Here is a 51,329-nt window from a genome sequence, read left to right as displayed (position 1 = left end):
GTAGCCAATAGAAAATCGTTAAATGGCGGACTCATCGGGAAAAATCGAGGTCAGATGGTCGTTTATCCATCATCTCGAATGTTTTCAGGGTATATAGCACTTCGGAGCTAACGTTAAAAGCTAACGAACGGGGTTTTTTTCCTCGAGACTCGAGAACACAACCAATAAGTCACCCACGGCTCATTTTCGTGCCCGAAGACGAATGTTTGAGGAGGAAGGAGAGGCGAGTAGCGACGTGTTTTCTACTAATAAGCGGGTCCCAACCACCAGTAGAGGACACTCAACTGAGCCCATCCATAGGTTGAGAGAAAAGCAAATCTATCATTTACTTTTAATTTTATTTCTACACTAAATAACAATAAAAGTCACTGCGTATCAATCCACCTGGGATACGTCAACGCAAAATGACTTGGGGGAGCTGATGATCTGCCAGTGGTTCTTTCCTCCCAGACAAGTTTGGTACCAATTTCTCAACACCGGAGGGATGAAAGAATTGGTTGGCAGTAGGGCGATTTCGAACCGTCGACTGTGCGGCTACAGCGGACCTCTAACCTACGGCGCTACACCCGCCATCATTGAACGAGGATATTTGGCGTACAAAAAAGTAAAGCGGCTGGCTGTGGCTAAGAAAATCGGATAGATGAAATCCAGAAAGACGTATTTCCAATCATTTTTGTGACATTTCATGCAAAGCTTTTGCTGGTCACAGAACTCTAAAATATATCAGATTTTTAATTATGACTGGTGGAGTGGATTCTTGGGTTTTATGTGAAATATTTATATGATCGCTCAATTCAAGTGAAATGTTTAGTTCAACCACTAGTTTTTTTTTCAATTTTGTAGTGCAATTTAGGGGTACGGAGCCGAAAAATGTTTATTTACTCTAACTAACTGACTATAACAGAAAGTTGAAGTATGAAGTATTGAAGTGCGCCCCCTCGTTCACCTCAATTCAGAATCGTTTGAGGTTTACGAACGTGTAACTGGCCCATACAGTGACTTGCGGTGGCTAGCCGATGCGTAAAGTCAGTGTTTTTATCCTCCCAGACAAGTCTGGTACCAATTTATCGACCCGCGGGATGAAAGGCTTGGTGAGCGTTGGCGCGGATTCGAACCTCCGATAGATCGTGTAGGAAGCGGAACCTCTAACCGCTACACCACACACGCCCTTTAACGTATGAATGCAGGATGGAAGTATAGTCCAGTCGAAACAAATTGAAGCCCGGTGCAATTAAGCTGTTCGCAAAGTAGTGCGGTGGGACGTTTGCTCATCTGTGCACCCCAAATGAAGCGGTGAAAGTCCCAGTTGGAACGCAACCGCTTGTGCAATTTCACCAGACTTCCTGTTGTTTTGATCTGACTATATTTTGATGATAATGCGAATTAAGCGTTGTAAGCACAATAAATAAATCCCAGTTCATTGAATCAGAAATACTTTTTTTTGAGTTATTTATCATTACACATGGGAACACCGAGTTCAACCTCTCAATCCATCGTGCTGAGTTAGACGTGTGTGGATTACAAAGACCAGAAACTCTAAATAAACTTACTTAATTTACTAAGAACTGGTTCTGCAGAGATTCAGTGAGTTTCAATACTCCAAAGGGTGAATTTAGCAAATCCAAGGGAATTCGACTAATTGCTGTTCAGAGTTGTTGATTAAAGAAAAAAAAACAATTGTATTCATAGTAGTGACCAGTTTAAAACAATTAGGTCCATAAATACTGTGGTTATTTACGTCATACGACGAAATTATCCCGGGTGGTGGTCCAGCGTTTCGTATCGACGTGACCAGCAACGGGTGCACACAAATCATCAGCGATTAACCCGTAAGATTACGTTCGGCCATTTGCTCCAGTCACTTCTTAAACGAGCAGAAAAAAAGAACTTAAACAACATAGGAGATGGCTATTTGACACAAAAAACCGAAAAATCGAAAAATTACGCAGTCTTACGCGATTCGGAAAAAATCTTACTTTCTAGATTATAACTATTCAAAAATCACATGCAATTGAGTTTTCTGCGCAGAAGATGCACGGCCGGCCACGCCCATCATGCTTGCAGCGACGCGATTGGACAATTATTGGGTCATAGAACGACATTGCATGTAGCAAATCGCAGTCTTATTTACAGTTCTTATTTCAATACAATCTACTTGCAACGCAAACAAGTTAGGATTAAAAATACTCTATATAAAAAAGATATTTTAGCAGTAAGGATGGATACCACTCAAATAAGAGATTGATTATATACAAAATAATAAAAATTGAAAATAAATAATCCAATAATAAACTGGTACTAATTAATTACCAATAAATCACTAACAAATTAACCAAGATTTCGCCTAGCTAATTGATAAGTGTAGGAAGAAACTAAAAACACTGTTGAGTTCTCGCACAAGGTTGAGCGCGGGGGAAACTGTAGGATTTTAAAGTTTTGAGGTTCAAAATTTCATTAAACCTATGATTTTTGCCCTAACTTCGGAGGTAATCATCGAATACCGTTTAACCAACGGATTTGGTCCGCATTACGGGAGGGGTGAGAGAAAAACAAAAATAAAAACCGTACTTGAAAGAATTAATCGATCACGTTCCATATAAATAAATGAAACAGTAAGTATGAGGCGCAGTTGGATCACGTGATTCACCGTCATCCCTGTGCCCTGGTAGGAATAATAGTTCACTTTGATATTAGATTACCGAGGCCGATATTGTACAAGAAAATGATTCTTGGACGCTATACACTTTTTTTAAATTGATTTTCTTGAGCTGTAGCCAAGATTGGTATTGATCGTCTTTATTAAACAACGTCTTTATTGTTTAATAAAGACGATCAATACAAATCTTGGCTCAAGAAAATCAATTAAAAATTACGTTTCAACATGCTGAGATTCAAAGGCAGTCGAACATGGGCAATACTTTTTTTTACTGCAATGCTGCAAAATCTGCATGATCACGAGTGGACTATTTATTTATTTAATTATTTATTTATTTGCTTATTTATTCATTTATTTATTCACTACGTTCAATAGCGTGCCAAAAAGGATGTGGCAAAGTCAAATAAAAACAAATACAGTAGATAAATAGTCTCTTTAAAAAAAAACGAAAAAAAGCGTATGACGTCCAGGAATCACTTCTTTGTACAATTCCGAGCTCGATAATTTAATACTCAATTGAATTATTACACTTCTCATCCGCAGTTCGTTTTTCTCCTGGATCAATTAGTGCCCGGAAATCGATCTGGGCGTCCATAGACACTGCTCTCAACTTTATCCCCTCATCTCATTTCCAGTTTAAACGAGGGATTTGGAAAAAAAGATTATTTTAAGTAAGAATTAGGAATAGTTACGAATCAAAATGTTAATCCACAAGCTAATCGCTCGGAAAATTCACTCCCAGAGAAGATTTTCCCCATGAAGCTTTATGTGTATCCCAGATTTTCCTTTAAAAAAAAACACAACAGAACAATCTGTTTGCTTCTCTAGCATATGTATCCCAGTGCTGTGAATCATCCGAGACTTTTTATTGCATACGGGAGCGAGAAATATAAATATATATAAAACTGTAAATTTTATTTATTGAATTTCACTGGATATAGAAATGCACACAAATACACGGGAAAAACTCAACCAATTGAAGCTATAGGGAAATGAAAAAAACAGGAAAATGGGATTTTACAGTAGCTTGAAATCAAACAACAGATTTTTGGCTCTTTTCCAGTACATATCTCCAAACATTTGCGTGATATTATTATTATTATTATTGTTATTATTGTTTATTACCACTTATTTAAATGTTTGATATTATTGTATTTATTATTTATTATTATTTATCATTAATAATAAATGATACAATATGTGTTTTTTTTTGTTACGAAAAATTCTTCGAGAAAAACGTTTTATTCACAATTTTTATGCAAATAAAGCATTTAGGTGCTTTCATTGGCTCTGAGGAAAACTGTATGCTAGGATTTCAAAAGCGCTAATGCTTAAAATAGCGATATGATGGTGTCAGTAAAGCAAAAATCAATGGAAAATTCCGATAAAAATTTCGGATCATAATCAGTTGCGACTAACAAGTCACAACACTGCTAAAGTGACCTAATAAACATGAAAATAATCAAAAATTATTGTTATTATTCAATTTATTATTATTAGTATTTATCTGATTATGTAGGCCATTAAAAAACGAAAAGATTTTGCTCCACTGAATTCGTCGACTCGCACTGTTCCCTAATTGTGTTAAATTCCTTTAAATTTCTTAACTGGTTAAATAAATCGATAGAAAATCACTCTGAAAGTGAAAATAGTGAACATTTGAGAAGATGAACCACACTTTTGTAAACGATATGCAAAAAAAAAACATCTGTCCAGCTATTGATTTTCTTGATTGCTTTGAATAGGTGCAACCATTTAAGTTATTATTATTTTAATTTTAAAAAGGTGAAGAAACTTTTAGATAAAATTTGAAAGGCAATAGCATTATACTGATGAAATAGCTAGGGAAGAAAACGTTTATAGAAGGGAAGTCGAAAGGAATTGTTCACTAGTCGGAACGTGTCCACGAAGGAGCGTCCTTACGTGGGTCGTAGGAAAAAAAGCAACTCCCATGCCATTTTTTACGACGATTCGGGAGAGATGGATGGAACCAGTCCGGATCCCGCAACCGACAACTCCTAGGTCTAGGTTTTCATGTGGATTCCCTCAATACGCTATAGTCGTGGTGTGCTTACGGGTAGTTAAAAAAAAATAAATTCGCCCTTTTTCGAATTTCGACTCCATCAGTGTTTAAATTAGTTCAAAATAGTGAATTGAAAGGAAAAATGCATGATAAAATAGTTAAACTAGTAGAAAAAGTAGAACAATTAATATACGAGTATACTCCTCGATAAATTCTGCAGCAGATCCAGAAAATAAGCTTTTTCCTTGAGAAAAATAATGGAAAAATGGTTTTTCTCCGTGTAAAGATCTCATTTGTCTCTTATCTCACTTGTTATGTGCGAAAGAAAAAAGCGCCAGTAAATACTGGAGAAATGAAAAAGTTAAAACTTGAAAAAAGTACTTAATCTTTTTTGAGAAGGAAAAAAAAAATCAGTCCAGCACATTTTTTTCCGAAAAATTGTCAATTTAAAAGAAGTCATCAACAACAGAGCATGACATCAACACATTTTGACATTTTTCGTACACATTTTTTCTAGTGTTTAGTGGGAAATTTTTCCTCCGCAACGTTTTTCTTCCCTCGTCCTCGACAATACGTAACTTGATATGGGTAAGTAAGTGTACAGCTAGAATAACATAGTGACATGTGTTGCGTATGGGTGATGGGTCCACGGGATGAGGAAGGAACGTCATTTTTCCCCGTTGACATGTTTTGCTGAGCCAGTTGTACTGGTCAGCAAAATACAATACAATATTTGTTTACACTAATCAAATCACTGGAACCAGAACAGCGAACGGAGGGGGGGATTCGGACAGTCGTCGTTTCTCGATAACGATAAGACTGACCGGACCATCCATGAAAAAAAAACAAAACAAATAAATAATAAATAATAAACATAAACAATCCATAAAACAGCTTTGTCTGCATGTATTGTAGTATCAAAAAAGAACAAATGATTGGTGAAAAATACATATGAAGCCCTAAAATTTATTTATTTATTCATTTATTTCTGTTCTCATTAATAGTAGGACTAACCGGACCATCCAAAAGGCAAAGCAAATAAACAATAAATAATAAACATCCGTAGAATAGCCTTGTCTAGGTGTATTATCAAATGTGAAGATTTTTGTAGTGAAAAATACATACGAAGCCCATGAAACGCCTGAGTACATGGATTTCTCTTCTAAAATTTATTTATTTATTTGCTTCTGCCATCATTAATAATAATACTAACCGGATCATCCATTCAAATAGGTAATAAACAAATAAATAGTAAACAATAAAAGATCCATTGAAGAGCCCTGTCTACATGTATTGCATTATCAAATAAAAATGAATGGTTGGTGAAAAATGAACATAAGAAACCCATAAAACGCTTAAACCCACAGACATTTCTCTTAAAATCTATTCGCTTATTTATTTATTGATTTATTTATTTACATGCGCAAAAAATAATAAAGAAACCCGGCCTAGAGCAAGTACACTGCACTAACACACCCAAGCATTCTTTTATGGAACAGATAGTACAATGTAATCAGTTTTTTTTTTATTTTTAGATTTCCTTGCTTTGTTTTTATTTTTGCTTGTTATTTTGAGGGTTTTCTTCTTTTGTTCGAAATTCTTTAGTGGATACTTCGTTTTCCATAACAAGGAATTGCTGTTTTCCCGATTAAAAGCGTCCTTTTTCGAAAACTTTCACCAAAGCGTGGATGGCAACGATTATTTCCTTAACTTTTATGAAGCAAATTTACCCACTCTCCTCCACCAAACATATGTATAGTGGTCCGAGAGAGAAAAATCAAATAATTGCACTATGATGCAGCTATTAAACCCCATACAACATTTTACACACCCAGTAAATTTCGTTTTGTTGCGAGATGAGGCGCCGATTTCAACTCAGCAGCTGGCTAATTACAAATAGTGCAGTGAAGAAAAGAAATAAAGAGATGTGAAGAAACATTGTGAAGAGACGTTTGTGGGGAGGAAAACAGGAAAATCAGAAAATAGTGAATGAAACTAGAATCCGGGAAATATACAGTTTTAGTGATGGGAAAAGTAGTGTAATGAGGTTCGGAATGAGTAGATCAGGTTGGCTCAATCAAGGATACGAATGGGTTGCTTTTAAAAGGGGATTCATTCAGAGTGAAACGATCCAAAGAGCTGATCCTGAACGATCCTGCACTTACCTGACATTTGCAGTAATTGTGCAAAGTAGAACGAACAGATATAACCCCGTGCATCGCATCGCGGTTTATGCCGAGCAACTGACTCCGCTCCGATGGCATCAAAGAGTGCTGGAGAGAGATAGAGGTGTGTATGTATGTGTGTCTGTGTATGTCTGTAAGAAGAAAATTCACGAGAAAAAAATCAGATCAACCAAACACGGCCAACAACGTCGCGTATCCAGCGCGGACGGACCCACGTGGAGGCCGGTGGCAATTTATGCGATCCACGCCACCTATATCCTCAGCTGTGCTGTACACCAAGGATGATTGAATAAGTTACGGTGTCGGAAAAAAAAAAACCAATGGTCGTTTTAACATTGTAAAAGTGCTTTCACTTTTGCCGGTCGGAATAATAGAGTTTAAAGGGCCATGGCATAGTTTAAACGCTTTAAGACCACCTAATTCACTGAAACAACTATATTAATGGTGAACGAAAAAACGACTTCGGCATGATCGGAGGAGTTCACCGGGGAAAAAAACTGATTGAACAAAAAATCACGAAGATATGATCGTTCGCGGAGTTCCTGAAGACCAACAGCACTTAAAAATCTGGAGAAAAAAGTACCCATTATACAAAAAACCATCAATAACCATAAATCATTTCTAATACGGTTTCACATAAACCTGACAAGTTTAATTAGCCCTGACCTAAGTTCTTAATAAAAAAGACTCGAAGAGCGCTTATATCCTTGCTTCCTAATTCCCTGATCGCGGGGGGTTTCCTGATTCGGAAGAGCTGAAGTTCCGTTCGAAGACGCTGAAGTTCGTGACATTGATGGATTTTTTCCCTTTGTCCACGCTTTTTTCAGAGAATATGACTGATTGGTTACAATGGAGTTCCTGAGTTTTTTTCTGGTGTTAGAAAAAGAAAAAAAAACCTCGCTGTACATGCCTTCGAAAAAAATACGATGGATTCTTTTCTTTTCAAGCAGTTCGTAGCTGGAGAGATTTTCTTTGGATATTTCCACTTCTTTTTCCAATTTCTGGAGCAGTTAAGGATGTTTGAAAAGAACTCGCTGGTTTATTAGGGCAGAAAATTTAATACAAGTATCGCAGAACAAGAGGATAAACCTCATGTGCTAAGAGACCAAAAATATTTACGACAATTTGCATCGGAAAAAAAAATCCGCTCCATCATTTAACTCTCAAACTGGGACATTTTCCGTGAGCATCGAAAATATTAGGAAAAATCATGCAGTATAAGGCTGAGTAGGAATCTGAGACCACATTTCTGTTATATACCATGAATATGCTTATTTTAACTTACAACCTAACAAGATCTCCCATAATTATTGATTGATAATTGATCTGTCTTCAACAGGTCTGCAAATACATAGTAATAGCTCCAAATCGAAAGTGTTTAATATTTAGAAAATATGAAATGTTTTTAAAAAAGAAATCTTTAAAAATCTCATATAATCCAGAAAAACTTAAGGAATGTTGAGTCTCTAGCGTTTATGAGGTCCCAACTAATTTTTCTTTTACTATCCTTACTTTTTCTTGCTCATATTACCCCATACTAAACAATCTGCTGATTTTGTAGCTTTTGCTGTTCCATACCGACCACATCAGGCAATCGATCAATAATTTAATAATGATCCGGTGTTTTTGCTAGAATAATCCTCGATTTGGACTAACTATCAATTAATTAAAATTACCAATATAATTTTGAAAAAAAAAACGATAAAGTCATAAACGAAGTCGCATGCGTCCTCAAGACCGAGTGAATAATCGTGGATGAAAATCGCTAAATTGAGAGATTCTAGGATTTTCTACAAAATATTCCTCAACAAGGATCTAGGATTAGTCAAAGAAAATTGTTAAGAAGCCAGTACTTGGAATTTTCTTTGTAATTTTTTCTGCTATTCTATAGGGCTTTGAATCTAAACTTTAAGACACATTTGAGAAATTTTTTGATCGAAGGTGAATTAACTTTTGATGAAAAATTCTGGAAAAAGTATCATAGCGTTTCAACGTTTGCTTCACACACCTCGTTGACCCCTCTCAGTGTTAGTGATTGGAATTAACTGTTCAAGAAAGAGCTGAAACCTTTTTTTTTACAGTTTTAGGTTAATCTGCTCGCACACATCCTTCTAATGCTTCAAAGCTGGAGATTTATCCAGGACTAAGATCGCCTACATGCCTCCGTCGATTGTTCTCTGAGCGCTCAATAAACACCACCACCAGAACAACAATCCATTCATTGCCTGTCGTAATAATTTTGCTGCTAAAATATAGAACTAGATCTCATCCCGTTTAGTTCTTTTAGTGCTTTACAAAGTAACTCCTAGGATTACTGCATGCAACTTTCTTCAACAAAATAAAAATTCACTCTATCCTATACGGTTTTTCCAAAACCGTTTGTGCATGCAGAACGGAGATTTTCATGCTGAGTGTAACTATGCGAATGTCACAGATGTGGATGTGTATGAAATATGAGCTTAAAAAATGAGTCCCGGTTTTTTTTTTCCTTTTTGCGGTTTGCGCTTTCGCACCCTTCAATAAAATAGAAAATAAAAATAAAATAAAATAAATTCTCCAATAAAATATGGTGTTGCTAGAGTTAGTATCGATGTGATGCTATGCGAGGGGAAAAACTATATCCTTTAGGATATTTCAACCAACGATGAGTCATCTTTCAATGGAGTTAAATGTGGTGGAGCGCCTTATACAAATTAATGTACCTTCAAGGTGTTTCCATTTCATGGAAGCAACGCACAGTAGGGTAAAAGTACCGTGAAATGGGACAGCGTAGGTATAGGACACTTATTTTACTAATATAACAATACTGGCCAAAGTCACTTAATTGTCAAAGATAAGCACAAGTATGGACTTCTTTAAGAATTTACGAATTGAAATTTAAGAATTAAGAATTGGAATTTAAAAAGAAGCGTTTTCCAAGTACTTGGACGCTGTCAACCACATCCTCCACCTCTTTTTCATGACTAAACTCTTTCGGAAGGCCCCGTTTAATTCTTGGTTAAAGCAATTTGGTTAAATCCCCGTGAATTCGTAAAAATATTTCAGAATTCAGCAGAGTCTTCAACACACAATGGAGTATGGCGATGGCCACCAGGGGCACATCTTCGTTTGATCGGTAGATGCAATAAGAGCGAGGGAGGCCGGAACGGCTCCACCATCGAGGGTCGAGAAGCAGAGAACGGGCGACCAGCGAAGCGGAGCAGCCGTGGTGCGGTCGATTTAACTCGAAATGGAAACTAACTTGCTGAGGTTGTGTACATAGGAAATGGAGGCATTTTTTTTTGCTCAATCATCTCGCTATTCCGCCGGAGCGTACGTCTTCATCTCGACACACTTAGGAATATTTCACCCATGTATGTACATGGGTGACATATTTCACTGCAAAAGGAGGCGGGCTCGTAATCTTACTATTGGATGCCATTGTATTGCTTGTAGCGCTGGTTCCTTCTGCTTCCAAATATCAAAATATGAAATGTGCTGAATATCAAAGTCGTGTTCCACCGCAGTTCACAAATGCATAATGTGTAATGAATGCAATGTAATGATCTGTAATGCATAATTATGAAAACCAAAAAAATAGTAGCCAAAAGAAAGAGAAAAAGTTCGATATTGTCTTCGCTCTCCCTGGGATGCTTGCAACTATCATTTTTCCTGAATCCTATCCATCATCCTTCTGCTAAAAGAACGTCATGTGGTCCATCTGCAACCGTTCGGATGTTTTGACGATGTATATCCTCATAACCCCTCCACCAACACACGTCAAAATCATAAGCATGTCAGAAACACACACACACATGGCACTACGATGACATGAAAAATTTGTCTGACATGACAGCTGCGAAGACTAAATGTGACAAGTGCAACAAGCAACCTGTCAGAATTGTGATAACCTCAGGCAGGAGATGATTGTAAGACAAGTAAATGTTCGGAAAAAAAAGCCGAACAAAAGCTGCCGCCGCTCTTATTATGTCCTCATATCTGAGTGTACACTGATCAATGTTCAAATGACAGCAAAGCAGCCATATTTCAACTCAGCAGCTTTTCATTAGTCAATACTAACGATTTTCTGGTTATTCAGTTAGATCGTCATGCTTTCCATCACCGATCGTTGCAGGAAGGTAGAAAAAAAAGGTTTCGGAATGTATGACCGTCATTTCGGGCGTCTGCTAGGATTTTCCAAATCTTAATATCTTTTTTTTCAAGGAATAAGACTAACAACTTTTTCTTTATATGTCCATACCACCACCTTATGACAAATCCCGTTAATTTTTCGAATAAATTACAAATAATTGGTCTTATTAACCATTTTCCAGACTTCCGTCTCTTTTATAACGGTTCTTTCATTACTACGAATATCTTCATATGTTAACGTAATCTATGGAATAATTTCTCGGGACATAAAGATCAATCTGTTGTTGACATGTAGAAATTTGCGTAAAGGATAAAAATATTTGTTCCGCTGGTTTTTCCTCCTAAAAAAAACATTCCTAAGGGACATCTTTTCGTCAAATTTGAGAAGCTAGACACTAATTCACAAAAAGAAAACTGACCTCGACAGAGGGTATCACATTTGCAAGGTGAAATTTGAGATGAAAACTTGTCACACAGCAAGTCGAGCCAAGCAGTCGTTTATTGTGTTATCTTTACATCTCGGCAAACTACGAGTGCACATTTGTCAACTGATGTCAACTGACCACATGGGGATATACATAGTCACAGGGGAGCACATGCACATCAATAACCATATATCAACACAATATATGTATAAATAAATCACAGAAAGCTTCGGCTCCTTTGGTTACTATTAGGAACGAAAAAAAAAACAAGTTATTAGATTAAAGACTACTAATTTAGCATACCTTTATAAAGCTTTAAGTACAACTGTAAGAGATAAAAGGTTCATGTCCACTGCTGGAGAATGATTACTTGAGATCATGGAATGGTAGGGGAATGTTGAAATACCTGAAAATTTGTCGAAAAATTAGATCACTTTCTGGAAAGAAAACGAACAACTGTCTGAAAGTTGATCCTGGTTTGTCGGCTGGGAATTTGTGGAAATTTTATAACAATGTTTTAAGAGAAAGAGGACAACTGTTCGAAAATTGATCCTAAGTAGTTCCCTGTGTAGAGAGAAAATGTCGCATGATGGCTGATGTACTAATAGCTATACGTATTTCTATGTAGCAGTTTGGCAAGTGCTTGAAGATAGACAGTATTTTACCCCGGATCCAATGGTTGCACATGAGTTGCGTCAAAATCGGTGAGGTAATGATCACACGCTGCGTACAGACGTGATCTTCGAATCGCTATTTCCGAATCGTTTCCGCTGTGTCCTGCCATCGCTCGTTGTTGTGGGGGCATCGCTAGCCAGCGATCGACCTGAAAACATGGATTTTTGCAGGTGAACCGGATATTTTAGCTTCTAACTTTCCTAACATTACTTTGACGTTAAAGTGTTCCAAATGCTAACTGTGGCTTGCGTCATATTCTACATGCGATATACACACTTCTACAGATATCAGACATAACATGCAGGAATAAGAAGAAAAAATACTTCAAATACTACACGAAAATTCTAACATTTGGTTAGACATGCTCTGCTTTTTCTTGCTGCTGTACTTTCTGACTGCTTAACTTCATTTAATTACATTCAAAGGATTTTATTGAGCCTTATTCATCGTTTATTCCAACTCTTGGGCCTCATCGTTAAAATTACAATGAAGTACAAAAAAAGAAGCCTCTTAATCCCGTTTTACTGCACTATTATGTAAGCAATGCGGAGTCATCTCTAGTAATGGAATTAAGGGAGCTCAACCCATACATTTCATACATTATATAGTAGACATACTATTTTCAATCATGATATTTTGAATTGACTCAGAAACAGAGAACATAAAATTTTTTGTAGAATAAGTAAATATTTGGGAGTTACACTCATATTAGCTTGATGGATAGGCTCTTCACCACGACCCTTTTGCAAATATTTTAACTTTTTTCGATAGGAAGAAATGTCTCTAATAATTTCAAAACCTCAATACATTTCCTTGAAAGAAAAGTGCGATGGAACCAGTGTAAAACATGTGCAACTAGGCAAAATACGAGAAGAAACAGTCATAAAAATTTTTTACATGCAAGGTTAAGGGTAACAGTAAACAAGAGGAACTCCAATGAAGAAAGCTGAAAAAAGAATAATACGTTTGACATCGCTGCGATGCGATAGTTACAAATTAACTTACGAAAAAAGTCCTAAAAGTTTTGTGGGTTACAAATTTTACACCTTTGGATTTACATCTTACATCATCTTTGGATGACTTCTACAGAAAAATAGATCAGTAACGTCAAAAAAAATCAAGAGACCAAGGAAAAAACAAAACCTCGTTACCTGTGATTCGAGATCAACAACCAAGTGCGGATGCCGCTGTTGAAGTATCCTTTTAAGCAGGAAATTAGCTCTGAAATGTTGTTATCCTAACTTTTCTCGCTCTTTTGCTTCCCAGCGAAGAAAAAAAAAACAGTCTAAGTGTTGTGCGGACCGATTGCTAGCTCGACGCTGCACCTCTGAGCCACTTTCGTCAGTCGTCAGGATTTCTTCTTGTAGGCGACGGATCAGCTTGAGCGGTCCTTTGTATTGGGCGATCTAAGTGCACAAAAAAAGCATTAGTGATGAGGAGATAAACCAAAAAAGAAAAAATTAAACACCTACGATGGCTTGAATATCAAGATCAAAGTGAGCCCTTATAGCATATTCCACAACATCAGACAAAACCTAAATAAAATAATAGAAAGCTAGCTTAGGTGATACCACAACGAATTCAAACATACCTTGGGCATTCTAGCCTGCGCTAACGGAAGAACGTCATCGAAAGTAGCGTCCAATACCACACCTTTTACTCCTACAAACAGTATACGGCAAAGGTGAGAAGAACTTCCTTTTCATCAAAAGATAACCCAACAAAAACCCACTTTATTAGTGGTAATAAAACTGACTTGGATAATTTGCTGCCAACCAACTTGCAGGATATCCACCAATTGACCACCCAAACAGTACAATGTCTTCTTCTCGGAAACCGAGAACACTTTGCGCATACTGTAAAAGCGTGTATATTTTCGCATACAGTACAATCGTTTCGACTTAATACCTGCATAACAGCATCAGCTGCAGCCAGCGTATTGTTCGGAAAGGGAAGCCCTGAACTTTGACCAAAGCCTGGCTGATTCCAACCGAGAACCTACAAGTTTCATCATGATTCCGCAGATTTCCAGAAAACATAATAAGTAATTTAATTGAGAGACTCTGAGAATTAAATAAGCGTCAGCAAAAAAACAGGAAGAATAAATTACTAATTGTTAGTTAGCGTAGCACAAAATGTACGTCTCAGTGAAGGCGTGCAATGAGCTCTCTTCACAGTATGCGGAAAACTCACCGTACTTCTTTCTTTCTGTCTTTTTATGCTTTCCAATTTGTTTGTACAGTAGTGCATGAATAGGATTACAAAGTTTTAGTGAAATCCTCTGTTAGCCTTATTGTTTGCTCGCTTCTAGGGCGCCTCCAAGATAATAGTTTGTAGATATCTAATTTCTGTTCATTTCTTGTGTAGTTGCTCACAAAAATTTCCATCTCTCGTAGTCACAATACAGAGAAAGCAACATTTTCCTAGTTCAGAAGTTTCTCCTGATTATAGGGCATCACCTCAAAGTCTTCATTTTGCAGGAATTGGATTTCTTTCACTTCTTGTGCAAAATATGATAGTGAACCCTTCTAGAGTGGATTTCGGGATTCTACTATGACTCTAATTTGGACAAGCCCTAATCATTCAAAATACAATGCGAAATTCCAAAGAAGACCAAGAAACTTTATCTCTACGAACCAAGATCTTAGAGACATTCTGAGAGTACAGCAAATAATAACACTACAAAAGTGTTTTGTTAAGGCAACGTTAGTTGTATAGAAGATATAAAAGGATAAAAGATAAAGTTTCTGGCGTTGATTAATCCGCTTGGGATGCGCCCCACGTTCACTTCAATTCAGAATCGTTTGATGCTTATGAACGTGTAACTGGCCTACACAATGACTTGCGGTGGCTAGCCGATGTGTCAAGTCAGTGTTTTTATCCTCACAGACGAGTCTGGTACCAAATTTATCGACGCCTTAGAAATGAAATGCTTGGTGGACACTATGGCGGATTTCAATCTCCGATCGATCGTGCAAGAAGCGGAACCTCTACTCGCTACTACACCCACCCCTTAGTTGTATACGAACTGAAAAAATAGTGTAAAACGATAAAACGCAAAAAGAAGAGATTTCCGAAGAAATTTCCGCATACTATTATAGAGGAAGCTTTGTTCAGCATTTCACCGAGTTAGTTCTAAACACTAAAACAAGAATTAAGACTTACCGAGTAGCCCAACTGTGCTGGTGTATTAGCGATACCTATCTCATAAAATCCGGCATTTCCTTCGCAGGAAATTACAAGTGTACGGTGCCTGGAACAAGTCTGGGTTATTTGAAATTAATCACACGAATATAAGACCTTCCAGGAGAAAGAAATCCAGTAAGGGTTTGGATAATAACACGAAGAATGCTTAACACTGTCAGATTTCAGCGCTATGCTAAACTAAACTAGAAAATGGTTGGTAAGATAGGTATTTAAGGTAAAATGTAGTTGGAGGGTGGTAGGGGGGAGGGGAGTACACTCGGTGGCGACCTTATTTCTAGAAGTAAATAATCAAATCAATCGGGGCCTAAGGCCTAAGCATTAGTCTTAGACGATCCATGACATGTAAACTAAAGTTACTAAGAGAAAAAAGTAAGTTAGAGCGTCGGGAAATAAGGGCGAAACTGAGTGAAAAGAAATTAAAAAGAGAATTCCCTTGAAAAAAGAAATTTAGAAAACAGTGAATTCAAGAGATAGAATTACTTTGAAGCAATGCGTTATATGCTGCGAATTGGACTAAACGAAATGTAGCTTCACCGAGCAAAAATCAAGAAGGAATAAAGAACACAGAATCTAAACGAACCAACTCCATGTGCGAGGTAAGAATTTAGTTTAGAAGATTTACTTATTGAGAAGATCTCTAGCAATCGATTAAATGCATTATGTTTTTCAAAAGAGAGTTAACCTTTTCATAACGTTCAATTTAACTTACCTATGCTCAGGAGTTCCATCTTCTCCACGAATAAACATCGTATCAATGAGATCTCCTTCAGTAGTTCTCAACCAAGCTCTTCGACCATTCTGAACAATGAAATATCAATTAGAGATCAAGGACTGATTGAACGACACTCCGATGTAGAGACGCTAGTTCTTTTGAATTTTCATTTACATCAAAGTCACCATTTTTTCATAATAAGAAAAGTAGTCCTAAGTAATTGCAAATAATAAAAGTGATGGATGTACACCATAAGAAATTTGTAGCATACCTTCGCGGATACCATAAGATTCCTTGCAGTTATCAAACTTCCACTCAACAACCAATTGAACAAGGATACTGATCCTGGATAAAGCATATGACGCCCGAAAGCATGGACTGCATAATAAGCAGCACCCACAAGTACTGGACTACCTAAAATTCATTCTTTCATACTGTTTCATGCACAAACAGACAGACACCATTGAAGAAGAAAAACACAATACATTACGAATACCTTGCACTGAAACTCCGCGATGATACCATAATTTTTCGTTTCGAACCGCATGAAAGTCTGCATGCACTCCTTCGAGGTCGAAATCGTAACGTTTAAGCAGCTGAAAAAAAGAGTATCATACGTAGTTCCAGAAAATGCCCTTCGGAAATTCGAAGATAATGGGGAATATATGAATGTTTGGAATATACAGCTGACAAGAATATTTTCATTGAGAAAGTAGACAATTTTTAACCTTAATTATTGTTAATTAAAAAATAACATAAAAGAGCACAAAAAGTGTTTTCCTCGTCTAAATTTATTTTCAGAACGATATCGCAATACTATCTTTTCTTCCAAACAAATATGTGAACGTACTGCTGCTGTTAGAAGTGAGCGTTCTGACCAGATACTGCGTCTTAGCTCAGACTTTTTTTTAAATAGTTTTCTTATGTAGAAAAGAAAAAAAGTAAAACAAGTCCTATGAACAAATTCAAAACAAAAAATCAGAAAAACTGGGCATATTATGCGCATATTTCTTGACGCAAAGAACAAAGAAATGAAAGAAGATTAGCGTCATATTCAACCGACCAAAAGCATAAAAGAAGAGAAAATCAGATTCCATATAAGGAATAAATTAAAGTCAATGCGCTCAAAGGTAAAGTTGAATTAGTGCATGTTGATATTCAGCAACATCCATAATAGCCAGACTTCCGGTCAAACATGTATTTACAAAACTAACTTGGTTGTCTTCAGATTTTCCGGACCCTCGGGCTTTCATCCATATGTTAAGGAAATGTCGATATTCATTATCCATTGTTCGTCCTACTAGCCTGAAATTCCACTCCTAAAAGCTTACAAACAACTCTTTAACCGTTCACTAAATGTTGGCAGTCACAATAAAGTCAACCGTAGCAATCTCACCTTCCTCCATATGCGAGCACAGCCAAATAGGTAGCATATTTTAACAATGTCATTCCAGTGTGAATATTTAACGCCCCTCGAGTGTAAAGGAAAATAATAATGATGGGTGAAAAAGCCAACGATGTGGAAAAATACAATAGCCCTAGAGTGAACGAATGGTTTGAAACAAAAATTAATGACAGGAAAGAAATAATTCCAAAATCACTTGCCTCTAGCCAAAGACATGGAGTTATTTCCTATTGATTCTGCAACATTTGTGGTTCGCTCTGGCTGCCCAAAAACTCGATATAACCGAGGACCATTCAAAAGTGCATGGAGTCGCCCCATGCTAGAATCTTCATTAGTTATAATATAATCTTCGGCACATGAGGAATCGGCAATATCAGATATCTGGCAGATGGAATCGCCGTATTTCATATTTCGTAAAATAAGAGATCCATTTTTATCATAGGCACATGAAGATGCTTTAGTAATGCGACCACTTGAGGGATTGAGCAAGAGATCATTGTGAGCTTTCTTCATTCTTCACGATGTCCTCACGAGACTCCTGCAGGGCGTCGATTTCCGAACTATCAGTTTTGATTTGGTTATTCTGCTGAGGTTCACCTTCCACGGGACACTTCTGCTGAAAGAAAAAGTAAGTGAAAAATGCTTCCTTTTATGTTAGTGCATTGTAGTTCAACGATGAACGCAAAAAATGCACCTTTTGCCTTACGCGTTCATAAAATTTGCTCTAAGTTCGTCGTTCTCCGTCAAGCAAAGCTAGACAAATTTTCTCGGAAAAACTTAACGAAGCCAAAATGATCACCTGTGATTGCCCTTTAATTTTTTCGTATTCAATCATCTAGGAGAAAATGATAATGTTAAAAAAAAGCCATTTTCTCCTTCAAACAAGGACTTACAACACGTTCTGAATCTATGGCCTGTGCGAAGCCACTGCTTCGGATGAACGCGTGAGGGGATCATAGTTTGGCTTTATAACGTGGACAGAACTTCAGAGCGGTATATCCTATTCATGGACTCGTCCAACGTAGGTCAAGCATACCATTCACTTATCAGTCATCTAAGAAATCTACACTGACCGGACCTCTCCCGAGTAAAGGTTTGCCGAAATTAATTGATAAAATGGAATATCTTATCAGCTGCTTTCAAGAGACTTCTCACTTGAATGGTATCGGATATCACACCTTATCAAACATTTCAACTAACACGAAAATGATAGCATCTGACGTTTCCTTCGAATGAACTCTCTCTTTTCCATAACTAAATTAAGAGTCATCTGAGACTTAAAACGATAACTTATGACGAACCATATGGAAAATTCTAAGGGTGGATACGATACAACTGATTCAATAAAGTGAAAATATAAGAGATCAAAAGGACCTTTCAAATAAAAATGGGGAAAATATTGTACACACAGAAAGGTAGTAAATATTCAGTGCAGAAAATAGCATGCAGTGCGAGCTGTATTAAAACTAAACCGAATAAGGAAAACTGGAAAAAAAGGAAAAACAAGCCTAACCTTTTCATTTTGAAGACAGTCCTCATCGCCTTCATCACTATCGTCTGAACTTTCCTCACTGCTTTCTTCTTCGTTCTCCTCTTTTTTCACCTGTAATTTCCCAATAAACCTCTCGGACTACACTAAATAGTGCTTTTGCATTTCTTTGGTTTAAAATTGAACAAACCATTTTCTTTCGTTTCGCCGCATCCTTCCGCCTCTGCCGTTTCGCCCTTTTCTTAGCTGTGCGTTCTGCTTCAAGACGTTCTATCTCTTCCTTATGAATTCTGCATGAGAAGTACGATATGTAGCATGCTTTTATGCGAACTAGGCTGCTACCTCCGCAAATGCACAGTTGAAAACTCTCACCTGTACTCCTCATCGAGTTCTTCCTTTTCTGCTACTTTTGCTATGTAGTCCAAGCGATTTTGCTCCTTTTTGCGATTGATACTAAAAATGTGCAGTTGAGCAACTTCCTTCTGAAATTTGAACTATAGCTACATTTGAGAGCTGAAATTCAAATACAAACCGATAGATGTGGTACTCGGCACTTCCAGCAGCAGCTGACGATCCAACAACATTTCTAACGAATTCTGGAGGTGGACGTGGAGCTTTCAAATCTGAGCGACGCGCAGGTAAAGGGGCCGGTTTATGCTAAATGCGCCACTGATGACGACAAGAAAATCTGCATATTTAACAATTAGAATGAGAGGAAGCAGAAGCCTTCAGATTGTGCTTCAGATTGAAAAGATGTCAGCTCAGTGTCGAATGGATCGTACGTGCTCAAATTCAACTATTATTATTTTGGTGAAGCTATGCAGTAGCCTTCCTTCTACCTGAAGGATTACGACAACTAAATGCATTTGACGCAATTGTTTGGAATGAGTGATAAAATACGACAAAACAGAATTAATTGAACTGTAGTTGAATTAAATTTTGAAATATATGTATATATCAATGAAAGATGAATCATTAGATAATCCTTCAAATAAAATACCGTATGCTATTCTCATTAACAGTATCTATAGAACGTTGCGAAAGTTGCTTAATTTCACCCTTTAAGCCTTCCTCCACTACCCTATTTTGAGATAATACCTACTTTAAACATCAATGTTCGTCTTCATTGCCTTCAGAAATGACCATTCGACTATAAGACAAAAGAGACAACTCAAGAGAATCATTGTAACTCGTCCTTTTACCTTCAAGGATTCTACCTTAGAAAATACTTGTGTGAAAACTAGATGTGTTCAGAGTACTCTTCTATCGGATGACATGAGTGGAAATATATTTCAAAAGAGATGACTTGAAAAGAAAAACGAAAGAAAAAAGGAAATCACTCACAATGTTCTGTTGCAACCTTTCGAGGCGCATTCTTATGAGATCCGTCGCAGTGTGCGCTCGCCGTTCCTCTTCAACAATAGGGTCATCCCTAGGCATCTATAAAATATACGGAGTAAATAATAGCTGAAATAATAACGAAGCTTCTACAATGTGAAAAAAATGAGCAGGGAAACATCCACGATACCGATGTTCCACTACCTACGTAGATGGCATTAAAAACTACTGATCTCAGTTCAAGAGCGAGAAGAAGGGAATAATTCCAAATAATGAGCGAAACATGACAGCTACAACTGCACCAACGAAAAGCGATGGAAATTATGAATCTAATCGAAATTCGAAGCACCGTAACCCAATTAGTCGTAGAGAGATTGTCGGCTACGGACTACTTCGAGTCGGATGTTTTCTGTATTTGAATTCGTGAATCTTTTGAAGTTATGCAGTTCTTTCCACATAAACGTTTTTTCTAGAGACTCAGTATACGATTCATTACAGCTCGGGTTTAAAGAAAATTAATGACAGTATTTCCTAAAGCGGACATATATTCGAGTTAATTACTACGATTATTTTAATTGAAACGATCAATAAGGATCAAAACGACTAGATTTTAGAATCAAACTGGTCGATCATCGGAGATGAGTGCGTATGCAGAATGGAATCAACGTCAAGATCGAATAGTGATCCCGTTCAACACACGAGTGAATCTCGACGAATTATTCGGAAACGTCCATAGTAACGTTATTTGTGAGCGGATCACTCCATGTAAGGTTAGATGATTGATTCATATTGTCCGTAGGTACCTTAGTCCTCCTATTGAAAGAACCTTACATATAGTCAAATCTTTTATCTTGTGTCAGTTGTTTAATAGTTGACAATTGTCAGAGTAACATTTATTGGTTACTTCTCTTGGGGGAATCGTGCTATCTATCTACCAAAGATTCATCTCAATACACAATTCGGAATCGCCTAAAAGAAACCACACTTGCCACATCCATATCTTCGTAACTGTGGGAAGCTCTTTGTTCATATTGCAAATAGCTCAACCCCTACGGCCACATTTTTTTTGCCCGATGGCTTGGTCTGCCTATTGGGCTCAGTTCTCGCTTTCCTCCGACTTCGCTCTTTGGAATCAATTTTTGCCTACCTAAAATGCATTGTGTTGTTGATCAGTGGTGGAATTTAATTGTTCCTAGCGATATTTCGTACTTTTGGTATGTCTGTTATCAACTTCAACGAAAATAACTCCGACTAGAATGTATTTAAAAAAGATCATCATGGAATGAAGGCGTTTCTTGGACACATTATCAGAGTGTTTTCATGTGTATCTTCTCTGTCATTGCCTGACAGTAGTTTTTTTTTCAGCTGACATTACTGTAAGTTTCAGATATGACCATTAGTGAGCTCATCCCTCTTGAGTTATCATCCTGAAAACAGTCTGTCTCTTTCTTGCTTGTTCCCGGAAATAGTTCCGTTGAAAAGGTTTTCTTTTACTTTTATATGGACGATTATGTTTTCAGCTAGCTATCTACGTTTTGATCCAATCACTCGACGAATTGCACCAAGATGTTCAACCGTTTACTCCAAGTGAACACTGCGCGTAAGTCGAAGTTTCGTGCTCTTGTCTATTTTCACAATTTACACTTTTGTTTTGTTAGGCTTTTGTCGGCTATTTATGGTATGATCGAGCATGGAGATATGTCTTACCTTGAAGTTAGAAGAGTGGTGCGATGGATGGATAGGACAGTGCGCGCGGGCATCTACAAGGATTTCGTGGAATTGTAAGTCTTTAAAATAATCCAGTGAACTACTTAAACCGAGAGTTTGTACTGCCATTATATATGTTTATCACATGTGCTTTAGCATGAAGTCTTACGTTAATGGTGATGATATAATGGTTCAAATTGATGTCATATTGCAAACTCGCCCAGGTGTAGTTAACTTCGTTTGTGGCAAGTCATACCTTGGAATATGGTTGAAGAAGGTAACCTGCCATACGGACGTATAGTACTGTGAAATGCCTGGGAAGGTATCCGAATGTTCTGATTAATTCCATCGTTTTTAGTTATTCTCCGAGTGGAGCCAAATGTCAACTCAGCATATCTTTGACTTTAACAGCAAGTTTGTTGAGTGGATCCAAGCTGCGGACTCACACATGGATGACTCTCAGAGAATGGACGAGACAAACCCGTAAGTTCTTTTTGTTCTTTTCTGTATTCAGTATTGCGAAAAGAATCCTCGTCTCCTGGTTCAAGACCTGGTCATCTGATGTATTTGTCGATCACTATGTTTGGTCGTTTAAGATCACCCGTTCCAGCGCCGACAGCGGCATCCCGATTACTCAACCTGCTGTAGTCCCTTTTGAGGTTGAATCTTCGGGTCGTGCTCGAAAATGGATATCCAATCAAATGCATTTGCTACAGGTTTGTTTCTTCTTAGAATGAACTGTACTAGAATAATTTACCCTGGTGTACATGTTTCTTTTGGTATTCAGAGGGATTAAGTTTGCTACAAATGCCAACTGTAGGTATGCCCATCTGCTGCTCTTCCTGACAATGAAATTGTGGACTGGTGTCAACTTATCCGCAAAAATCATGTAGACATCGTTGAAGTGGTGAGTTCCAACTCTATCGTCCTATCTTTTCAGCTGCTTAAATGTCTTTTTTAGTCGGGAATTTTAGTGTATTTAGAATGTTTGAAACTAAACAGTCTGGAGAATGCCCTTTTTCCAGCACCTTCTAGAAATGCTTTGTCATATTCGCACAATGAATCTTGGCGGTGCAGCAGAATCATTACGGCTCTACTTTGATTACTCCATGTTTCGGTTCGTTTTTGCCGTTTTTTTAAAACTAAAATAGCGCAGAATTGCAGTATCATCTTGTTTGCAATTATATGCTGTGTGCAGTTCATCATTCTACTTGTTTCTTTACTCTGTTAGTTACAATCTTGACTTCATTTCGCTGATTGATACAATGCTCTGTTTAGACTAAGTGATGCGATTATTCCTGCTAGCATACGCGGATGTAGGCTAGGGGCTCTGGATCAGCGATCTCTTCGTTTCTCTTGTCTTTTGCAAGCAAGACTTTGCAGGATCTTCGGAGATAAGTAGGTGACTCTTATACTTTCATTGCTGGACAAAGTGAAAATTGAGTATACATGTTTTCTTGCACCGTAAGACAGAACATATGGAAAATGTAAAAGCCACATGTGATTTCTGTCTTTCTAATTCGTGATCCATAATGTCTACTTTATGCTAGATTTTGGACCTATGGAATTTCTACAGATAGGTCATACCTTCTCCAGGGTCATAGTTGATTATTTTAACGCCAACATTGGCCCGAGAAGAATACCTGAGGAAATTCACATCGGGAACCACGGTGAGCAGGAGGAGAGGCTTTCCGAGTTCATCATGACGTCCAAGACCACCCGTGGGAACTTGTATTTGCAGAGGTCCTCCTCTCTATACGCTGGACGTGGGAATCACCCGGTAGAGGGTACCGTGATGAAATTGACCACGTCAGTAAAAGGTTCTGCGTGACGGATGTCGCTGTTGTGCCAAACTTTTACATGGGATCGGACCATCGCTTCCTCTGAGGACTATTTCCCTTCGAACGGAGAGAAGAGAAAGTCGCGAAGAACTATCATTAACGGAGATTTTTCTTTACGCTAGCCGCATTTTGGAAAGATTCCGCAATAGACAACATCGACGAGGAATGCGACCGGCTCATTGAACACCTTCACGAGTGCACGAGGAAGGCAGAAAATTTTAAAACCAGAAAGAGACGCCTGTCTCCAGAAACTCTTGAGCTGATACGCCAGCGTGGATCACCAGAGCCGCAGGCGACCAAAAACTCACATTCGAACTCGCTAGGCCTTGAAGTGAGGCGATAAAGGAAGACTTTAAAGAGAGGAGAGCAGAAATGTTGGCTGAAGCTGCAGAGGCGGGAAAGAGCATCAGCTATGTTCCGTTGACTCTTCCCCAATCGCAAGACGAAGATGAATGCTCTCCGTAACCAAATGGAACAGCAACAGCGGAAGGCTTTCGTGTTGGTAAGAAATCGTACGGCACCCGGTTCCGAAAGGATAGAATCAGAACACCTAAAGAACCATTCGCCAGTACTTGTTAACGCTCTGGCTTAAGGCTCTTTACATGTTACTTGTCCGAGGGCAGAGTTCTTAAGCAATGGAGAGGCAGCAAAACTGTGTTGTTTCATAAAAATGCGACATCGGCAAGTATCGCGCAATCAGGTTTTTGTCTGTCATCAACAGCTCCTCACAAGAGTAATCCTAAACAGGATTGAAAGAACATTAGATGAAGGACAGCCATGGAAACAACCAAGGTTTCAAAGAGGGTTCAACATGATTGATTCCGTACATAACGTTTCAAAACGCATAGAAGTATGGCAAGAGTACAATATTCCGATGGGTCCACTTTCATCGACTTGAAGAAAGCCTTAAAAAAAACGAAAACGGATGTAGTCATGGACGTCATGAACAACAATGGCGTCCCTACTTCATACATAAAGGTACATCGAGAGTTATTCATTAGATTTTTCCGGATTTTCGCCATTCTACAAAAATATGATCATCGACGTGAATGAAGGGGTCCGAAGACGATGTTCATGTCAAACGGGTGGGTGTCGGATGTCCCATTTACGCTCTCACAGAACGAACATATCCGGATGCACCAGCTACATTTATTCGGGTCGGGAAATAAACATGAAGAACGACCTGATCTCCTAGCTGGCCAAGAGGGAACAAGCGGCTTATGGAGCTTTCAGCAGCAATAATCGAGGATGTAGTGAAGACCGCAAACACCCAGCACTGTGCTCACCTTTTCAACAGCACCGTACTTCCTGCTTTATGCTTCAGAAACGTGGGCACTTTGCAAGGAGGAAGAAGACGCGGTGATCGTCATTTAACGCACAATCGAAACAGTGATGCTAGGAGTATCCCGCTTCACGCAAGTGAGGGACAGGATTCGAAAGGATGGGCAGGACAAGTGATGCACTTTAACAACACTCGTTGGACCAGAGACGTGAGCGACAGGGTATATTAAGCGCACTACAGGAAGACTCGATGGTCAGACTTCTTCACTAAGTCCTTCAAAGAAGAATTTGTATGCTCTTGGTATCCCACGCGCAAGAAGGAACCGTTAGGCGACTTTGGCACATGATCGGGACGAACAGAAGGATTACCCGCTCGACAAGTTCGAAGATCAACGAGAGTCAAAGTGATCAAGATGATTAAACTCTACTTAGGGTAGTTAAGTTGTGTAGTTAGAAAATTGGAACATATTACTTTTGTCTGTTATTATGTTAACCTCGTAGAGGGTGTAGCGCAGTCGGCAAAAGGTCTGGCCACAAGATCGATAGCTCGAAACCGGCCCATTGCCAACGAAGCCTTAGGAGTCCTCCGGAGTCGATAAATTGATACCAGACTTGTCTGGTAGAATGAAAATACTGACTTGATCATCGGGTGACCACGCAAACATTGTTTCAGCCAACACACATTCCAAAACTTCAACGATTACGAATTGCAATAAAACGCGTGGCGCATCCAAACTGGATTGATACCAGAGACTAGGTTAACCTCACTGCAGGCAAGCCACTCGACTTTTGCTCAGCGAGTGTGTGCAACAAGCTCAGAATCATGATGTTGCTTGCTTGCGTATGGCGATGGTGGAATTGGCAGCACTGGAAGCAATGCCTCCTAACGAGGCAGACCTCAAAGCACTTTCAGAAGGTAATTTGTTGAGATGATGTTGTTCGTCATGATTGTTGTATTATCAGGGAAGCCTGCGGAAAGCCTTCTTACCACCGATGGATTATTGCGAATGATAAATCGAGCTGCAGACTCGGAATCAAGGTGATTTATCCCTAATTGGATTTAGTTTTATGTATTAAGTTGTTGTTGGATTTTTGTAAATGAAAGCTCTACTGAGTTAGAAAACAGAATGGGATAGCCACAGAGAAAGACTATTTTGAAGTGAGCAGTCGCGTTGTTTCTGAATTCCAGGCGGTACCAAATTGCTTACCTGCACTTTGAGCTCGCTTTTTAGATAGAACAGATGTCAAATACTCAAGATATTCTAATTCTGAGTAGTTGCTCTTCGTTGTCGTAGTTATCGGTGGGTAAAGTCGTTCGTGTGATAATATGTAAGACTCTGTATGTTATAGCTTTTATTCTTCTAGAATCGATGGTGAAGATCATCGTGATCCGGCTATAAACTCAGTGGAATCAGAACAATTGTTCGATCAAATGAATGCACTAGTCCACTTAATGGCAGCCATAACAGCAGCTCGTCGATGCAAACCACCGACAATGTATGACCTCGTTAGCACTATGCTAGTTAGTAAATGCTTAGTCTGAATTGCAGAGTAGAAGATGGACTGGAGCGAGCGATGAGGTGTTCATCTGGCTCCGATGATGGTGGGCGTGCTCGCCTGATAAAAGACGCAGCGATAGCGACGACAAGCAGTGTGCGCCTGAGGCATGGATTAGCGAAGACTGCACAGTCTCTGGCCACTTCTTTGGTTGAAACCAACTATGCTGACGGATCAGCACCGAAACACGAGACAGAAGCACACGTGAGCCTTTTTCAAAGACATTTTGGAATATTCTTTGTGGGTCGCTTCTACGGGAAGAAGAACAAATGTTAACTTTCTGTCGCTATTTCCCTTACACGACAGTTTCTTAGCTTGCACTCTATGTTCATCAGAAAACTTAGTGCATTTGAGATAGCAGCAAAAAATCAATACTTGAGTCTGGAGTTCCAATTGCTATAAGTAGTCGGCTGATGAGTGGAAATCATACCACACCACTGCGGAACTTTTAGCCCACTTATTTTGAAGGTAATAGCTGGCGTTAATATGGTGTACGCTTGTGCGATGAACGGCGAATGGGATAGATCGTCTCACATCCTACAACGATTGAAAACGGTCTTCACTCCAGAACTTAACTGGCAGGTGAGATTGCTGGTGGGCTGGGGACGTGCTTCAGCTCCTTATTCATGTGCTGGTTTACAGACAGCACAATATGTGCATCTATGTGACAGTATTATCACATTTGACATAGCCATTTTACGAGGTGAGTGGGAAAAATGCACTCCTCTGCTTGAAGACATCGAAGTACTTGACGAAGCTGAAGCAGCATTGAGGTGAAAATGGCTTTACCACATCACTACCATCTCTGTAGTTCGGTTATCGTTCTTCACTAAGATATTCGAAGTTCACTTTTAGGAGATGTTTTTTGATGGCTGTTCGCGGGGAAATAAGTTCCGGACGAAATCTTCTGGAAACACTCTATGCAAAATATGAGACGCCTGCCACGATTTTCACTCACCTAAGGTATGGATGTGTTTACTCGGAGGTTCTGATAAAGGCATTCCCCTTCGAGTTTGTCACAGATTACGGCTACAGCTAGCAATGATGCTGAGCGCTGAGTGTCGATGGAGCGCCGCAACTGAAATGCTTCAGGGCGTACGTGAAGAAGCGATTAGTATTGAACAACGCAACATAGCCGCAATGGCGTTACGAAGAATTGGGGTTGTTCAGGTTCTGATTCGACCAGAATCACGACGTCTACTCATTTTTACTTCCTTAAATGATTAATAGAACAAACATTTAAGTTGATGAGCGGTGACCAAATATCAGCACTGAAGAGTTTCACGGAATGTCATGAACCGATCAGTCGATGTTGCTCAATTCTGGAGAAGACTCTGTTATCAATTGGTTTTGCACAGGCGCACATGATTGAGGACAACAAAAAAGGTGGTTTGTGAGCTGATAACGTAACATCCATCTTCACGAAAGTTGTTTTTTTTTCTAGAATCCTCAAAAATGCTAAATAAGGCTCGGGTGCAGTGCCGACAAGCCGGAGCAGTCCTGGTCGAGAAATATGTGTTACAAGAATTGGCCGTGTGCTACAATGAGGTTTAACAACCAACAAGTAGACAGCTCATGATGAAATACCAACGCCACACTTTTATAGGAAGGTAAAATCGACGAACGTGATGACTGTGCAGCTGAATTCGCAGCTATAGATGAGCGCTACTCTGGTTACTTCGACTGGAAGCTCATTTGAAGACAAAAATTAAATCACTGTAGCACACTTTCTTCTTTTTGATGAAGAAAGTGATTTTGCAAGAAAGGCGGGCATTAAAAGCGGGATGTTTTTTTTTTAACTAGTTTATGTTGGAAGGACATTGTAATTAATGCTTGTTGCCTGAGCTACCTTGCTTATATCAGATTATGCTATTGTAAAGAGCAGTTGGGAATTCCTCAAACGTTTCTCATTCCTCAAATTTATGGTGGAGTGCCGAACTACTTTCTAATTATTTTTGTTCCATGTTAAAGCTGCCACGGTGACTTATAACTCTATGATTGTTTTTATTATGTGCGTTGATCTCACTTACACTACTTCTTTTTAATCATATTAATGTGAGTCGTTATAAAATAATGTATTAATAATGAATTCATATTTAAAGAGTGCCACACTGTATACATCATTGCATTGTGGAATTAATCACTGCTGTCTCCCAATCGCCTTCTGAAGCGATTTTCCAATTTGGACTCTGACCTTCAGCTAACCAATCAAAGTCGTTCGGTCGCTTCCATGCGTCACCTGGTGGAGCTTCTACAGGCTCTCCGTTAAAAACCACTCTGAAATAGTAAAGGCTCTGAAGTGTCAAAGATATGATCCAGAGAAAGCTCGATAAAGAAATTTGTAGGACTGAAAGCTCGAAAACTACCAAATGAAAAACGTAGAGAAAGAGTAGAGGAAAAAAGATGAAATGTCGCAAAAAGCTTTGACAATCGTTGCTATGTATCCCGCAAGTACTAATAACACAGCATCACTTTGCAATTTGAGAACAACAAAGGTGACTGGAAATAAATCCTGAGAATAGAACGACTGTTGAAACAAAGTGATAAATGTTAGTCTATTATAGTTGCTTATGAATCGCCAATGTGGCAGAGAAGTAAAATAGTAGTTTTGCAACAAACGAGAGTATAAAACAGCTTGCTCTGAGACTGGTACGATAAAACAAGCACGTCCTCTAGAATGGAGTCATGCCACAGGAACAATATGATAGAAGCAGGAGTTTTTCTTCGATTGTGATGGAGATGTTAATCAAGTGGGGACCAAAGAGAAGATGTGCAACATCGCCATTCAAAACACAAAAAGATTGTGAAAGTTCAAAATTTCTCTTTATCTATGAGTCTCACCCATAGCCAGCCAGGTGATCTGACTATGAATGACTACTTGTTTGGTAGGGAGGGTGTGTCGACGGGTCGAATTGCCCTAGTGCCAACCAAACCTTTCATCCCTGCAGAGTCAATAAATTGGTAACAGACTTGCCTGGGAGGATAACACCACTGACTTTATTCATCAACTACCCCTCCGTAAGTCACTCTATAGGCAGGACGCGAGTTCATAAGCCTAAAACGGTTCTGAACTAAAGTCGAACGCATAGACGCTTCCCAAACAGATTGGTTAACCCCGGACACTTTATCACTTATTTTTCTATGTTTTTGGTAAAATTAAATTAAGTTTAGAAAAAACACTTCAGTGTACATCTTGAGAAGAAAAGTTTCATAGACCTATCGGAAGAATACGAAGATACTGGGAAGAAAAAGAATCGAGGAGAAACATCCAGATATGATTAGAATGCGCCTGTATCAAACAGAATAAAGGATGACAGTGATGTGCACAGTCAGGTAAAAGAAAAAAGGCTCTTTTCCATATCGTAGGTCCCAGCGGAAAAGCCAATAAGAAAGACCTCGGAGTTTGTGCATGCTACGCTTTCATTTAAAAAAACCATTACAATATTCTTTGAGTCAAAGCAAAAAATAAAATAAATAAAGTAATGCAGCAGAAACAAGTTCTGAAAGTGAATAGGAATACCTTAGCTAGAAAATAGCTGATAAATGAGGGAACTGGAATGTAAAACAACATACTATTGCGTTATAACGTACTATTGCTTACCTGTAAGGAGACATTTGAATGTTAGTGCAAGACTCAATTATAACAGCTGCACGAACACCAACATGAAGGCGAAGATCATTAGACGTATGAATACGTAGTTGTTGAGCGCTCGCAAAAATTTGTGACCTAGAAGAAAAAGCGATTGGGAGTCGGTTTTATCTAATGACACGTAACCAAGGATATACTTAAACCCACCTTGAGCAATCATACATAAGTATGGATGTTTCAACAGGGAGAAAGACCAGCTTGGAGTCGCACAATCCCTAAATAGTAGCAGTTTGAAGAGCTGGTGTTGAAGATCATCTGTTCGTTTCTTCGATGGAAATAAAACACATATGACTGACTTGAATATGAACTGTAGAAGGACGAAAAACAAACGATAGTTGGCAGTTTTTGATTCCTTTCAATTTAACATCATTTCCATCTTTACCCGTGATAATTAGATTTTCGCCGGTCTGAATAGTTTCACAGTTATCATATATACCTAAGCAGACAATGTTATGGAAAAAGACTATTTTTACCAAATCTGAATAACTGATTGCGTTATCAGAAGAAACTTTTTGAATATATGGTGCCTCTAAAGGAGCAGATGGTTGCGTCTTAGGACTATCCGATGTAATGGAGCTTTTTTGCTTTTTTGAGACCTGAAGAAGAATATAATGATGTTAACAATCATTTCATATTTTAAATGTTTCTAGAAGACAAAAATTCACCGAAAAAGAAAACGTCGTGCTCTGTGGACCTTCAATGCCAGCGCGTATAGTAGCCTTTCGCAACAGCTCCAAAACGTCTTGGATTCGTCTTGCGGACCATCCACAACATTCTAAGGAGAGAAATCCTTCTGAAAATACACTCTGATTAAAACATAAAAGATAATGGATCAACAGTGAATCTACTGCTTTACTATAAACAAAAAGAAAAGGGGCCAATTAAGAGTTTCAGTGAAAATCTATACTTTGGGCACAATCAAAGAAATTGGGAGAAACGAAGTTACCTAAGGTTTTGATTGTTTCCTCATCTACAACTCCTGACTCTGCTTGTTCTCTCGCACGATTTAGCACCTCAGTCAATTCCTCCTCACGTAGTTTTGCTTGCTGTATATCTGAACTTGTATAAGCACTATCTGGTTAAGGAAACAACCCAGGATGAAATCACCACGTAAATGAGCATGAAAGTGAACCATTCATGACCTGCTACTCTGATGTCCGAATATAACTTAATTACACACGAAAAATTATAGACAAATTAAAACGACATGAAGCACGGTGTAGTTGCACGAGCAGTCGCACTGGACAACGCGGTTTTTGACTGCTCACAGATGGCCTGAAAGAGAGATTTGCTCCGTAATTTGCCAAATTTTGCCATCCAGATCGTCATCCAGATCAATATTTGCAGCAATTTTCTGGTTGATTTCATTCTTTTTACTTTTTTTCTAATTTTTCATCTTTTATGTCTTTCTTTTCGAATTTTTGTTATATTTCCTAGTTTTCTTCTGTTATATACATCTACAATGCATCTGTATTGTTCTTGAGCTAATATATTGTTTTTGTTCATGTTTCGCTTTTAGAATTTCGTTCAAAATTGCATTTATTTCTATGTTAGGGTTTTTTTTTTGTTTCCTCGCCTACCCTCTCTCGTTTACAAACAAAAAAGAACATTAGCATGAAAATAAATATACGAACGAAAACAATACAATAACATAAGAACAATATAGATATACTATAGTTATAAAAACTATATAAAATATAACCCTATAACAAAAGCAAATACAGCGAACATAACAAAATTAGGGAAAAAAAAGAAAATTTCAAGACGGAAAAATCGGAAAGAAAAACAAAAAATAAAAACAAAAAAATGCAGTCAATATCGATCTGGGTTGCATCCCTTGGCAAAATTTTGGAAATTGCCAAGCGGACCGCTAGCATGCCATATGTGAACGATCAAAAACCGCGTTTCTCCAGCGGAACAGCTCCTACACTGAGCATCCTGTCGTTTTAACCCGACTATACAGCGAGTTTAACTTTTTTAGTACAACTTTGCAACCTATCATTCAAGACATATTCTCATGCATATTGAGGAACTTAGAATGTTCATTTGGTTTGCATAAGTGTATGTAAACTGACGCATAAAAGCGGTCAATAATAGCACTGCAAAATCAGTTTGTCCACAGGAAAATTCCTGCTCTTTCTGACTTTCTGCTTATTTTATCCAATGACTTATTACTAGGGGGAGGAAAAATGAATAACAAACCTGACTGCTTAACTGGTCTTCTCTGCTGTAATCGTTGCATAAGTAATTCTTTCTTCTTTGCTATCGCACTTGTGGATTCAGATGACGCAGCTTCATCCAACATTTTCGTGATTAGTTGTCTCAGAAAATGTGGGTTTCCTAACTTATATCAAATATTGGGATAGCAAAATTGAGAAGAAAATCAAATCTTGGAATAAAAGTAATGTGTGGATGCAACCATATACAATCGAAGAAGTTTTAAAAAAGTCTACAAATTTATCTAATCATGACCCTTTACATGACAAAATTGCAGAATCATCAATCTACATGCTCTTTTCGTTTCACTAGTCATACTTGGTGTATTGAGTGCGGCGCGGATACCATGGAAGGAGAATTTGCGAAAACGGGCGTCCATTCCCTGCAAAGGCGACTCCGTGTCATTACTTTGTTCTAAAACAACTCCGAAGCATCAAATAAAATACGTACTATCGTTAAAATGGTCGAAATCCTTTGGGTGAAGTTCAATATAGTGTTGAATGACGGCATCCCTTGTCTTGTAATGATGTTCTCTTAAAGACCCCATGCCATAACCCACCGCTGTCATGATTCCTACTCCGATTAAACGGGGAACAATTGCTAGAAAAAAAATAATTCCTGTCATTGTTCTTTCGACAACATTTATTAACATTCCCTCACCGTAGTAATATGGTCTCTTGTTCCAGACATTGTAAAGATGACAACCGAGAATCGACGTAGCAAACATAACACCAGCTCCCTACATATGAGTTTATAAAAAGAATTAACCGACAAATGTTATATCTGGTCCAAATGTACACAGAGCACCCAAATAGCGAGTCACATGTGATTTCTTCAATATGCTACAATGCATGGTGCACCAGTGAATATGGTGGATGCCAGTTATATTTTTAACATTCCTGTGACCGTAAAACACAGTGCTGCCCACAGAGGAAAATCCATTACGTAACAAACTGTTATGAAAACAAGCTTGCTCCATATCTTTACAAAAACAACGTTAGGAATGCTTTGAACTTCACTAAGTAATCTAGTTTTGGAAATAAAAACCCGCTAAAACCTCCCTTAGTTTAGCCGCTGTAGCGCTTTTATTTAAGAGAAGAAGATTGCTGTTCATAGAACTTTTTTGCGAACCATTTCAAAGAAGTGTCGTTATCCTGGATTTTTTTCTCAAATAGCACTCATAAATAAGGGGTAAAGGATAGAGTGTCTGGCATTAATTAATCCGCATGGGATACGTCACCACTGCGACCTGTTTACAATAAAAAAGAACTTTTTTCTTTTTCCTCGACTGTACACATCACTATAATGTCATCCTTTACTCTTTGTTATATAGGCGCATTCTACTTGTATTAAACTTAATTTATCAGGAACATAAAAAGATAAGCGTCCGGCGTTAATTAACCCGTTTGAGAAGCGCCTATGCTTTCGACTTTACTTCAGAACTCATTTAAGAGAAACTTTACTCATTTAAGAGAAGAACATTCGGGTTTATGAACTCGTGTGCTGCCTATAGGATGACGCACGGAAGGGTAGTCAATGAATTAAGTCAGTGCTTTTGTCAACCCACGCAACTCTGTTACCAATTTATCGACCCAGGAGAGGTGAAAGATTTGGTTGGCGCGAAGGCGAAATCGAACCTCCGGTCGATTTTGCAGACAGCGGAACCTCTTACCGACTGTGCTACATCCTCCTCATAAATCAAAACACTTAAATCTACAGGAAATAATATTAAATAAAATTTCATCGACCTAAAATAGCAGAGCATTAATAGAACATGATATAGTACTAATTCTGAGGATAATGTTACGCCCGGGGCTCCCAATAAAGAAAACCTTAGGAGAAAAAACTACTTGCACTCTATCTTATTTGGTTTAGTATTTGTATGCGCAACAACGTATCTCAATAGGGTTGTGGAAATAAAAGAAAACAGTATGAAAACTTGAGTTCACCACAGCTAGAAAGCAATGAATGCCTCTCAAAATCTACTTTTTTACATGCATTTGCGGGTGAGTCGAAACAGCAGATCGTAAGCGATACCTCGGTGGTCTACGGGATGAATAAGGTATGGTACTGTGCATATTTTGTTGGTAAACAAAGCAAAATGAGAAGTAAAAGATCCTACCTTCATTGGATACGACCATGTGAAAGGATCTAACGGATGAACCTCACGGAGGCCTGCACGTAAGTACTTCTCGCGTCTTTCCAGCTCCTCGGTGCTTACCCGAGTTGTCTCCGCCATCTATTTTCGAATCGAATGAACAACTAATTAACTACTAGTGGACGAGGCATATAAATAATATGAATAGTGGACGTGGATCTATCCACTGATTTTCATGTAATCGGATGAAAACGACATGAAACACGGTGTAGTATCACGAGCGGTTGCGCTGGAGCTGCGGGATTTTTGACCGCTCACAGACGGCATGCGAACGGTCTGCTTGGCGATTTCCCAACTATTGGCGAGTAGCGTAATCCCGATCGATATTGGTCGCATTTTTTGTTTGTTTTCATTTTTTTTTTGCATTTGTTTTTAATTCTTTCGTCTTGAATGTTTCTTTTTTCATACCTTTGATATGTTTGCTGCATTTGCTTTTGCTATAGACATCTATAGTGTGTCTATACTGTTCTTAAGTTACTGTATTGTTTTTGTTCATGTATTTATTTTCATGCTAATGTTCTTTTTTGTTTGTTTGTTTGTTTTGAAGGGACATAGAAGGAACATCAACATAGAAATAAATACGATTTTAAACTAGATTTTAAAAGCGAAACATGAACAAAAGCAGTACAATAACTCAAGAACAGCACAGATAAAATGTAGATCTCTATAACAAAAACAAATGCACACAATGAATAACATTATAAATAAAACAAATACAAACATAACAAAAATACGAAAAAAAAGAACACAAAAAATGAAAAATCAAAAACAAAAGCAAAAAAATCAAAAACAAACGAAGAAATTACAGCCAATGTCGATCCGGCGACGTCACTTGGCAAATTTCGACGAATTGCTAAGCAGGTCAAGAACCGCGTTGGTCCGGCGCCGCCGTTCTGTCTTATCCAACGTTTAGAATACATAGGCGAACTCACATGGTTTATTTACAAAGCTGACGATATCCCATTTCACAGAGATAATGGCACAAACCCCTCGAAACACAACATGAACAGAACACAGTACAAATTTATCTTGAAGCAAAGCTACACTATATATAACTTCAATCACGACACTCTAACGGTCAAATTTCGCTGGGAAACGGCCTTCTTCGATAAGCTCGTCCCACTTCTCAATCCAGAAGTTAGGGCAGATGTCCTTAAAAAGAGTAAGAATCACTTTAAAGAAAGCAAGCAGCCGTAACAGAATCCTAGCTTAAAATCCCATAACGAGATCTGAACAGATGATCAGTAAAGTACCACATGTCAAATAAGAGTATCGAAAGAATTTGCATGAAGATCAGAGTCATTCGTATATCCATAATTCTAAGAAGAAAAAGAAAATAAGATCGGAGCGCACAAATATTACTGTGCAAATAACTTAATGGATAAAACAGAATAAAACCGATTAGCGCGAAAGTTGTTCAAGTTAATTTTTCATGAAGATGGATTTGTAGAAAATTTGGTCACTTCAAGTTTTAATTGTTACGCGATATTAGTCATCAAATTCAAGTTTTCGTCAGTCTCTTCACGATTGTTTACCTATACATTTTCTTTTGCTTTCTTCAGCACATCACTCGAGGATATGAAGGCAGGACGCATAAGAACGGCCTTACTCGTAGATTGCCGTTGGTTGGTTTTTTCACTTCACAAGACTTCACTACTCAGCTATTCTATGTCTCATTCAAATCAGTAGAGCCGAGGCAAGAGTTCCCGCGTAGACGAGAGACATTCTTCCGTTTCGGTTGTGGAAATACCGATGAACAATTCAAAGCTTCGTGTAATTTGCCTGATTTCTGCATGAAATGCGGCGATGAACAGTTGGTTAAACGGCGATCACTATACATTTATATCAAACAGCGGGGGTCAATAGAACAAAAAAAAGACGATCAAATATAACAGCAATCAACTTTGAAATCAGGGCTCAAATCTTAATCACACGAATCTGAAACGCCTCGAGAATCCCCGGAAGCCTTTTGGATCCACGCCAAAAACCATAACACGAACCGCAAGGAAGAATACCTCACGATTTTCCGGTAACTCGCACAGCTGCTATATCTCAAAAGGCTCTTCTGATTTGAATGGGACATTTAAATCAATCGCTCTCCTGATTAATCGCTACTAATGTTCTCCAATAAGAAGTGATCATCTGGTGTAGCCGCTACGTTAATGGTTGAAAAATAACTTCAGAGTTTCCTTGAATAGTTGTGAAGGGATCTGATCGATTAGATTGTGAATTGAATCACCCATTTCAGGTTCTGAAGAAGGTGATTTGCCGAAACGTTAGCCAATAAAATCAATTGAGAAACTCGTGTGCAGTGCATCCAAAATCAATAAGACACCGCATATATCAGAATTCAGAGCCAAGTTCCCATAGAACACTTTTTATATTAAAATATACCTAAGGCAAGACACCTTTTGACTCTCTAGTGCGATCAGAACAGTTTTCTGATGCAAACTATAATCAAAAAACAAGATTTAGGCAAAAGAAGTTGGAAAATGGTGAACATTCACGGAAGCGCTTTGCCGTTCCGCTTTTCTGTATGCTCTGTAATGGTGGAAAAGAGTTCGGAGTTAGTGTAGATAGTGTCGAAGAAAATATGAATAACGGATAGGAATAGTCATGATAATAACAAACAAGGCACGGGCTTTTACGGGCTTATAAACATCAGATATGCTCTTCTAAACCAACGAGAATTTCAATTTTAGAGGGAAAAAACAATACAAGATAAATTTGACTTGAACGGCAAAGTTTTAAGCAGATTTCACAAACCAAACTTTCGACTACAGTATACACCATTGAACATAGATGTGATTGATACAACTCAAAGTAGTGAAAGTATCTAAAACACTGCAAAGAATACTAAAAGTTCAAAGATGCTCTAACCTTGTACACATTTTGGAAAAATTTGCAAGGTTTGTAGTCCCTTCCCATCAGTTCATTGCAGCGATGGAAATCGACGTAGTAAGCGAAGCACTGGCGCTGTTTACGCACCTACAAAGTTGATATAGTGAGAACAACTAGTTCAAAAAAAAAAAGAAGAACATTATCGAAGATCGAAGCTAGATCACAGAAGCGTTGAACGTTAGTGTTAATAGACGACGGTCAAAAAATGTATAACAGTGTAACCTGCGGGAAGCGTGCATCATATGGAGCTGCCCAGAGAAGGTCTTTCTTCAACTTTTCGTTGATTTCCTTGTTGAACCAGTCCGGGGAATCAGGATGGCGGAGGGCATCCGAGAATTGATTCTGAATGGAAGGACAAAGTCGAATGTTGGGTCGAAGAAAATTAAAGTACATAAATACGTGGTCAAACACACGGGAAAGGAGGCAGAAGTCTTTAAAAGTTACAAATAGCAAACCTGGTATTTCTGAAGACGTTCATACGTTGTTAGTGGGACTTGAACTTCTGCAGGCATTTCTAAAACGACACTGAAGAAGAAGAAGAAAAAGCGCGTGTTGAAAATGAGTAAAGAACTAGAAACAACCCGTACAATTGAAAGATGAACGAAAGATTAGAAGCAACAAGGATAAAGACATGAGAAAAACAAGGAGATTGATCCCGGTAAACAACAAGACTCCAGAAACTTGCCAAGCCAGGAATAATAAATGGACAAATATTCTTTCAACCTGTCAAACATTACTTAATGTTGATAATAGAGACATACAACAAAAGTGCACCGTCCATCTCTGTGAGACACTTTCACACACTTTCCTAGGAACACGCCACATCCACAATTGTGCAAATGCGAACATTGCACATGCCCTACGCCAAAAATTTATATCATATCTGGGCACAGGGTCAAGCGTGCGTTGAGAATTTCTTGGCGAGGTTGTCGTAAGGGAAGTGTGGGAGCAAGAGGGGGGTCGAATGAGGAAAAAAGTAAAGTGAATAAAGAGGGAAGGACGAGGTTTTACTCGATGTTAAATATCCAAGATATATTAAGGACCGCAGAATGTTTAAAAGATAGATAGTATCAAGTATTTCCTAAAGGGCGTTTCTGGAGTAATTTGACACATTCTGGTCCGAGATAGCTTGAGAAAATATTAACCGAATGAAGGACATTGGGAGTAGGATAAATCCTGAGTGCGTAGATTAGACAAACCGTTCTATACTGTTTCTGAGCATAGAGAGAAGTAAAATGAGTCGGGTTTTAAAAAAAAATTCACAAAGAAGAGAGAAAATACTGAGTAAGAGCGAAGAAATCAAAACGAGCGAGTATCCGGTATTCTTAGTTAGTTGTCGATGTGAGGACAAACCAAACTCAAATAAATATGATACATAGTACACAACGCGATAAAAGTTGAAATGAAATGGAAAACGAATAGTTTTGGATGTCCGTGGCTACCTAAAAATTTTTATCCTTCTAAAAAATCAAGTTGCTCTCATAACCATCAAATCTAAGCATTACAGATTTCTTTGATGTAACCTCTTGTGATACTGAACGGTTAACGTATAGATGCACCTTTGTTTTTCTTGAAACGGTCGATCTCTGGCAGAAGTGAAATTTTGCACTTTGCGTCAAAGAGTTTAAAGAGCATATTTTTTTGTCCAACAATGATGGATTTTCAAATTACTGCTGAAAAAAACGACTTACGAATACGGGTAAAATTAATGCAAAGTAAGCCCCACGAGCTTCTGTATAACGATACTCACTGTAAATTTCGTCCATTCATCCAAATTTTTCAGTAAGAATTTGTCCAAGTTTGATGTTTCTAACTTAATTTTTTTCTTAGTTTTTTCAACGCCCAGTTGAGAAAAGTTCTTCTAAAATTAGTAAATAATGTTAAAATGCTATTCGAATGAATCCTGCACCGGTGTTAGGTGTTTTTTCTATTTTGCAAGAATAGAAAATTCCCGGCGGCGATCGAACTCCTTTTTATTGTCAATGAGTGTAAGTAGATGAAAGTGGTGTGAGAATAGTTTTGAAAAAATAAAACAGCACTTTGCCGTTTGCAGCTGATTTTTTTCAGTTTTGCAAAAGTTGTGATTCCGCAGGAGATCGAAATCTTGACCGTTTCGTTGTCAGCGTCGAAAAAGAAGCCGAGGAGTTCAAGCTCAACCGAAGATCGACATATCAGGTCCGAAAGACGAGGAATGTAGAAAGAAAAAAAGAAACATTGGAGTGCGGACGCTTAAGAACGCCTACTCTCTAACTAGTTGTATTGCTGCAAAAAAGACGCTCTCGGTTCTGATGCTTAGAAGAAGTTCACCTTTGTATCTGCGGAGATTAGACCCACATACAATCCTGTCGCCCGCATTACTGGCGATCTGAACCAGGAGAAGCGCCAGAGAAGAAAGTTGCGATGACAACTGAAACGTGATTGCGAGAACGAATGGACATCAAGAGCAAAGAAGTTTGAGAGACCCTGGGAGAACAAAAGCCGAAGAAAGACAAGAGAGAAAGAATACCTATGCTCCACTAAGATACGATAGTGGCAAAATGGAGAGATGTTCGCTTGCCCTCAACACTGCCAACGGAGTCGCTGTCGGTGAGGAAACCTCATCTATCTGAAGGGAACAGTTCAACAAGGTTGCTGAATAGGCAGACACCGTCTGTCCCTGAACTCGTGCACCCCAAACAACCAATTTACAGAAATACTGGAATCTCTTCCTCCTGGGATTCATGAGGTGACGAATAACATCTGCTTAAAGGCATCACTCCACGAATCTGGGGTGGTAAGGGTTTCAGGTGGGTTTTGCCTGTACGGGGTGGTAGACTTGGAGGGGGGAAGGTGATTCCGTCCATTTCTTCCTAATTGCCGTAAATAACGGCCCGGAAGATACGGCTTCGAGCGTTCCGCTTGGGACTTGGGCGGCGTATTCTCCGTTTGTCAGAAGGACTCCCAAGTGGTATTTGAGATTGTTCTTCCTCGTCTGGTGACTGCTCAACTCTTGGATTATCTACCACGAGACTAGCAGAAGTTGAATGACTTCAAGATTGGAATTGCAAGAAAATTAACGTATATAGGAAACCAGCCATGTATTCGAACAAGAAGAAGAAAATAAATTGAAAGAGAAGATCTCAAGAGAAATGAAAGAAAAATATGCCGAAGCTGGTACTGTAAGCTAGCTGACCAGCATAGACGTCATTACGGCAAAATCTAAATCAGAAAATACAGGACTCAATGCGGTGCCTGGCAAAACTTGATCTGCTCGGATTGCTTGAAAAAGAGCCACAAGTCCCGTTCAACTCCATACCTTTTGTCCTTGTGTTATAAGGAAGGCATGAAGAAAACAGTAACTAAACAAGATCTAAGTGGGTAATGTCTACTGTAGATACCAGTGAAATTACTGATTAATATTGTACCATTAACTATTTGATAATTACTCATAAAGGTTTTTTTTATGATACTGTCCCCCAGCATCGTCAGCGTTGAGTAATTGCTGTCGGAAATTGCTTTTTTGAGTGAAAATAAGAAAATTGATCATTACTGGATAAGAAATGTGCTCTATAATAACGCTGAACGCAAACTTTACTTATTTCCGAGATTAATTGTCCGTTTCAATAAAAACGCCGATACATTGCGCTACGCCATCTTCTCTCTGATCATTTCGAGGGTTACGTGAAGAAGATCAAGGCGGATTTTCAAGCATGCCCTGATCACGCCTCAACAGAGCAAATTGCGATGATACCTATTCCAGAAAAATTCACTTTTTTTACTACCTAAACAGCTTACTCTGTTTACCTGCCGCTAATCATACGCTGCATCATGCATCTTCTCGAATATAATTAAGGAGCCACTAAATTGTTTTGGAGAACCAGACAGATTCACTGGAATTTTGTGATCCCATTGTCATCCTCACATTTTGATGTGATTTTGATGTGATTTCAAATTTGTGACCGTACCAGAGGCAAGAGAAATCCAAACGTGAAATATGAGTGAAAGGTGCATCTAATAGCTTCAAGTTACGTATACGAAGATTTTCTTCTCGAAAACGGAATATTCCTGTTTTCAAAAGTAGCAGAGACAAAGACCATATCCTCTAAGTCCTAAGTTTTTTTTTGTAGCGTGATTTATTTCCGGACAGAGAGACTTTCTCGATCTATGACATCTAGGAAAAAAGTTCATTTGGTAAGATTTCTAGACGTTGTGGGGTAATATCTTGAAAAAATTCGCTCCATCTATCTATTAATAGACCACCACCAAAAATATCGTGTATTAAGTACACTAGTCTAAACGTCCAGCTAGAGTCGGACATCAGTGTTCTTCTTGTGCACTCCTCGTCCCCCTTCACTGATCAATAGAAAGCAAAGGTAGTTAAATTTCCCGAAAAATTAAAATTCTATTTCTTCTAACGACACTTCTTTCCTACCTCCATTTTATAAATTTAAGCGTCTACGAAATGATTATAAATTGAAGAGATGATTTCTACCTGAACGCGTCAGCAGATGAGTATTCAAATCTGATTTTACACCTACGTATATATCTTCGATTCCGTAAAAATTTGGAAACATAATTTGGAGCATGACTTTTCTTCTCTTTTACTACAACAATTAGCGCAGAATAATTTGCTAACATGAAAATACATAAACGTCGTTATCGTACTGATAAAGATAGGGTTCCATGGAAGATCATGTAAACTGTTAGCTACTATTTAAGAAGGTGGTTTCATTCATATTTTTAATTTCCGAAGAAAGGATGTTACCAGTTTGATGATGTGCAAACGTGAAGGGAAATAATATGCGGAACCGTATATAGGGGTGAAATGCAGCAACAGTATTCATGCGCACAGCGTTTCGTTTACTTCTCGGCAAATTCACCTCTTTTTCGCACGGTACTACTTCTCTGCGGCACCGTGGGACCCGTTCCACCCCAGCTTTCTGGCATCGACACACTAATTCGACGCGGTGGCACCCGACGCACCCTAATTAACGGCTTTTTGGCGCCAGCACACCTATCCAATGCCGTTGGACACTTGTAACTGTGTTCTAGAATTTCGTTACACACATCCACACACACACACAAACACACGTGAGAGAATAATCCCGTTATTATATAACATGATTATTTTTAATTTATTCAGTAATTTCGACCACTTTCACCATTCTTCATAACATATTTCCTTATTACTGTGTAATGCTTTTCTATTTGGCTAGTATAGTAGATAAGACGTTCTCTGCGTCTCGTGAATGATTGCAGCGTGGTTTCATCGAGGTATGTTTGCGTATCCACGGGCATTAACATACGTCTATTGTCTCGGAGGCATTCGTGGAGAATCCGCTGGGACACTCTTTACCCTTTCCCCATTTCAATACAGTTCGTAATAACTAATTACCAGATGCACACTTCTACACTTTTACATAGTGCTCATACATTCTTTTCAGGTTCTGAAGATAAGGTTTGTTATCCATTCATCAGCTAATTTTTGTCGCTACCTTTCCCTAGCACTGCGGAGACTTCAAAATATTGGGATAATGGAGGAGAAATATCCAAGCAATGAAGCAAACAAAATTTGCTCCCACGGTCATTCAGTACTCATACGAAGTCACCTCCGGTAATTTCTTTTATTTAAAATAAAAACACACAGTCTTGTAATGCTTAGATGTGACAGCTCTGACAACAGATGATTTTTTGAAGGGAACAAAATTCCAAGATAGTTACGTGAATCTAAAACTTTTCAGTTTCCTTCCCAAGTTTTCCATCACCTTCATAACATTGATCACGTTATTCATAAAACATTATATATGTTCAGGTATTAAGCAGCATTCTGTTCTTCACACACTCAGTTTTTCTTCGATCAATCAACCTCAACGGGGCTCGTCTCTAAAGGTTTGGTTTCGGCGAGATTCGAACTCGCATTACTGGATTCAAAGTCTAGTGTATTACCCACCACACTACGGCAGCATTCTTCGCCTCTCACACAAAGTTGTACTTCCATCAATCAATCTCAATGGGGCTCGTCCCTAAAAGGTTAGGTTCCGGCGAGATTCGAACTCGCGTTACTGGATTCAAAGTCCAGGGTGTTAACCGCACACTACGGCAGCATTTCTCTTCCCTTCTTCTTCTAACACACCCAGTTGCACTTCCATCAAAGTCCAGGGTGTTAACCGCTACACTACGGCAGCATTCTTCTCCTCACACACCCAGTTGTACTTCCATCAATCAATCTCAATGGGGCTCGTCCCTAAAAGGTTAGGTTCCGGCGAGATTCGAACTCGCGTTACTGGATTCAAAGTCCAGGGTGTTAACCGCTACACTACGGAACCGCTCCGTTGATGAACACATCAACCTGCAATTGCTCATCTTCAATCTCGGTAAAACCCATATACAAAAGTTTGAGTTTGCGGAAGGATTCGAACTAGAGGCGATAAGACCAAGACTAGGTTCACGCTCTAGTGTGTTACCCACCACACTACGGCAGCAACCCTCACCTCACACACCCAGTTGTACTTATAATGGGGCTCGTCCCTAAAAGGTTAGGTTCCGGCGAGATTCGAACTCGCATTACTGGATTCAAAGTCCAGGGTGTTAACCGCTACACTACGGAACCGCTTCCGTTGATGAACACATCAACCTGCAATTGCCACCCTGAACCAACAAAAGTTTGAGTTTGCGGAAGGATTCGAACTAGAGGCGATAAGACCAAGACTAGGTTCACGCTCTAGTGTATTACCCACCACACTACGGCAGCGTTCCTCACCTCACACACCCAGTTGTACTTCCATCAATCAATCTCAGTGGGGCTCGTCCCTAAAAGGTTAGGTTCCGGCGAGATTCGAACTCGCGTTACTGGATTCAAAGTCCAGGGTGTTACCCGCTACACTACGGCACCGTTCCTTCAATACTCAATCTAACCGGCAGCTTCTTCTCCTCACACACCCAGTTGTACTTCCATCAACAAAATCTCAAGTGGGCTCGTCCCTAAAAGGTTAGGTTCCGGCGAGATTCGAACTCGCGTTACTGGATTCAAAGTCCAGGGTGTTACCCACTACACTACGGCAGCATTTCTCTTCTAACACACCCAGTTGTACTTCCATCAATCAATCTCAGTGGGGCTCGTCCCTAAAAGGTTAGGTTCCGGCGAGATTCGAACTCGCGTTACTGGATTCAAAGTCCAGGGTGTTAACCGCTACACTACAACGGCTCGCGTTACTGATCAGAACACATCAACCTGCAATTGCTCATCTTCAATCTCGGTAGAATCCATATGCAAAGTTTCAGTTCGCGGAAGGATTCGAACCGGAGCCGATAAGACCAGGACTAGATTAACGTTCTCGCGTGTTACCCACTACACTACGGCAGCATTCTTCTCCTCACACACCCAGTTATACTTCCATCAATCAATCTCAGTGGGGCTCGTCCCTAAAAGGTTAGTTTCCGGCGAGATTCGAACTCGCGTTACTGGATTCAAAGTCCAGGGTGTTAACCGCTACACTACGGAACCGCTCCGTTGATGAACACATCAACCTGCAATTGCTCATCTTCAATCTCGGTAAAACCCATATGCAAAAGTTTGAGTTTGCGGAAGGATTCGAACTAGAGGCGATAAGACCAAGACTAGGTTCACGCTCTAGTGTGTTACCCACCACACTACGGCAGCACTGTTCTCCTCACACACCCAGTTGTACTTATAATGGGGCTCGTCCCTAAAAGGTTAGGTTCCGGCGAGATTCGAACTCGCGTTACTGGATTCAAAGTCCAGGGTGTTACCCACTACACTACGGCAGCATTTCTCTTCTAACACACCCAGTTGTACTTCCATCAATCAATCTCAGTGGGGCTCGTCCCTAAAAGGTTAGGTTCCGGCGAGATTCGAACTCGCGTTACTGGATTCAAAGTCCAGGGTGTTAACCGCTACACTACGGAACATTCCGTTCATGAACAACAACCAGTTCTCATTCAATCACCCAAAAGTTGTTCGAAGGATGACGGGAAGACCAGGCATGTCGGTGTTACCCACTACACACAACATCTTCTATACTTCCATCAATCAATCTCAGTGGGGCTCGTCCCTAAAAGGTTAGGTTCCGGCGAGATTCGAACTCGCGTTACTGGATTCAAAGTCCAGGGTGTTAACCGCTACACTACGGCAGCAAAATTTACTTTGCGGAAGGATTCGAACTAGCCATAAGACCAGGACTAAATTAACGTTCTCCCCACACCCCATTGTACTTCCATCAATCAATCTCAATGGGCTCGTCCCTAAAAGGTTAGGTTCCGGCGAGATTCGAACTCGCGTTACTGGATTCAAAGTCCAGGGTGTTAACCACTACACTACGGCAGCATTCTTCTCCTCACACACCCAGTTGTACTTCCATCAATCAATCTCAGTGGGGCTCGTCCCTAAAAGGTTAGGTTCCGGCGAGATTCGAACTCGCGTTACTGGATTCAAAGTCCAGGGTGTTAACCGCTACACTACGGAACCGCTCCGTTGATGAACACATCAACCTGCAATTGCTCATCTTCAATCTCGGTAAAACCCATATGCAAAAGTTTGAGTTTGCGGAAGGATTCGAACTAGAGCCGATAAGACCAGGACTAAATTAACGTTCTCGCGTGTTACCCACTACACTACGGCAGCATTCCTCTTCTCTTTTTCTCCTCACACACCCAGTTGTACTTCCATCAATCAATCTCAGTGGGGCTCGTCCCTAAAAGGTTAGGTTCCGGCGAGATTCGAACTCGCGTTACTGGATTCAAAGTCCAGGGTGTTAACCGCTACACTACGGCAGCATTCCGTTATAACACATCCTACTTCACACACCCAATCTCGAAATCCATACAAAGGTTTTGAAGGATCGAACGAACCCATCAATCAATCTAATGCTCGTCCCTAAGGTTAGGTTCCGGCGAGATTCGAACTCGCGTTACTGGATTCAAAGTCCAGGGTGTTACCCTCTACACTACGGCAGCATTCTTCTCCTTACACACCCAGTTGTACTTCCATCAATCAATCTCAGTGGGGCTCGTCCCTAAAAGGTTAGGTTCCGGCGAGATTCGAACTCGCGTTACTGGATTCAAAGTCCAGGGTGTTAACCGCTACACTACGGAAGCACTCCGTTGATGAACACACCCACCTGCAATTCTCATCTTCAATCTCGGTAGGCGTACCAAAAGTTTAGTTCGCGGAAGGATTCGAACAGCCGATAAGACCAGGACTAGATTAACGTTCTCGTGACGGTGTTACCCACTACCCTACGGCAGCATTCTTCTCCTTACACACCCAGTTGTCCTTCCATAAATCAATCTCAGTGGGGCTCGTCCCTAAAAGGTTAGGTTTCGGCGAGATTCGAACTCGCGTTACTGGATTCAAAGTCCAGGGTGTTAACCGCTACACTACGGCAGCATTTCTCCTCTAACACACCCAGTTGTACTTCCATCAATCAATCTCAGTGGGGCTCGTCCCTAAAAGGTTAGGTTCCGGCGAGATTCGAACTCGCGTTACTGGATTCAAAGTCCAGGGTGTTAACCGCTACACTACGGAACCGCTCCGTTGATGAACACATCAACCTGCAATTGCTCATCTTCAATCTCGGTAAAACCCATATACAAAAGTTTGATTTTGCGGAAGGATTCGAACTAGAGGCGATAAGACCAAGACTAAACTAGATTAACGTTCTCGCGTGTTACCCACTACACTACGGCAGCATTCTTCTCCTCACACACCCAGTTGTACTTCCATCAATCAATCTCAGTGGGGCTCGTCCCTAAAAGGTTAGGTTCCGGCGAGATTCGAACTCGCGTTACTGGATTCAAAGTCCAGGGTGTTAACCGCTACACTACGGCAGCATTCTCTCCTACACACCCATTGCACTTCCATCAATCAATCTCAATGGCTCGTCCCTAAAAGGTTAGGTTCCGGCGAGATTCGAACTGCCGCGTTACTGGATTCAAAGTCCAGGGTGTTAACCGCTACACTGCGGCAGCATTCCTCCTCTGACACACCCAGTTGTCCTTCCATAAATCAATCTCAGTGGGGCTCGTCCCTAAAAGGTTAGGTTTCGGCGAGATTCGAACTCGCGTTACTGGATTCAAAGTCCAGGGTGTTAACCGCTACACTACGGAACCGCTCCGTTGATGAACACATCAACCTGCAATTGCTCATCTTCAATCTCGGTAGAATCCATATGCAAAAGTTTCAGTTTGCGGAAGGATTCGAACCGGAGCCGATAAGACCAGGACTAGATTAACGTTCTCGCGTGTTACCCACTACACTACGGCAGCATTCTTCTCCTTACACAGCCAGTTGTACTTCCATCAAAGTCCAGGGTGTTAACCGCTGCACTACGGCAGCATTTCTCATCTAACACACCCAGCTGTACTTCCATCAATCAATCTCAGTGGGGCTCGTCCCTAAAAGGTTAGGTTCCGGCGAGATTCGAACTCGCGTTACTGGATTCAAAGTCCAGGGTGTTAACCGCTACACTACGGAACCACTCCGTTGATGAACACATCTACCTGCAATTGCTCATCTTCAATCTCGGTAAAATCCATATGCAAAAATATGACTTTGCGGAAGGATTCGAACTGGAGCCGATAAGACCAGGACTAGATTAACGTTCTCGCGTGTTACCCACTACACTACGGCAGCATTCTTCTCCTTACACAGCCAGTTGTACTTCCATCAATCAATCTCAGTGGGGCTCGTCCCTAAAAGGTTAGGTTCCGGCGAGATTCGAACTCGCGTTACTGGATTCAAAGTCCAGGGTGTTAACCGCTACACTACGGCACCACTCCTCTGACACACACCCCAATTGCTCATCTTCAATCTCGGTAAAATCCATAAAAAGTTATTTGGAAGATTCGAACCGGAGCCGATAAGACCAACAGTTAGTCCCTGTTACCCACTACACTACGGCAGCATTCTTCTCCTCACACACCCAGTTGTACTTCCATCAATCAATCTCACTGGGGCTCGTCCCTAAAAGGTTAGGTTCCGGCGAGATTCGAACTCGCGTTACTGGATTCAAAGTCCAGGGTGTTACCACTACAACCTACTACGGCACATCTCTTCTATCCTCACACATCCCAGTTGTACTTCCATCAATCAATCTCAGTGGGGCTCGTCCCTAAAAGGTTAGGTTCCGGCGAGATTCGAACTCGGCAGCATTATCTTACACACCCAGTTGTACTTCCATCAAAGTCCAGGGTGTTAACCGCTACACTACGGCAGCATTCTTCTCCTCACACACCCAGTTGTACTTCCATCAATCAATCTCAGTGGGGCTCGTCCCTAAAAGGTTAGGTTCCGGCGAGATTCGAACTCGCGTTACTGGATTCAAAGTCCAGGGTGTTAACCGCTACACTACGGAACCGCTCCGTTGATGAACACATCTACCTGCAATTGCTCATCTTCAATCTCGGTAGAATCCATATGCAAAAGTTTCAGTTTGCGGAAGGATTCGAACCGGAGCCGATAAGACCAGGACTAGATTAACGTTCTCGCGTGTTACCCACTACACTACGACAGCATTCTTCTCCTTACACAGCCAGTTGTACTTCCATCAATCAATCTCAGTGGGGCTCGTCCCTAAAAGGTTAGGTTCCGGCGAGATTCGAACTCGCGTTACTGGATTCAAAGTCCAGGGTGTTACCCACTACACTACGGCAGCATTTCTCTTCTAACACACCCAGTTGTACTTCCATCAATCAATCTCAGTGGGGCTCGTCCCTAAAAGGTTAGGTTCCGGCGAGATTCGAACTCGCGTTACTGGATTCAAAGTCCAGGGTGTTAACCGCTACACTACGGAACCACTCCGTTGATGAACACATCAACCTGCAATTGCTCATCTTCAATCTCGGTAGAATCCATATGCAAAAGTTTCAGTTTGCGGAAGGATTCGAACTCGAGCCGAAAAGACCAGGACTAGATTAACTCGTACTGATTCAAACCAGGGTGTTACCCACTACACTACGGCAGCATTTCTCTTCTAACACACCCAGTTGTACTTCCATCAATCAATCTCAGTGGGGCTCGTCCCTAAAAGGTTAGGTTCCGGCGAGATTCGAACTCGCGTTACTGGATTCAAAGTCCAGGGTGTTAACCGCTACACTACGGAACCGCTCCGTTGATGAACACATCTACCTGCAATTGCTCATCTTCAATCTCGGTAGAATCCATATGCAAAAGTTTCAGTTTGCGGAAGGATTCGAACCGGAGCCGATAAGACCAGGACTAGATTAACGTTCTCGCGTGTTACCCACTACACTACGGCAGCATTCTTCTCCTTACACACCCAGTTGTACTTCCATCAATCAATCTCAGTGGGGCTCGTCCCTAAAAGGTTAGGTTCCGGCGAGATTCGAACTCGCGTTACTGGATTCAAAGTCCAGGGTGTTAACCGCTACACTACGGAACCGCTCCGTTGATGAACACATCTACCTGCAATTGCTCATCTTCAATCTCGGTAGAATCCATATGCAAAAGTTTCCTGCGGAAGGATTCGAACCGGAGCCGATAAGACCAGGACTAGATTAACGTTCTCGCGTGTTACCCACTACACTACGGCAGCATTCTTCTCCTTACACACCCAGTTGTACTTCCATCAATCAATCTCAGTGGGGCTCGTCCCAAAGTAGGTTCCGGCGAGATTGAACGGTACGGATCAAAGTCCAGGGTGTTAACCGCTACACTACGGCAGCATTCTTCTCCTCACACACCCAGTTGTACTTCCATCAATCAATCTCAGTGGGGCTCGTCCCTAAAAGGTTAGGTTCCGGCGAGATTCGAACTCGCGTTACTGGATTCAAAGTCCAGGGTGTTAACCGCTACACTACGGAACCGCTCCGTTGATGAACACATCAACCTGCAATTGCTCATCTTCAATCTCGGTAGAATCATAAAAAGTTTGAGTTTGCGGAAGGATTCGAACTGGAGCCGATAAGACCAGGACTAAATTAACGTTCTCGCGTGTTACCCACTACACTACGGCAGCATTCTTCTCCTTACACACCCAGTTGTACTTCCATCAATCAATCGGCGAGGGAACGAGTCAGGGGTTACCACTACACTACGGCACATTCTTCTCCTCACACACCAGTTGTACTTCCACCAATCAATCTCAGTGGGGCCTCCCTAAAAGGTTAGGTTCCGGCGAGATTCGAACTCGCGTTACTGGATTCAAAGTCCAGGGTGTTAACCGCTACACTACGGCACCGCTCCGTTGATAACACATCACCTGCAATTGCTCATCACAACCCAGTTGTACTTCCATCAATCAATCTCAGTGGGGCTCGCCCAAAAAGGTTAGGTTCAACCGAGATCCGAACTCGCGTTACTGGATTCAAAGTCCAGGGTGTTACCCACTACACTACGGCAGCATTCTTCTCCTCACACACCCAGTTGTACTTCCATCAATCAATCTCAGTGGGGCTCGTCCCTAAAAGGTTAGGTTCCGGCGAGATTCGAACTCGCGTTACTGGATTCAAAGTCCAGGGTGTTAACCGCTACACTACGGAACCGCTCCGTTCATGAACACATCAACCTGCAATTGCTCATCTTCAATCTCGGTAAATCCATATGGCAAAAGTTTAGTTTGCGGAAAGATTCGAACTCGAGCCGATAAGAACTGGATTAAAAGTCCTCGCGTGTTACCCACTACACTACGGCAGCATTCTTCTCCTCACACACCCAGTTGTACTCCACGTACTTCCATCAATCAATCTCAGTGGGGCTCGTCCCTAAAGGTTAGGTTCCGGCGAGATTCGAACTCGCGTTACTGGATTCAAAGTC

General features: G+C 40.0%; 6 protein-coding genes across 7 annotated transcripts; 1 reads left to right on the top strand and 5 right to left on the bottom strand.

Moving 5' to 3' along the window:
- Positions 1–11,787: 11,787 nt before the first annotated feature.
- Positions 11,788–17,828, bottom strand: RB195_011683 (uncharacterized protein; the record flags this gene model as incomplete). Of its 2 annotated transcripts, none has more annotated exons than XM_013435578.2 (15): positions 11,788–11,827; positions 12,087–12,244; positions 13,248–13,317; positions 13,399–13,502; positions 13,569–13,631; positions 13,688–13,758; positions 13,853–13,952; positions 14,005–14,094; positions 15,262–15,349; positions 16,013–16,101; positions 16,287–16,429; positions 16,512–16,611; positions 17,230–17,320; positions 17,412–17,553; positions 17,621–17,828. In XM_013435578.2, the coding sequence occupies 15 exons, from the start codon at positions 17,826–17,828 to the stop codon at positions 11,788–11,790; spliced, it is 1,557 nt and encodes a 518-aa protein (XP_013291032.2). The 2 variants fall into 2 exon arrangements, with proteins under 2 accessions (XP_013291032.2, XP_064050795.1); XM_064193212.1 differs by having other exon boundaries at positions 17,621–17,738.
- An 85-nt stretch (positions 17,829–17,913) lies between these two features.
- Positions 17,914–20,349, bottom strand: RB195_011682 (uncharacterized protein; the record flags this gene model as incomplete). Its single annotated transcript, XM_064193211.1, has 6 exons — positions 17,914–18,036; positions 18,934–19,023; positions 19,100–19,199; positions 19,282–19,362; positions 19,442–19,566; positions 20,254–20,349. The coding sequence occupies 6 exons, from the start codon at positions 20,347–20,349 to the stop codon at positions 17,914–17,916; spliced, it is 615 nt and encodes a 204-aa protein (XP_064050794.1).
- A 536-nt stretch (positions 20,350–20,885) lies between these two features.
- On the top strand, positions 20,886–28,332 carry RB195_011681 (uncharacterized protein; the record flags this gene model as incomplete). The annotated part of the gene is made up of 20 exons (XM_064193210.1): positions 20,886–21,017; positions 21,768–21,847; positions 21,906–22,028; positions 22,111–22,231; positions 22,313–22,437; positions 22,565–22,670; positions 22,775–22,861; positions 22,980–23,071; positions 23,233–23,352; positions 25,850–25,992; positions 26,040–26,115; positions 26,442–26,573; positions 26,627–26,837; positions 27,102–27,215; positions 27,276–27,406; positions 27,489–27,596; positions 27,656–27,803; positions 27,878–28,019; positions 28,078–28,181; positions 28,240–28,332. The coding sequence occupies 20 exons, from the start codon at positions 20,886–20,888 to the stop codon at positions 28,330–28,332; spliced, it is 2,388 nt and encodes a 795-aa protein (XP_064050793.1).
- Positions 28,333–28,753: 421 nt separating this feature from the next.
- Positions 28,754–32,587, bottom strand: RB195_011680 (uncharacterized protein; the record flags this gene model as incomplete). Its single annotated transcript, XM_064193209.1, has 8 exons — positions 28,754–28,910; positions 30,235–30,360; positions 30,430–30,497; positions 30,579–30,689; positions 30,756–30,878; positions 30,948–31,075; positions 31,229–31,336; positions 32,485–32,587. 8 exons carry the CDS (start codon positions 32,585–32,587, stop codon positions 28,754–28,756), a joined length of 924 nt encoding a protein of 307 aa, XP_064050792.1.
- A 220-nt stretch (positions 32,588–32,807) lies between these two features.
- RB195_011679 (uncharacterized protein) lies at positions 32,808–35,577 on the bottom strand (the record flags this gene model as incomplete). Its single annotated transcript, XM_013435575.2, has 5 exons — positions 32,808–32,881; positions 32,950–33,099; positions 33,160–33,238; positions 34,622–34,738; positions 35,464–35,577. 5 exons carry the CDS (start codon positions 35,575–35,577, stop codon positions 32,808–32,810), a joined length of 534 nt encoding a protein of 177 aa, XP_013291029.2.
- Positions 35,578–35,728: 151 nt separating this feature from the next.
- RB195_011678 (uncharacterized protein) lies at positions 35,729–38,070 on the bottom strand (the record flags this gene model as incomplete). The annotated part of the gene is made up of 4 exons (XM_013435574.2): positions 35,729–35,809; positions 37,538–37,645; positions 37,781–37,900; positions 38,014–38,070. 4 exons carry the CDS (start codon positions 38,068–38,070, stop codon positions 35,729–35,731), a joined length of 366 nt encoding a protein of 121 aa, XP_013291028.2.
- Between the last annotated feature and the right edge of the window lie 13,259 nt (positions 38,071–51,329).

Source organism: Necator americanus, chromosome III, assembly GCF_031761385.1.
Source record: "Necator americanus strain Aroian chromosome III, whole genome shotgun sequence".
NCBI lineage: Eukaryota > Metazoa > Nematoda > Chromadorea > Rhabditida > Ancylostomatidae > Necator > Necator americanus.
This window is presented reverse-complemented; position numbering and strand designations above follow the sequence as displayed.